The 72089-nt window shown below is 35.3% G+C and overlaps 2 protein-coding genes and 1 non-coding gene across 10 annotated transcripts in view; 1 reads left to right on the forward strand and 2 right to left on the reverse strand.

Annotated features, from left to right (window-relative positions):
• Positions 1-14780: 14780 nt before the first annotated feature.
• On the reverse strand, positions 14781-14887 carry LOC121231466 (small nucleolar RNA R71). The gene has a single exon (XR_005929525.1). It is a non-coding gene; the product is annotated as a small nucleolar RNA R71 (small nucleolar RNA).
• A 56994-nt stretch (positions 14888-71881) lies between these two features.
• LOC107962748 (transmembrane protein 234 homolog) overlaps positions 71882-72089 on the reverse strand; it is a 2728-nt gene continuing 2520 nt past the window's right edge. For all 8 annotated transcript variants that reach the window (XR_005928456.1, XR_005928455.1, XR_005928454.1 and 5 more), the window contains one exon: positions 71882-72089. This exon is cut by the window's right edge. The gene's annotated coding sequence lies outside the window, so the exon portion shown is untranslated.
• Positions 72051-72089, forward strand: part of LOC107962747 (probable xyloglucan endotransglucosylase/hydrolase protein 26) — a 1598-nt gene continuing 1559 nt past the window's right edge. Inside the window, exon 1 of the mRNA XM_016899242.2 lies at positions 72051-72089. This exon is cut by the window's right edge and continues 145 nt beyond it. Coding sequence (XP_016754731.1) covers positions 72051-72089 — 39 coding nt within the window.

Raw genomic sequence — 72089 nt, forward strand, 5'->3', positions numbered from 1 at the left:
GTTATTAAAATGATGAAACTGCATTTTTACTATTGTAACAATTATAATTTAATTTTGGCCCCCTCTAAAGAAACTTTTTGGCTTCGCCCCTGATCTCAAAGTTCATAAGCTTTAATATTATTATTGAGCCAAGACTTCATTTCATTGGCTTTCACTTTTTTTTAACTAGTCTTGCCATTAGATAAAATCATTCTCTATTTTGATAATTTTATCTATTTTTGCATGTGAATTATGCTGTTGAAACTTACAATTTCTAATTGCTCAATAACAATTGTTTGAATGGAAATGCCTGAATACAGTGGTCACTTCGGTTGCCACGGTGAGAAAAAAATAAGCAAAGTCAACAATGAACACATAGGATTGTCTATGTAGTTTGGTTTCCTTACATTTGCGGAACCTAACTTAAAAGGTAATTCACTATCTCTAATCCACAATACTATAAGTGAATCAACCCCTATCACTCTCCAAGTATAGAGATCTCACTTTTGTACCTAAAGACTAAAATACTCACCTCTAAATTCTCCCCCTAGGAATTTATACTATAGACATAAATTGTTTACTCTTCAAATGCATTCACAAAATAAGTTCCCCAATGAACAATAAATTACTCTCATTCTCTTACACAAAACCTATACAAGTCTCTCAATATATAAAAGTTTTGCTAACATACTGGAGATCAATTACAATACCCCTCAATAATAACAACTACAAAATAACAAAAGCAATATACTAATAAAGTCCAATATAAAGTGAACTAATGGAGTTTCATTCTTCAAAGAAGTCTTCAATGCAATCCCGATTGGTTCTCCACAATCTAATGGGTTTAATTGTTTGATCTAGTCCAACCCAATCTTCAAGGATAGTTGTTATAAAATGATTAGTCTTCAACACCAGGCTTTCATATATCCACAATATCATTACAATTCAAAGCCCAAAGATTTGTTTCAATAAATTTCCAACTCCAAATAAGGCAAGTTGTTGGATTATCACAGAGGTCGATGGAAGCGACCACTTTAAAACTTACCTCAATAATCTCCCCCTTTGTATTTTTTTGAACAAACCACACAAATCATGAAGCTAACCATTGGAATAACTATAGTTCCCTCTCAGCACAATCCTCAATCCATCATATTTAACTTATAACACAATTATGTAAATCGACAATCAATGTTTTGTCTAGGATCAACATCAATAGTTAAAATACTATAATTATATCTAAGGAATCTGCGAATAAGTAAAGTGCACCAAAATAAAATCATATCAAACCATTAATAGTATTCATAAGTTTGTTTTACAACCAGAATGGAAAAATAAACTTAAATGGAGATAATTAGAAATAGAAAAATATTATCATCAATAGCACATATCACTAGCAGTAAGCATCGTCTTCCTTTAACTTTAATCCCCATTTTTGTTCAAAACAAATGCCAAATTTTATGTAACACCTTGAACCTAGCCTAAAAGTTAGACTGAATCCCGGAGGTTACATTGATCACCGAAATGATCGTAAGAAAGTTTTACAAAACAAATCATCTTGAATACCATTTCAAACATATTTATCATTTTACGAACCAAGAACGTTTAATCCTCTGGATCTTAATCAGAAAAATTATAGATAAATTTAATCTATGAACAAAGCAAGATTTACGAGAGAAATTCAAAAACAGAACTTGTACCACAGTTTTTATAAAACCCTATTGATCAAAACTGTAAATCAAAATGAAAATTAAAAAGACAACTGATAAATTATTTTCAACTAAAACTGTCCGAGAGCTCCGTATATTGAGTTCAGCTACAAAAACTGAAAGTGTATCTACAAGTGGAAATACTAAAAGGGGTATGTAATATCCCGAATTAGGGCCTAATCGGAATAGGTTTCGAGATAAAAAATTTGAGATAGAAATTATTATTTTATAATTATTTTGAGGTCTATGATATGGTTGCATGATTGTGTGAAATTTTCGTAAAGAAATTCTATGCATAAAGTACTTAATTTGAAATTAGGGACTAAATTGAATAAGTTTCAAAACTTGGATTCTAGAAGATTTTAGTATGAAATTTCTTTGGAATATTAATTAGGAGGTCTTAAATAGAAATTTAACTAATTTCTAAAATTTTGGACAAAAATGGGCTTGTACATGAAAAATTACAAAGAAAGGCATTAAGGGCATTTTTGTCATTTGGTAAATATAGTCATTAAAAAGGGAAAAATAACACAAAAATGGACTCATCTTCTCCATAAGGGCTGCTGAATTTTTCTTGTCACCATAGCTAGGGTTTCAACATTTTCAAGCCTTGATTGTAAGTGATTTCCATGCCCGTTTGTAATGCTCTTTTCGATTTTAAAATCTAGAAAGCATGTTCTATCATTTTCTAGAAATATTTTGAGCTAGGATGCATGTATGAAAATTTACCCATGTGTGACATAATTTTATTTTGATGAATAATGAAGGAATATGATGGTTTGATGTGTGTTTAACAACTTTTGCCTAGTAGTTTTATGTGAAAACACCTAAAAAGGGACTTGATTGTAAAAAGGGTAAAATTGATGGTAAAAATCTAATTTTTAGTGTGAAATATGGGCTGTTATGGACACTAGGAAATTCTGCTATGCCTAGATGTCATGGGAAATGCATGTAACTCATTGTACAAACTTAAGGACTCAATTGTAAATAATTGAAAAGCTAGGGGTAAAATGGTAATTTTTATCCAAGCCCGTATTAGGGGCGATTTTTATGAATGTGTATATTGAATAAATTAATTTGGTATTTTAGATCAAGAGAAATGAGATTCGAGTAGATGGAGGGAAAAATAAAGTTTACGAGGAATAGGCTCGATTTTTAACATTTTGTACCGAGGTAAGTTCATGTGTAAATGTAGTAACGTAATTTTCATTTTAAGTAATTTAATGTTATTTATATGATATGATGATTATTATTATGAAGTATTATACTTTGTGGATTATTATTTAGTAATATGCAAATTATGTGAGCTACTTGATAAATATGAAATGTTACCAAGTATCGGTTCTGACATTCCGTGGAAGACGGCAAAGATGTGTGATTGAGGAAAATCCTGTTGAACCTTGGGAATAGATTAGGATACAAGTGACATGTCACTAGGATATTTGAGTTCCGAGCTCGTTGAGTTGAGTCCGAGTTCTTGAGGTGTAACTAGGCATCCGAACTCGTTGAGTTGAGTCCGAGTTCACTTTTGGATGCGAACGCCTGAGCTCGTTGAGTTGAGTCTGAGTTCGCTTATGTGCGGGTTACATGGTAGCTTGGCTACATAATTTTCGTAGGCTATTGAGTTTGTCTAGCTGCGGGCATGGTACTTATGTGCATGCAATCCGTGTATCTAAATTCTATTCCGATGTATTCAACGAGTGAATCTTAAGTGAATAAGGAGAATACTTAATATGAAGGTGACATGTTGGTAAGTGTGGTGAATGAAAAAATTTGGACAGGTATGCACTTAAACCCTCGGGTTGAGAACTTGGTATGATGAAATCGTGGTAAGATAGTAAATGCAAATGTAACATGAATGTCTTGGTAATATTTATACAAATGATGTTTTATGTTGGATTACATGATTATGTTACTTGCTATTTACATGTGAACTTACTAAGCATTTATGCTTACTCCCTCCTTTCCATTCTTTGTAGTTTTGACAAGCCAGCTCGGAAATTGGGAACGGTTGGAGGCTCGCTCACACTATCCGTGGACCATTTTGGTATAGTGGCTTGTATATTTTGAGTATGGCATGTATAGCATTATAATCATTTTGTGTATATGATCTTATGATATGGCTATTGGGTGGTAAGGAAATGTTTGGTAATGATTAGCCATTGGAATGGCTAATCAAGATCATATTTGGTGTTATGTATGCTTAATGTGCTATCTAATCCATGGAAATTCATAAAAAGGTGAAATTTGCTATAAAATAGTATCATACAGCAGCAATGATGTGAGTTTGAAAAATCATTAAAAATATTAGAGATATAATTAGATGATGAATAAAATATTAAATTGAAGCTTATTGAGTCTATTTTCATATGGAAGAAAAAAAAATAGGTAAATGAGTTCTATTTCATGAGATATTTGGGTTTTGGTGGAATAGGGTCAGAGCAATTTCTGAATCCCCTATTCTAACTTTAGAAATTTACTAAAACTTTTAAAAATATAATTAGGAGTCATACTTTATATGTATAGATTCTTTATTGAGTATAATTTTAAGAGAAACAAACAGCATAGTCATCTAAACTCTGTACAAAGAGAAAAGTGATTCGTAGTGAACAGAGGTCAGACCAGTCAAACACTGAAAGAGGGGAAATTTTAACTAATAAACTGTACTAATTGGCCCAACCAAAAATTCTGGAAAAAATTAGTAAATAGATATATAAGTCTAGTTTTAGGGAAAATTTATGGATTTTAATTTTGAGTTTCGTAACTCAAGATATGATTTTTTTAGTGACTGTGACGCAGATGAGCAGTTTATTACGAAAGATGAAATAAATTGTTTAAAATTGTTTAAGTGATAATTTAAGTTTGTTAACGCCTCGTGCTCGACTCCGGCGACGGTCTCGGGTAAAGGGGTGTTACAAGGAAGCTACACGAGCTTAGTGTGAGTTCAAACAACTAACAACAGATTCAGAAGTGAACCCCAGATGGCTATTCAATAGAAAAACATATTACAAGCACATGCAGAAACATAAATCAAACACGGAACCAACACTTCAACACACGTAACAGTCAGAGCACACTAAGTACACACAAAATACTCAACACAAGTGTGTTGTTTAGACAAACAAAATACTGTTCAATAGTCTTACACCCCAAATAGATGCACATGAATGTAGTCAAGTACTAAACCCCATCCATCTAGCCAACACACCTCTCTGTCCCCCGATCACACCTCAAAAGAGCCGTCAGAGCTCATCCAACCAAACACCACTTAAAACCTCGAAAGGCCCATCCAACCTTACACACCATGAATGTAGACTAGGCCACTTAGATAGTAATATGCAGTAGAGCTAGCGTATATGCAGTACAGTGCAATGCGGTAGGCCGCTGTACAAACATGTTGCAGTTTAAACTACCAAATCAGATAATAGTAGGCAGCAAAGCTAACGTACATGCGGTACAGTGCGATAAACTGCCGTACGAAAAAGTTGTAGTAGAACTGCCAAATCAGATCAGAATCAGTTTCCATTCTCTTCGCAACCAACCCAAAAATTTACTTTATGCAAGTGTATATATTCATACAATCTTACAAAAACAATGAACACATCAACAGTCAATTAAACAGAGCAGACAAGCACACGCACTCAACTAACTAGGTTTAGAATCAGACATCTCACACAATCAGTCACAAATAACACATAAGCCGAAACCTAAATTAGAGTCTTAACTACCCTCACTAAAGTTTAGCCAAGGGTTGAAACACACTGACACGTTTTCAGATCAAAAAACACACACAGAACCAAAATAAGTGCCTTAGGACCACACGGCTGTGTGCTCTAGCTGTGTGGAAAACCCTAGGTCGTGTGGGGGTCAAAATGCTCGTGTGGAGGGAGACACATGGCCGTGTGAACTAGGGACACAGCCGTGTGAACAGGCCGTGTAACTCACTATCCAATTGTGCTAAAATAAAGTATAGGCTGACATAACTGTGTGTCCAAAACATACACCCATGTGGGATCCCTAAATCCCCAAATTAGCCACACGGTCGTGTGGCACCAACTCACCCAAACCTTAATTCCCAAACTCACACGCCCATATGCTCAAGGGACACAGTCATGTGGAAATCGAAAAAAATCCCCAAATCAGCCACATGACTGTGTGGCACCAAATTTTACTCAAAAACCCTAATTCTTAAATGCACATGATCGTGTGAACCGGCACACGCCTGTATGGTCACAAAAACACCCGCAACCAGCTTGAAAATTTGAATTTTCCAGTCATTGAATCAACCTCCAATAATGACATTTCATAAACCAACCATAACACACCAAATTTCAGGAAAATATAAACGACACGAGCCTCAATTTCTCATTTGCTAAAACATATAAAAGATCGCCGAATTCCACAACAAATCAACAATTCGTAAATAAATTAAAATAGGTTTGAATCCCACACCTGATTCACGATCAAAGATGTTCAGACACCGACTTGATGACGAGGAAATGACTCTCTAAAATCCACAAGCAAAACTTTTCAAAAATAATGAAGAACAAAAAGAAAAGAAAACCAGAGAGAGGGAAAAGGAGAGGAGAACGTGAAAAACAAACAGTAGTAAAAAAAAGAAGAAAAATAATAGTAATCCCCAAAATAAAACTAATTATTAATTTAAAACTTTACTCCAGTATATTATTTAACAAAATAAAAATATATCACTTAAAATGCACACCTAAGGACTTGAACCCAGAACCTAGAGGTACACTAATACTCACTCAACCACCAGACCAAAAGACCTATTCTGTCACTTAAACGCAAAAATAAACACAATAGTGCAGCCTTCTCACTGACCCTAACCACAAAACTCAAAACTTCTAACTCTAAAAATTCTGGGTGTTACATTTTATTTCCTGGGGTGAGCTAAGATATCATTACACAAAGCTATCTCTTGATCTCAAGTTTGTTAGACAACTCTAATCTTAGTGCATAGCTTGGCAATGACTGTTATGTAATTCAATGGAAGAGGACAGGTGAAAAATCATCCTTTTGTTGAACTCTATTTGATTGTTTGAAGTGCCTATAGAAGTGTGTACTTCAACTACTACTTCGGGTGCTACAAATTCTAATTCAACTTCTTACTTATCTGGTTGGTTTGCTAAATCAGTTGAGATGTACTTTCCCTCTAGCCACTTTGGTGAAAATTTAAGCTCAAGAATAGCTCGCTCATGTTGCTCAATGGCTTTCACAAGTCTTAGATTTTGAGAAATAAGAACTTGGGAAATAAGAGTGGGAAAGGGTAGAAGATACTTCGTATTTCCTTTTCTACATGTTTGACCACTTCATCAAAGATAATTTGTCCTGAGTCAAACTCTACCATCTCAACCACATTTCTGATTAGAACTTTTACTTTCTTTCCTATTGTATCCCTATGGTTGTTAGGTAACCAAGTCCTTGTTTCTATACCAAATAGCGTAGCATAAACAATGCTCAATAAAGAAGCTTAGATGTTAACCTTTTTAAGCCAAGTGAGGTAGACATTATCAAGGATTATAGAAATTGTTCTTTCCAAATATTCTTCCAATTCTATCATATTCTAATAGTAGCAATTGAGAAATTTTTTGATCAAGGAAGTATTGAAGTTGTATCATCTTCCATGCACAAATGCCTTCTGATAAAGCTTATTCAGGTTGTATATAATACTTCTCATCAAATTTACATAGAGCTTTAACACTACTTTCCTTACATGAGGCTTCACAAAACTGACTGAGCTTGTGAGATCATTGTTGTTGAAGATGGTATCTATGCTATGTTCAGTGAAGTTTGCTTCATTAATATTTTTCCCCACTATGAATCTCTTTTTCAACAGTGACAAGTAATGTTTGGAGTAGACTAGTGTAAGGAAGGTTTAGTTCTACTTTTCCAACAAGGTATCTTTCTTTATCCTTGCATTGGTTGCAGCTTCAACCAACATAGGTGGCAGTCTAGCATGTTTTATTCTCTTGTTCCTTTACTGGGTCGTCATAGGGCCTTTTAAAACAAGCTTTACCTTCAACATTAGAAGAGAGGAGTAAGGCTAAGAAGAAAACAAAGGAGAAGAAAAAAAAGAAAAATCACTTTCTCTCGTCATTGATCAGAGACGGGTAACAGATAATATCTATAGTAGTTTGGGTTGTTAAGAAAAGGGAAAAAGTAAGAGAAAGAAGAGAAGGAAAAAAAGAACAAAAATAAAGGAAAAATAAAACAAAAAGGGAAAATGTGAAAAAAAAAGAAGAAATGAAAAATGAAAAACTAAGGAATTTTTGGATTTTGGTTTAATGACCCGGTTTTAGTCGATGTCGAAAATGCGGTTTCAAAACTCAATTTTGTAAACCAAGTCCATGAAAATATGAATAGAAGTATTTATGAGGTTAGTAAGAAAATATATTAAATAACAATTAAGTAATCAAATAGAGAAAGTCATTAATTAAAGTCCAATGACTAAATTATAAAAGTTCTATCACTATTGAATTTTATTTTAGAAAATGATTGTGGACTTAATTAGTAATTAATCTAAGGACCTTGGAATAAATTGATCATTATTAAAATATGATAGTGGAATGGTATTATTATATCCACTTATCTTAATTGGCTTGATTAATTAAAAGTAATCTATTAACATTATATTACTAATGATAATTAATTAAACTAATTAATATTTTAATCATAGAATAAATACCAAGTGAGTGGAGAGAAAGATGATAACTTCATCTTTCTCCCAAAGCTTGTTGTCCTTGCTATTGAAAGAAAAAGAAAAATTTTCAAACTTCTTTAGCCATTCAATCAAAATTTGATCAAGGTAATTAAGCCTTTCCCTTAAGATTTTTATGAATTTTGAATCATGGGAGCTTTATTAAACTAAACCAAGTGTTAATTTCATCAATTGTTTAGTTTTTAGCAATTTTCCTTATATTGAAGTTGATGAGATTGAGCTTAAATTTGATATATATGTTGTTTTTCAACTTAAATCTTATTAAGATTGTATTAAAAGATGGTGAAATTAGTTTAGAATTGAAATTTTAGCTAATTTTGACATTTAAGGACTAAATTGAATAAGTTAAAAAATGTAATGAGATTATGTTATAGATCAAAAGTACAAGGTCCTTAATGAAAGGATATGAAATTGAATTTTGATATAATGTTAGATATCGAAAAATATGAGTATTTCAAATATAGGGACTAAAATGAATAAAATGCAAACTATGTTGATGATGTGTTTTCATGTGTTCTTGGATGAAACTAATACTATTTTTATAATTGAATTATTGAACGTAGTTAAAGACAATGTCGAGTCATCTTGAGAGAATGGAAAAGAGAGAGCCACAGACGAGTAACTATTACAGTTTGTAGTTTCATGATTTGAATTCAATACGTGTGTTTGTGTGTGTATATATATATACCTTGTTAGAAACTAGTTTAATTAAGGTAAGAACCTCACTTACCTCATGATTTGGTATTTATATGTTGATATGAAATGATTGGTATGTTTATATATATATATATATATAAATCTTGTCTAATGATTTGGTATGTATATGCTGATATGAAATGATATGGATCAAATTAAGCTTGATCAATTGGGCATGTTTGAAATTATGAATTGTGGGTCATGTATATATACTAAAAAAACATTGGTTACCCTATTAACTGTCTCAGGCAAAGTCGGGTATAGTTGGTATGCCATAGAATTAGTGTAAGAGATTTAGTTCGATTTATAACGATGAGGCATAAAGCACGATTTATGTTTAAGACGTAACGTTGAGGCACTAGAGTGCCAGATATATTGGTTTGCTGGTTGGATAATTGACTGCGTATGCTCATGCACAAAAAACAAACAAGTTTATAGAACAATTTAAAAGTGTGGTTTTAACTACAAGCGAACAATGTCGAGTTGTAATATTTATAATGTTCAATGAAACATCGAAGTATTCCAAGGGTCGAACCCACAAGAGTTAGCAATTAAGTAATTTCTAAACTATGAACATGAACTTAAAGGAGTTTAGCTAACTAATCATTAAGCAATTATATTAGGCAGACCATACAAGAGTTTAATTACACTAATTAATTATTAGAAACAAACGAGTACTAAATTGTAAATCAAGAAAACTACGAAACTAACAAATATGATAGTAGGCAATGGTTGGTTGATTTCCATGTGGTTGGTTAACTTTTGAATTAGGGATCTAAATTGTTCTTACTCCTAAATCGGCTCAATTTTACCCATTTAGACAAATTAGTCCTGTCTATCTCCCAACCTCACCAAACTAACCCGAGACTATCAAATTGGTGCCCGATAAAATCTCCTCTTGATCTCACTTATCTTAATTTTCCCTTAAGGGTGTAAATACTAAGTTTTAAAGTCGATTTGATATAGTCTAAATTTTTTGATTTAGTCCCGAAACCCAAAAATCAACTACCCAACATTTTCATCAACCAACCACTTATGTTTTAGTTACCCATATTCAAATTTAAACAAATAAAGATACAATAATTACACACAATAGGCATAAATGAAAACACAAAGAAGATAAGAAAAGCTTGGGCTTTTCTTGAAGAAACTAAAAAATAAGATTTTTAATGATGAATCTAAAAGGAAACTGAGTTGTTGTAACAACCTATTTTCAGTGGTGTTAGAAATTGTGATTTTAGAATTACAATTTGGACGAGTGAGTACGTAAATATTATTATTTAATATGTACAAGTCAAGTATTATGATATAGTGAATTTTTATTTGATAAGCTTATTTAATTAGATAATTAGTTAATTACAAGTAAGTTGTCCCTAAAGTCAAGTGGTTTTGGAAAATAAGGTATCGGAACCGCGTTTCTATAAACTGAGATACTATAAAGGTGTATTGAAGTTCTGTTTAGAAATTTTAGTGATTTGATAGTTAGTTATGGAAAAAAAACTAAATCGTAAAAGTTGCAAAAGTCAATCGCTATGGAATTTTAATTAATAGAAGGATCGATTGGATAGTTAGACCATTATTAAATGGTCAAATGGTGGTGATAGCAAACTATCGCCCTCAAAATTTGTTAAGTAAAGTTATTTTTATTTATTAAATGTTAATTTGGATTAAAAATAATTATTATTATATATTAAACTTCATATAAATAATAAAATGAAAAGAAAAACAAGGTTTTCTTCATTCTACCATTTTCTTCACCAAACCTAAGGGGGATAAAAAAGTTTCAAGTTTGTTTACATTCGACCATTGCATGGTATGAAATTCTAAGCTCGTTTTTTATGATTTTTTTGTTTTTAAGATCGTTGCTACTAGTGTCACGGGCCATAGTTCAAAGCCCGTGACCATTGCACCAAATGCATTTGATGGAGGTCTATTGTGTAGATGGAGATCATTTGGCCCGTAAGAATCGGCTCGATTCGATAACTTGTTGGAGAAGCCTGTCAGATTGAAGCCTGGTTGGCCTGATAATGAAGATGTGACAACTTAGACTATTTTGGTAACTAATCTTAGAAGATTGATAGAATCATAGCTTGTGAAGATTAGATTAGATTTGATATGGAATATCTTGTAAATCTTATGATTTAAGGGATATAGTTAATCTCGTTCGTCGATGTAAATGTATCTTAACCGTCGGTTTTAGGGGAGTTCAACTATAAATAGAGAGCCTCCGCCTCATTTGTACTCACTTCATTCATTGTTTAATTATTCTTTGTGAATAAGAGAATATTGAAAGCATTTACTCAAACACCTTGTGTGCGTTCTTTCTATTGTTCTTTTGTTGCTCCTTTTGGCATAAATCGCTTCCACTATACAAATTGGTGCCTTAGAGGACTTTTAAAGAAATCCCTACTTGAGTTAAGGCTGACTTAGGCGAGTTTGGACAAACGAATCACCTAAGGCTGCATGAATCACGAGATGAAAGATTTAGCCCCGTGACAAGTGGTATTCGAGCTATTGGTTCGAAGGTACCGTCGGGATGTCGAAAGAAGAGTGTGAAAAAAGGTGGGCCAGAAAGTCTTTGAGGGAGATGCAGTAAGCGGTAGAGGAACGTGTAGGCAAATTCGAGGGATCCATGGAGGACGTAAATGAGGCATTCGATGTGGTCCAGGATCGCATAGACAACTGGAAGGATTAGTCTAGAGACAATGTAAAGATGTCTCTTGATTCCACAATGGATAAGGTAAATGAGTTGTTTAATTCACACAGGGATAAGCTGTCAGAGAAGAAAAATGCTCTCAAGGCTATGATGATGGCTTTGAAGGAGGAAACAATGGCCACGACGAGGGCTTTGAGCACAAGAATAGAGGAGCTCGAGGTAGAGCTGGCTTTGTGTCGAGCAACTGTGGGGAAAGGAGTGTCAAATGCAACATTCAGTAACGAGGACATCACGAAGCTGAAACAGTTTGTGGGGACAATGTCTGCATACAATATGGACAATTTCTTGTGGAGGATGGAAAACTACTTCCGTGCCAAAGGCATCGTGAATGATGCGATTAAGGTAATCACTGCTTCAATGTTTCTTACTGATATTGCACTTTTATGGTGGCAAGGCAAGACCATAGATAAAATGAAAGGTGAGATTGGGACGTGGCAAGAGTTTCAATGTGAGTTGAAGGGACATTTTTACCCAAAGTTTACCGAGGAAGAAGCTCGGGCAAAGTTGTAAAGGATAACGCAATGGGGCATAGTGGGGGAGTATGTTCGAGAGTTCAAGGAACTCATGCTCCAAGTTTCAGATGTGATTGAGAAAGAAGCATTGCTTGCTTTTTAGAATGGATTGAAGCTATGGGTCAGATAGGAGGTGGAACAAAGAGGTGTCTAAAAGCTGTTAGAAGCCATGACAGCAATAGAGTCCGTGGTCAAGCTTGGTCTACGAAAAACAAAGCTTTGTTCTTCCAAGTTTGAGGGAGGGGCCCATGTGAAAAGGATCACAAGGAAGATGTTGTTGATGGCGATGGCAATTGCGACAATGGTGGTAATGGGAAACCACGAGTTGGGAAGAAGAAACCCAACAGGAAAACGGATAAGTTGAAATGCTTTCTCTATGACGGTGCATACATGTTGAAGAAATGTTGATAAACCATAATATATACATATTTTTATCTCATGCTTGGCATATTTTTGGATAATTTAGCATAAGATTTAGTGAATTTGATGCTCTTAATCCTTTAATTTCATGTTTTATACTCAGTAGAGCTTAGGATAGCAAAAAGAGCACGAAATGGGCCAAAAAAGGACAAATTGGGCCTAATTCAATGTTTCACACGGCCTAAACATTTTCACACGGGTAGGCCATACACCTGTGTGTCATGGCCGTGTCGACATTAAATCAAGTCAGAATTGCACACGGCCTGAGCACCTTCACACAGGCGTGGCACACGGTCATGTCCTTGTCGAGCCAAACTCTAATTCTATTCGGAAAAGACTAATTTTAGGCTATTTGGGGCATTCCAAAGTCTATATAAACACCCTAGAAGAGGATCAAAGGGGACACACAGAGTAGAAGATAGAAAATACTCAAGGACAGCCATCGGAATCAGCTTAGAAGCAGGATCTACTTCAAGACTGAAGATCTCCATTCAATTTTTTTAGATGTTCTTTGGGTTCTTTATGTTTTGTTATTTTCCCAATCTTGAGATGTTTTCCATTATTATGAACTAAACTCCCTAAATACCTAAGAGAGATGAAACCTAGGACGGATCTTATTACTATTTGAATTATATGATAAATACTTGTTCTTATTCTTAATTGTGAGTTCTAATTCTTGCTTTAATAATCCAAGATATTAATTCAGGTTTTTGATGTGCTTATTCAGTGGAGCAAAAGTCCCTGTTTAAGAGTAGATCATTCATAATTAAGCAGAGTTGCATGCAATCCTAGAGATAGGACGACATACATTTGCCAGATTAGAGTCAAATCTAATAAGGGAATCCATAGATCGAGTTAATGCAACAATAGGGGTTTTAATTAGAAAGAGATTTCGATTAATCAACCTAGATTCAATTGTGTTTAGTCTCGAGAGAGATAATAAGATAAACTAGGGATTTGTATGGATTAAGTCAAGTGAATAAATCGTCTAATTCAGAAGTAATAAGTAAAGTCTAGATGGATTCTTCCTTGGGTAATGTTCTCTCCATCGGTTTTCTAAAAAGTATTTCCCAATTTTAATCTCGTCGTAATCTTAGTTAATTAGATAATTAGTTTTAGTTTAAAAACATCCTTTAATTCTTAGGTTAGATAATAAAAAATAGTAATTACTAGTACTTTTAGTCCTCGTGGATACGATATTCCCGGTCTTATAATAACTATACTCCTATTCGATAGGTGAGCTTGCCTTAGTCTAATTTTGTTAGTTAGTTTAGCGACCATCAAGTTTTTGGCACCGTTGCTGGGGACTAAGATATTAGGAACGCTTAATTTTTATTACTTTAGCCTTTTTTTATTGCAATTTAATTTTGTTTTTTTTGTTTTAATTACTAAATTTTCTTTTATTTACTTCTGGTAGGTTTTTATAGTTTATGACTAGAAAAAACCCATCAGGACCTTTGCTTTTTGACAGTGAGATCGAGAGCACAGCTCACAAAAACCAAAGAGAAATAAGGCGAAGTTTACAATACATAGAGGAAGAGCGAGAGGACGATATCCATACTACAACCGAGGAGATGGCTGATAATCAGAATAATCTACTACCTCTTGTGGTTGCTGCAAATCTAGTAAATCAAGATCCTGCTCCTCGTACTATATATGATTATGCTAAGCCCAATTTAACAAGAACTAAATCGAGTATAGTTAGACCTGCTGTTGCTGTAAATAATTTTAAACTGAAACCTAACACGATTCAAATGATACAACAGTTTGTTTAGTTTGATGGTTTGCAGGATGAGGATCCAAACACTTATTTTGCAAATTTTCTAGAATTCTGCGACACTTTTAAGATCAATGGCATTCCTGATAATGCCATTCTCCTGTGGTTGTTTCCCTTTTCATTGAGGAATAAGGATAAACAGTGGTTGAACTCATTACCACAAGGGTCAATCACCACGTGGGAACAAATGATCGAAAAATTTTTACTTAAATATTTTTCCCCAGCTAAAACGGCTAAATTGAGGAATGATATCTCTTCTTTTGTGCAGATGGATCTAGAAAGTCTTTATGATGCATGGGAGAGATACAAGGATTTATTGAGAAGGTGCCCTCACCATGGGTTACCTCTATGGCTGCAGGTTCAGACTTTTTACAATGGTGTAAGCCCCTCAACAAGACAACTGATCGATACAGCCGCCGGTGGAACTTTAAACAACAAAACACCTGAAGAGGCTTACGAATTTATTGAAGAGATGTCACTGAATAACTATCAGTGGCAAGTCATGAGAACAAAACCGACAAAAGTAGTTGGTGTTTTCAGCCTCGACGCGGTCACTATGCTATCTAACCAGGTAGAACTTTTAAATAAAAAGATTGATGGTTTGTATGGTTATACTCAGGCACATCTAGTGATGAGGTGTGATTCAAATGGAGAAGGAGTGCACAATACAAATTATCCATCCTTCAACCCTAGCACCAAGGAGGAACAAGTCCACTATATGGGTAATAATTCTAGACCTCAAAATAATCCGTATAGTAACACTTTTAATGCAGGTTGGAAGAACCATCCCAATTTCTCGTGGGGTGGTCAAAGAAATAAAAAACCATAACATCATCCAGGATTTCAACAACCACCTTATCAACAAGAGAAGAAACCAAACCTTGAAGAGATGCTCACAAAATTCATCTCAGTGTCAGAAACTTGTTTTCAGAATACCGAAACAGCACTTAAGAATTAGCAAGTATCAATTCAAGGGGTCAGCTCGAAATTCAAATAGGACAAATCGCTAAGTTGATTTTTGAATGACCACAAGGTAGCATGCCCAGTAACATAGAAACTAACCCAAGGGAGCAACTCCATGCCATCACTGTGCGCGATGAAGAAGGGTTAGTTGAATCTAAATTTGAAACGAGGCACGAAGCTGTGGTAAGTAATGGTAAGGATGAGATGAATCACGGTACACAAAAGCTGGTAAGTAAAGAATATAAACCTCATGTACCATATCCTAATGCAAAAAGGAAAGACCACACAGACGAACAATTCGGTAAATTCCTTAAACTACTTAAAAAATTACATATTAACTTACCGTTCATTGAATCTCTTTCACAGATGCCAAACACAGTTAATTTTTTAAAAGAACTTCTGACAAATAAACGGAAGTTAGATGAGTCATCGCATATGGAGTTAAATGCAGTCTTCTCAGCTATTCTACAAAACAAGTTACCCAACAAACTGAAAGATCCAGGGAGTTTTACAATTCCTTGTTTAATTGGTTGTTTGAATTTTAACAATGCTTTAGCTGATTTAGGGGCAAGTATTAATGTTATTCCTTATAAAATGCTTAAACAACAAGGACTAAGGAAGTCCAAACAAACTAGGATGAGCATTCAATTGGCTGATAAAATCATTAGAATTCCTGGGGTATAATTGAAGATATGCTTGTCAAAATTGATAAATTTATATTCCCCATTGACTTTGTTGTTTAAGACATGGATGAGGATAGTGGCGTACCTTTAATTTTAGGAAGGCCCTTTTTAGCAAACTGCTAGAACTATCATCGATGTTGGCACAAGTGAATTGATACTTCTTGTAGGAGATGACGCGATTAAACTTCAAGCTCGTGATTCTGCTAATATATAGATGACGCGATTAAACTTCAAGCTCGTGATTCTGCTAATATATCTAGTAATCAAGATGATTGTTTAAGTTCTGTTAACTTGAGTAATGTTAAGGCACAAACTTCTTTCCAGGAATCCCCTAGGAAGATCATGATAGAGCCTCATTCTAATCCATGCAACAAAAAACAGAGCGACTCACGAAGAACGAAGGCTTCAAATCAATGAACTAGATGAATGGCGAACACATGTCAAGGAGAAACCAAAAGTACATGATGAATCCAAACGACACTCCAATGAGCGTAGGGATGAAATAAAGCAATTTAAGGTCAGGAAAAATTATTGTTAGATGAAAAGGACCCTAGAATTGCTACTTCAGAGCTTAATACAAATGGAGCGACTCCTTTTATGGTACTTAATGTTTTCCCCTACGGCACAGTTGAGGTATATCATTCTAAATTCGGCACTTTCAAGGTAAATATTACTCGACTTAGATTGTATGTGGATAATATAATTGACAGTGAGAAAAAAGGGTCTCAACTCCTCGAACCACCATGACTGTGCAAATATGAGGTGAGTCGAGCTTAGACTTTAAATAAGCGCTTCTTGGGAGGCAACCTGAGCACTAACACCAGTAACTCGTTTATTTTATCTATTTTTCGTGTTTTTATGCAGGAATAGTAACCCACAGGGCCTAGACACATAGGCGTGTCCTTGGCCGTGTGAAAACAAGGCTGAAATTTCCCAAATATTAACATGTACACGACTCGCAATAAATTCACATGGGCATGCGACACGGCTGTGCGGACCACACGACCTAGACACATGGGCGTGTCCTAGGCCGTGTAAAAACTGGAGCTAAATTTTCAAATTTTAAACAAGTCAGAGAGTTACACGGGTAAATCATACGGCCGTGTATTCGTACACACAGACGTGTGGGATACCACATGGGCGTGGGAGAAGCGAACAAAGTAGCGCACGGCCGTGCGATACGTCCATGTGACCCACACGGCCTGGACACACGGGCGTGTCCCAGGCTGTGTGATGAATGGGCATTCAATATTCGTGAATAATGCAGGCTAAACTCAAGCCACACGGGCATGTGACATGGCCGTATGGCCCAACACAGGGCCTTAACACGACTGTGTCAAATTTAAAACCCCTAAACCCTAAATCCCTTCCCTATTTTTTGTCTTATTCCCCCATCTTCCTCACAACCCTTAGCCGCCGTCCCTATTCCCCTCTATTATTCCGGCCACCACTCTTCCCCTTCCGTCAGCCTCACCCTCGCGACCCCCTCTCCTCCCTCTTCCCTTTTCTTTTCTCCCTTCATCTTCTATATCTTCTTTTTCCTCTACTCCAAACATTCCAAGCCCTTAACCTCTTCCATTTTTCTTCATCGACGAGCCACCAATACCCGGTCACCACTGTGACATTCTAACCACTATCATTTTCACCATCGTTCCCCTCTTATTCCTTGTCTTTTGTGTTATTATTATTAGAATTATTATTATGTTATGCATTCTATCTTTATCTTTTATTTAGGTCTTTTCTCTATTTTTGTGTTGTTTTATTATGCCTTTGAGTTGATGTCTATTTTGCTGCAGATCAGTTTAGGTCAACTCTATTTAGTTTAATTGCTGCTGGTTTTCTCTTAGAAGCTCCATATCTAGTTTATCATGTTTGTCATATCTGTCTCCTGCCAATTCGTATAATCTAATATTTATTCTTCTGTTGACTTCATCTCTCATTATCATTCCTTTAAATATAGTTATGAATTTAATTAGCAGCTACTTATTCGTTTTAACATAGTTACATCCATAGTTTGTCTACATCGTTATTAATTCGTTACTTCTTATTTTATTATTTAATTGTTTTCTGATGTGGACTCTTTTACTCTTGCAGGTTTATAATGACGAATACATGAGGCAAGAAGACTATCGTTTCCGCTTCCAAAAAACGTAAAGGTCCTGGCGTAACTTATTCGAGCGCATCAATCGAAGCTCGTCACCCTCTGTTTCAATTTTCGACAGGACCATAGGACGGCTTGTTTCAGCTTCTTCGAGTGTGACCATTGGGAGTAGGCCGATGTATTGACTAAGCCGCATTGGAGTAGGTCGGACTAGCTGATAAGGTCTGTGCTTTCATTACCACTACCCCGTGGGATCGGTTCTTTGCGATTATCGAGCCCACCTATTCAGAGCTTACCTTGGAATTTTGCACTACTTTCCATCTACTGCATGTGGTGAATACCCATGATGAGGCCGGTACTATCACTTTTCGACTTGGTGGCTTAGTGAGACATATGAGCGTCCCTGAGTTTGGCGCAGCTTTGGGCATATACACTGATGAGTTTATAGGTGCCGATAACTTCTTTCACCTTCATCGTCACATCTATCACTCACTTTCGTGCTGTTGAACCGATATCACAGCTAGTCAGATCCGTTATGACGCGATTCACTCAAAGGTGACATCTCTTTCTCTGATTTTACGATACATCCATGCCTTATTAGCTCACACGCTGACTGGTAGGAGAGAGAGAACAGGAGTTGTAAGCACTACTGACGCATATTATCTTTGAAGCATGGTGACTGGTCACGTCTTTGATTTGGCATACTTCATAGCGCTTGCTTTTCTCCATTAGACGAACCGCCATAGGAGGGGACCTATCTGTCTTCGCCCTACGTGACTCACCTTGTTCGACACTTCGGCCTCTTCGACACTCCAGAGATTTCATCGACACTCACACTTGTAGGCCAGATGGCTCATCAAGGAATTTCTAGTATGATCCACATGAGGATGATAGAGCGACGCCGTGGATTCGAGCCCCCTCGGTACAGACTCGTTCACTTTGATGGCCAGGATTAGCCAGAGGACATTACTGATGATGTCCCTCCCATTCACGAGGACCCACACCCACCGCCACCACCGAGTCATCTACCTCCTGCTACCACTTTGACCGATATATCCGAGTGACTCACTCACCTCGAGCAACAGTGTTTTGCAAGGTTCGACAGCATCGAGGAGACTTTGCAACAGATTTGCCAGCATTTCCACATCTTACCTCCACCACCACCATCTCAAGGCCATCTTTCGATGAGGACTTTTGAGTCCATTTATTTTATTTCTTTTTCTTTTTATTTTTCTTTTATTTTTTTCTTAAGACTTATGTTTTATATTTTGAACTATGTTTATCTTTATGGTTATTATTAAGTAATCCCTTAATTCTCTTCCACAGTTGTGTTTATTTTCTTATTAGTAACTCAGAATCATGCATTTCATTAGCCTTATCTATAACTCTAGCTTTCACTATTCCAAGGATTTCATCCAAAATTCAGGGCAGTTTCACTTCTCTCCCTCTCTTCTAATATTATGCTTATATTATTATTATCTATCTTCGTACATTGAGGACAATGTACATCTTAAGTGTGGGGAGGTTATTTACATGTTATTAGAAAACCTCTGAATCTTTATCTCGTTCTCAAATAATTTCCTCATACTATTATTAGAGTGAATTCTAATTGATTTATGATTTTTATTAATATGTTTTTGAATTTAATCATAGGGAATTTTGCATTGATTGTTTAAACTTTAAAGGCATTAGAGAATCAAGCATGATAAGTTGACTTTTGAGAATTAAAATTGCTAGGTTGTTTCCTTGAATTAAGGTATTATCTTGAAGTTTTGAATTTACAGGACTGACATCAAAACCCATAATTTTCCTGAAATTTTGAGCCTTTTAGAGCATATATCTTTCTTGCTCACTGATTTTATTGGTTATGAGTGTGTCAACATTGATTTGTTATTCTAGAACTTGTTTTGATTATACATGTCAAGACCACACCTTTGATTTGATATACTGAGATGATAAAGGCACTTAGGTTTTAACCTACTTACCCAATAAAAAGCCTACCCACATAATTTACCCTTAGTGAACCTTTTGAGCCTTAATCATTTTTTCTTGATTTTTCCCTTAATGCTAAACCACAACTTAACCCTTTTTAATTCATTAAGAATTTTTCCCTTTTTATTGACTCCCTTTTTATCGAGATTTGATTTGATTAGTTACCTAACTATTTTCATTGCTAAATTATTCCTCACTATGTACTTTCTACTTTTTCTTATTAAAAAAACCATATATTTATATTCATTCAATTACATATTGTTCTAAAGAGCTTCGATAAGTTAAAGTCAATATAGTAAGAAAAAGCTCACTTCATTAGTTCCGGATGGTTTTAATTTTGGCACTTGATTGTAACTCAATAATTAGCTATATTTTTCTAAGTTTGGTAATTTATTAAATTAATCTCAATTCTATCCCTCTCTTTCAGCCTTTATCCACACCTTTAACCCAAGCCCCATTACAACCCTGTTAAAAACCATTTGATTTGTGTATCATCTCATTTGTAGTGGTGAAGATTTGATTTTCATGCAAGCCTATGGTAATAACTTTTCATGTTTGAGTATTAAGTGCTTAATTATTGAACCTTAAACACTTCAGGTGATTTGAGTGAATCTTTAGTGAGGATGTCAACTCCTGTCCATTTGGAATTAGAGGTGATTACTTAGATAAAGGGGGATATCTATGATTTTATAATTAAAATGCTCAACTTAGATTGTTTGAAACTTTGATGTTCTTTTAGTCGAATTCTCAATATATGATTACTTGTGATTTACTTCGATACAGTATTAATGAGAATTATAAGTTGAAAAGAATTTATTTTAATTGAGAGTTAAGGAATTTGCTTAAGGATAAGCAAATGCTTAAGTGTGGGGTATTTGATAAACCATAATATATACATATTTTTATCCCATGCTTGGCATATTTTTGGATGATTTAGCATAAGATTTAGTGAATTTGATGCTCCTAATCCTTTAATTTCATGTTTTATACTCAGGAGAGCTTAGGATAGCAAAAAGAGCATGAAACTGGCTAAAAATAGACAAATTGGGCCTAATTCAGTGTTTCACATGGCCTAGGCATTTTCACACGGGTAGGCCACACGCCCATTTGTCATGGCCGTGTCGACATTAAACCAAGTCAAAATTGCACACGGCTTGAGCACATTCACACTGGCGTGGCACACTACCGTGTCCCTGTTGAGCTAAAGTCTAATTCTATTTGGAAAAGGCTAATTTTAGGCTATTTTAGGCATTCCAAAGTCTATATAAACACCCTAGAAGAGGATCAAATGGGACACGCAGAGTAGAAGACAGAAAATACTCAAGGACAGCCATCGGAATCAGCTTAGAAGCAGGATCTACTTCAAGACTGAAGATCTCCATTCAATTTCCTTAGAAGTTCTTTGGGTTCTTTATGTTTTGTTATTTTCCCAATCTTGAGATGTTTTCTATTATTATGAACTAAACTCCCTAAATGCCTAAGAGAGATGAAACCTAGGACAGATCTTATTACTATTTAATTATATGATAAATACTTGTTCTTATTCTTAATTGTGACTTCTAATTCTTGCTTTAATATTCCAAGATATTAATTCAGGTTTTTGATATGCTTATTTAGTGGAGAAAAAGTCCCTGTTTAAGATTAGATCATTCATAGATCGAGTCAAATCTAATAAGGGAATCCATAGATCGAGTTAATGGGACAATAGGGGTTTTAATTAGAAAGAGATTTCGATCAATCAACCTAGATTCAGTTGTTTTTAGTCTCGAGAGAGATAATAACATAAACTAGGGATTTCTACGGATTAATTCAAGTGAATAAATCGTCTAATTGAGAAGTAATAAGTGAAGTCTAGGTGGATTCTTCCTTGGGTATTGTCCTCTCCATCGGTTTTCTAAAAATTATTTCCCAATTTTAATCTCTGTCGTCATCTTCGTTAATTAGATAATTAGTTTTAGTTTAAAAACATCCTTTAATTCTTAGGTTAGATAATAAAAAGATAGTAATTACTAGTACTTTTAGTCCTTGTGGACATGATCTTCCCGGTCTCACCATAACTATACTACTGTTCGATAGATGCGCTTGCCTTAGTCGAATTTTGTTAGTTAGTTTAGCGACCATCAAATGTCTGAAGAAATTAACGCTTAAAAATAAGCCGGTGGGTAAGGCTTTGGGACTTGGTTCGAGCGCAAGGGGTGTCGAAGCCAAGGAGGCCGAAAGCTAGAAGAAGTCAGTGGAGTGCCTCTTATGTCATGGTCGACATAGATTACAGAAGTGTCCAAAGAAGTCTGTCATTGAAGGGGATAGTGGAGCAAACAATGAGCCCAAGAAGCTTGGTTTGAGCAAGGGAAAAGCTGAAGCCAAAAGGCAAAGAGGAGTAAAAAGAAATGAGTAAAGTGTTTCTTGTGTTGTAGTCTGCATGAGTTGCGGAACTATCAAAAACACACTGTAGTCAAAGGAAAGGCAACGTCTAAGCTTGGTGAGTCATCAGAGGGGCTTCCACCAAAGAAAGAGGTGAGTTTGTCATTGAGCTTAAGGGAAAAAGTTGCAATTGAAACAATGATGTTGGCACCAATGAAGCTCAATTCGTGTGAAGTGTCAGAGTTGACTGAGTCATCGACAATGCTTCTACTTTTTAGAGAGGTGGGTGGTGCATCGGACTTCAAGGAAAAAGAAGTGGTGTAAGTGGGATAGTTGACCAGAGTAAATGCAAGGAGTAGGACGGTTCGAGTTAAGAAGTGACGTAAGCCAAGGAAAAAGTGTTGAGGGAAGAGAAAAACTAAGGTGTCGGGACGAGACCGAGGTGAATCAAGTCAGTGCCTTTTAGAAGTCGCAGCGAGAATGTTGCGAGAATGGATAGGGAAAAATGTCACGGGCCGCAGTTGAAAGGCCGTGACCATCACACCAAATGCATCCAATAGAGGTCTATTGTGTAGATAGGGATCATTTGGCCTGCAAGAACTGGCTCGATTCACTAACCTGTTGGAGAAGCCTGTCAGATTGAAGCTTGGTTGGCCCGATAATGAAGATATGACAACTTAGGATATTTTGGTAACTAGTATTAGAAGATTGATTGAATCATATCTTGTAAAGATTAGATTAGTTTGATATTACATATCTTGTAAATCATATGATTTAAGGGATATAGCTAATCTCGTCCGTTGATGTAAATGTATCTTAACAATCGGTTTTAGGGGAACTCAACTATAAAGAGAGATCTTCCCCCTCATTTGTACTCACTTCATTCATTGTTTGAGTATTTTTTTGTGAATAAGAGAATATTGAGAGCATTTACTCAAACATCTTGTGTGCGTTCTTTCTATTGTTTTTTTGTTGCTCCTTTTGGCATAAATCGCTTCCGCTATACAAATTGGTGCCTTGGAGGACTTTTATAGGTATCCTTACTTAAGGAAAGGCTGACTTAGGCAAGTTTGGATGAACGGATCGGCTAAGGCCATACGAATCGCAAGATGAAAGATCTAGCCCCATGACAATAGGTTAAGCTAACCCGTATCTCTATTTTCAAAATTGTTAAAGATTTTAAAATATTTCATTGATGAATCTTAGATGTTCTTGATAGAAAATGGTAGATTTGGAAACTGTGAAATGTTTAAAGACTATTTTGTAAAGTGATTTTTTTTAATTTTGGACATAAGTGTAACGCCCCAAATAATTTATTTCTGAATTTGTAAATATTTGACACAAGTGTGTATCTACTTCAGTGGTTAAGTGTTCTGGGTGTGTGTGAGGTCATGGGTCCAATTCCCACTTTGGAAATTATTGTTATTTCTTACCCAGGCTTTACCCTTGTTGGGTGGGTTTATAGAAATTTGTTTGTTAATCTATATCAGAATGAGCCTGCTAGTTTGAGTGGTAAGGAGTTAGTGCGTTGGAGGTCCTGTGTTCGTATCTCTGCACGAGCGTGGATGTTCTATTTTTGCTCGATTGTCTGATGTTGTTTCGGTGGAGTTAAAATTCTAACTGAAGGAGTTATGAGTAATGGGTTAGTAAGAGATAATTCAGGGATTTGTGGGATATCTTATTTTTATTTTATTTTTTTCTTTTTCTTCCAAATTCCCAAATAGTTTGAGGTTTCTTCCATGTTGTCTAGCAAAAAATATTTTGCTATCTCGAGTTCGAAATTTTATCGAGATCCAGTTCAACAATTCTAGTTTTCAGTTCTTCAGTGTATTTGTGCGATTTGGTAAGTACAAAGGGTGATTTTCTGTGGATTAGGGCAGTCGTTTCTTTAAGTTGTTCAAATCGTTTCTATACTTTCATTCCATTGGCTGATTTTAAGTTTTTTACAGCAGTGAATTGTGAGGAACAGGGCTCTCCTGTTTTGGATTCATAGTCAAGATTGCTCAGAGTTTTGGGGTAAGTGATGAATGCTTGTTTTGAATTGTTGTCGGTTTCATGAGTTTGGATAATTATGAATTAAAATTGATTTTAGAAGGTTTTTGGTATTGATTTTAGGTGTTGGTTGGCTCGGGAGTGATTTTACGTCAAAACGATATTAGATGTTCACAAATCGTGAAAAATAAGGTTTTAGCGAAAGTCGAAATTGCCTACTGTCGATGCCACACGGGTGTGTGGCCTGCCGTGTCGGTGGTCGTGTGTGAGACATGACCGTGTGTTTGATGAGGGCATGGCCATACGCATGACACGACCATGTGAGAGCTTAAGTATGGCCGTATGGGCCACACAGGCTAGGCCAAGTTGGGTGTATGGGCCCACATGGGCATGTCACACGGGTGTGTGGATTCTAGGCTAGGCCGTGTGAGTCACATGGACATGTGGGCCCATAATTTTGAAATTTTCCCTAGGGTCACACGGGGCTCTCTGATCGACTGTGGGCCTACCTTAGGGTCGGTACGGGTTAACCAAACCCAAGATTATGCGATTTGAGATTTTGATATTATGCTCTGGGTAGGACACTTTTATGTATGTTTGACTATTCTGATATTTGTACATAAGCATGCTATAACTGTATATGATTCTGAATACTGTATTTATTTTTTGTATCTATATTTAGGGATGAGATTATATATATGAAGGATGTGTTCTGAAAGGTGACCTTTGCCTATATTCTAGCGGCACGGCTACACATGATTTGATATGTGTCATAATGGCACTATACGTTGTGTAGGGATGGGTGGGTGTTTTTAACCCCACATGGTGTGATGGGATGGTCAGAGCTGGTGTGTAGAGGATGGGGTAAGATTCTATATATCTGATATGCATATTTGTATCTGCTATCTGTATCTGTAATGGACATGAGTCTGAATCTGTATCTGATTGTAGATGAAACTTTGTATGCTTTTCTTGTCTAATTCTGTTGGGTTACACACTGAGTTTTCATAAACTCACTTCTATTTCTCTATTATATTCAAGTAATCCACAGACTTAGGTGGATCGGTGTAGAGAGTCTTGCGGTGACCATTAGTCTTCGAACTAAATTTTATTAAAGGTTGTATTTTTTTAAAGATTATTTTTGAGAGTTTTGTATTAATTGAACTCTTCAGACGGTTGATTTAATCTTTGGGGTTTGAATTTTTCGTTTGGTATCTTTTTTGGATGGCTCGCTAATAACACGGTTTTTACTAAAATAAAGGTTTTCTTAAAAATACAAACTGCCTTCATGATATACAACTATTTTTCGTAAGCTTCTGCTAATAAATACATTTTAAGGCAAATTAATTAACTGAATAAACGTTTTGATAATGGATAAAAGTAAATAAGTGTTGAAAACTGAAACAATTTTATCGTATAAATTTCATTATCAAAACCCATTCTTTGTGAGACCTTTGGATTTGGCCATAACGTTTAGGCCGAGTTTGGGGTGTTTATATTTAGTGGTGTCAGAGTCAAGTTACAAAACTTGGGCTGTGAATTTTGGGTTCCAAAATTTTGTTTAAAAAGAATTGGTTTTCAAATAATTTGAGAAGGTATGTGGTACACCGAGTCTCTGGCGCCGATCCTGTAAGTATCTCTGTACTTAGATGGAACTATTCTGAAAACACTGTAGTTAGTACTTTCTAAAACTATACTGAAATAGTTAGAGACTGAAACTTCTGAAAACATCTCTAAACTTCTGGTAATTTATGCATAAAATATCTGTTAATAAATACTGGATCTGATGCATAAAACTTAATAATGTAGATAAATTCGAATTATACAATGAGCGCTCGTAAAACTTAAGGACGTGGTGCTCGTGGCCATGGTAGAGGCCGTAGAGGTGCTCGAGCTAAGTCTTTCTTTCTGGGTAGTATGCCAAATCTAGATACGAGTGAGACACCAGTTTCGCCTCCTACTGAGACTGGGTCTCAAAACCGTTTGGCTGGGGATGACGCACTATCTCAAGCCATGTTGAAGATATTAAAAAGGGCCGCTGGACCCCATTCTGGATTTAAGGGCCGCAGATTGGTAACTGAATCACTCTAGTCTAATGATGCTGAGCTGTTTAGGGGTGTCACTAGAGTCGCCCTTACTGTGGTCGAGTATTGGTTGGAGGCTACTGAGAAGTTTATGAATGATTTAGACTGTACTTCTGAGCAGAGACTTAAGGATGCAGTCTCTTTGCTTTGCGACGAGGCATATCAGTGGTGGTTAACGGTTGAGGAGGGTACTCAGCCTGATCATCTAAACTAGGATTTCTTTAAGATTGTTTTCCAGGGAAAATATGTAGGGGCGAGCTACATGGATGCTCGTAGGCGTGAGTTCATGAATCTCACGCAAGGTGACAGATCTATGACTGAGTATGAGGCTAAATTTTTGAGGTTGAGTCACTACGCTCGAGGCATGGTAGCGTCTGAGTATGAGAAGTGCGTCCACTTTGAGGACAGTCTGAGGGATAACTTGAGAGTATTGATTGCTCCACAAAGGGAGTGATAGTTTGCAGTTCTGGTTAACAAGACAAAGATTGCTGAAGAGGTTAAGCGCGTGGAGCGCCAAAGTAAAGACAGTGAGAGAGGCAAAAATAATAGGGATTTGGAGCCTTCTAGTTCTGTTCAGAGGCTTAAGAAAAAGGCCATACCTGATGGGCCGGTTAGAGTGAGGGTTTTTGTTGCTCCTACTGGTATTTAGTCTTGTGGAGATTGTGGTAGACGCCATCTGGGTAAGTGTTGGAGGAGGATCGGGGCTTGTTTGAGGTATGGGTCTTTGGCGCACTGTATTAAAGAGTGTCCACAGCTGGCAGATTAGATGCAAGCTTTGGGATCGGGTTCTGTACAACTTTAGAAGGCTGTTTAGCAGTCATCTAGGGGTCATGGACCAGCTCAAGGTGGTAATGGTTTGGGCCGTAGAGAGAGAGCATCGGGCAGTCATCTAGGCAGTATATGCTGGTTTATGCTGTTCATTGCCGATAGGATAGAGATGCTCCAGATGTTATTACGGGTACATTTCTTATTTTTGATGTACCTTATACTGCTTTGATAGACATAGGTTCTACACACTCCTATATAGCTAGTTCTGTTTCTAAAAACTGGGGATTTCTGTTGAGAGCACTTCTAGTGATATCACTGTGTTGAGTCTGTTTGGGCAGTCTGTTCAGGTTAACAAGCTTTATAAGGATGTTCCATTAATGGTGCAAGGGGCTATTTTTCTGGAAAATATGATAGTGTTTCCGTTTGGGGAGTTCGACTTAATTCTGGGTATGGACTAGTTGGATTAACACCGTGTTAGCTTGGACTGTGCATGTAAGTGGGTTGTTCTAAGGACTGAGGATAATAAAGAAGTGGTTATGATAGGTGAGCGCCGAGATTACCTGTCCAATGTGATCTCCATGCTTGTTGCTGAGAAATTGGTTTGAAAGGGGTATGAGGCGTATTTGGTTTACGTCTGTGTTTCTATTTCTAGGGACTCTTCTGTTGAGGGATTTTTTGGATGTTTTTCCTGAGGAGTTACCAGGTTTACCTCCAAATCAAGAAGTTGAGTTCGCATTGAGCTTCTACCAGGTACAGTTCCGGTGTCAATCGCTTCCTACTGAATGGCACCAAATGAGCTTACAGAGCTTAAGGCTCAATTTCAAGAGCTTCTAGATCGTGGTTTTATCCATCCTAGTGTGTCTCTGTAGGGGGCACCAATTTTGTTTGTTAAGAAAAGAGATGAGACCATGAGGATGTGCATCGATTATCGGCAGCAGAATAAACTGATGGTGAAGAACAAGTATCCACTTCCGAAGATCGACGATTTGTTTGATCAGTTCTGAGGGGCTTCTGTGTTTTTGAAGATTGATCTTTCTGGGTATCATTAGTTGAGAGTTAAGGAGGTGGATGTTCATAAGACTGTATTTAGGACTCGTTATGGACATTACGAGTTCCTAGTTATGCCTTTTGGTTTGACGAATGCTCCGGCTGTATTTATGGATCTGATGAACTGAGTCTTTCACCCATATCTGGATCAGTTAATCTTGTCTTTATTGATGGTAGTCTAGTGTACCCTAAGACCCAGGATGAGCATGATGAACATCTTAGAGTAGTGCTTCAGATACTTCAAGAAAAATAGCTCTATGCTAAGTTGAGCAAATGTGAGTTTTGGTTGCGAGAGGTAACTTTTCTAGGGCACGTGGTTTCTGCTGAGGGGATCCAAGTTGATCTTAGAAAGATTGAGGCTGTGCTTGATTGGAAACAGCCTAAGAATGTATCTAAAATCTGCAGTTTTCTAGGTCCGGTAGGCTATTATCAGCTATTTTTCAAGGGGTTCTCTTTGATTGTAGCTCTTTTCACTAAGCTTATATGTAAGGGTGTTTCTTTTATTTGGTCTGATGAGCAACAATCAAGCTTCGAGAAGCTCAAGTCTGTTCTAACTCAGGCCTTTATTCTTATACAACCTGAATCCGGTAAAGAGTTTGTGGTCTATAGTGAGGCATCGCACGTTGGTTTGAGATGTGTACTGATACAAGATGGTAACAACTTAAAACACATGAAGGGAACTATCCGACGCATGATCTTGAGTTAGCTACTGTGGTCTTTGCATTGAAAATCTAGAGGCACTATTTGTATAATGAGAGGTGTATTATCTATACCGATCACAAAAGCCTCAAGTACCTCATTACTCAAAAGGAGTTCAATCTTAGACAGTGGCGATGAATTGAGCTGCTTAAAGATTATAACTGAACGATAGAGTATCATTCTGGTAAGGCTAATGTGGTGGCTAATGCTTTCAGTTAAAGAGCGATGTTTGATTTGAGGACAATGTTCACTCGCTTTAGTCTATTTGATCATGGGAGTCTGTTAGCCAAGTTGCAAGTTAAGCCAACTTGGATTGATTAGATTTGAAATAAGCAGTTAGGTGATGAGTCTCTGTGTTTGCGGTTTCATCAGATTGAGGGTAGCAATACTTCAGATTTTCGATTGAATAATGATGGTGTTCTATGCTTTCGAGGTCGAATCAGTGTGTCGAATGATTCTGATTTGATGTAGTCGATTCTGAGGGAGGCGCATAGTAGCCCTTACGTTATGCAGCCGGTGGTAATAAGATGTATCGAGATATAAGTGAACTGTACTAGTGGCCGAGATTAAAATGTTAGGTTATAGATTTTGTTACTCGTTGTCTGACGTGCCAGCAAGTTAAGGCTGAGCACTAGTTACCTTTGGGCTTGCTACAACTCGTTAAGATTCCTTTATAGAAATGGGAACGAGTAACGATGAACTTCGTTAATGGGTTGCCTTTGACACCCACTAAGAAGGATTCTGTTAGGGTCATCGTGGATCGATTGACCAAGTTTGCTGATTTTATTCCTGTTCAGATAGACTCTTCTCTGCAGAAGTTAGTGAATCTATATATTTCTAAGATAGTTAGACTGCATGGGGTTCCTATTTTGATTATTCTGATAAAGATCCTTACTTCACTTCTTAGTTCTTGAAAAAATTGCACGAGGCTCTGGGTTCGAGATTGGACTTCAATACTGCGTTCCATCCTCAGACCGATGGTCAATCTGAGAGGGTGATTCAAATACTGGAGGATATGCTTTGGAGTTATGTAATTGATTTTCGAGGTAGTTGGGAGGATAATCCGCCTCTGGCTGAGTTCGACTGCAATAACAGTTTCCAAGCTAGCATTCAGATGGCACCTTACGAGGCTTTATATGGTCGTAAGTGTCATACACCACTTTGTTGGATTGAGTTGGGCGAACGTTGGGTTTTGGGTTCTGAGTTGGTTTTTAAGACCGAATATAAGGTTAAACTGATTCGAGATCATTTGAAGGCAGCTTCTGATAGACAGAAATCTTATGCAGATTTGAAGAGGTGAGATATTGAGTACTCTGCATGTGACTTCGTGTTTCTTAATGTTTCTCCGTGGAACAAAATTTTGAGATTTGGTCATAAGTGCAAGTTGAGCCCTAAGTTTATTGGACCATATCAGATTCTGAAGCGTGTAGGATCGGTTGCTTATCATTTGGAGCTACCTCCAGAGTTGGATAATATGTACGATGTATTTTACATCTCAATGTTAAGGAGGTACTGATCTGATCCATCTCACGTTGTGTCTATTGAGGAGATCGAGGTTAGGCCGAATTTGACTTTTGAGGAGGAGCCGATCCAGATCTTAGACCATGATATTAAAGTTTTGAGGAGGAAGTCCATACCAATTGTGAAGGTTTTTTGGCGGAATCATAGTACTGAGGAAGCCACGAGGGAACCTGAGGACTCGATGCCTCGGCAGTATCCTTATCTATTTTGATTAGGTAAATTTCGAGGTCGAAATTTCTTTTAGGGGTAGAGTTGTAACTCCTTGAATAATTTATTTCCAATTCTATAAATATTTGACACAAGTGTGTATCTACTTCAGTGGTTAAGTGTTCTGGGTGTGTGTGAGGTCATGGGTTCAATTCCCACTTTGGCAATTATTGTTATTTTTTACCCAAGCTTTACCCTTGTTGGGTGGGTTTATAGAAATTTGTTTGTTAATCTATATCAGAATGAGCCTGCTGGTTCAAGTGGTAAGGAGTTAGTGTGTTGGAGGTCCTGTGTTCGAATCTCTGTGTGAGCGTGGATGTTATAGTTTTGCTTGATTGTCTGATGGTGTTTCGGTGGAGTTAAAATTCTGAGGGAGTTATGAGTCGTGGGTTAGTGGGAGATAAATAAGGGATTTATAGGATATCTTATTTTTACTTTATTTTAATTGATTTTTTTCTCTTTATTCCAAATTCCCAAATAGTTTGACGTTTCTTCCCTGTTGTCTGGCAAAAATATTTTGCTATCTCGCATTTGAAATTCTATCGAAATCATGTTTAATAATTCAGGTTTTCAGTTCTTTAGTGTATTTGTGCGATTTGGTAAGTACAATGGGCGATTTTCGTGTGGATTGGGGTAGTCATTTCTTTAAGTTGTTCAAATTGTTTCTATTGTTTCGTTCTGTTGGCTGATTTTAAGTTTTGACAGCAATGAACCATGAGGAACGGGGCTCTCCTCTTACGGATTCGTAGTTAAGATTGCTTGAAGTTTTGGGGTAAGTGATGAACGCTTATTTTAAACTGTTATCAGTTTCGTGGGTTAGGATAATTGTGAATTAAAAGTGATTTTAAAAGGTTTGTGGTATCGATTTTAGGTATTGGTCGGCTCGGGAGTGATTTTGCGTCAAAACAATATCAAGTGTGTTCCCAAATCCTAAAAAACGAGGTTTCGACGAAAGTTAAAATTGCCTACTGTTGAAGCCACATAGGCATGTGGCAGGCTGTGTGGGTGGCACACGGCTGTGTGTTTGACGAGGGCATGGCCGTGCGCATGGCACGACCGTGTGATGGTGTGGGCGTGGTTGTGTGGGCCACATGGGCTAGGCCAAGTCGGGCGTGTGGACCACACAGGTGTGTAGGCTCACATGGGCATGCCACATAGGCGTGTGGATTCTGGGCTAGGCCGTGTAGGCCACACGGGCATGTGGGGCCATAATTTTAAAATTTTCCTTAGGATCGCACGAGGAGCTCTGATTGACTGTGGGCCTACCGTAGGGTCAGTAAGGGCTAACCAAACCCTAGATTATGTGATTTGACATTTTGATAATATGCTCTGGGTAGGATACTTTTCTGTATGTCTAACTATTCAGATATCTGTACATAAGTATGTTGTATCTGTATATGATTTTGAATACTCTATTTGTATTTTGTATCTATATTTGGGGGTTGGATTATATTTATGGAGGAAGTGTTCTGAAAGGTGACCTTCGCCTATATTCTGGCAGCCCGGTTACACATTATTTGATATGTGTCATAATGGCACGATATAGTGTGTAGGGATGGGAGGATGTTTTTAACCCCACTTGGTGTGATGGGATGGTCGGAACTGGTGTGTAGAGGATGGGGGAAAGATTCTGTATATCTAATTTGCATATCTGTATCTACTATCTTTATCTGAGATGGACATGAGTCCGAATCTGTATTTGACTGTATATGAAACTTTGTATGCTTTGCTTGTTTAATTCTGTTAGGTTACATATTGAGTTTTCGTAAACTCACTTCTATTTTTCTGTTCTGTTCAGGTAATCCACAGACTTAGGTGGATCGGTGCAGGGAGTCCTGCAGGACCACTAGTCTTCGAACTGAATTTTATTAAAGGTTTTATTTATTTAAAGTTTATTTTTGAGAGTTTTGTGTTAATTGGACTTTCCGGACTGTTGATTTAATCTTTGGGATTTGGATTTTTCGTTTGGTATCTTATTTGGACGGCTCGCTAATAACACAATTATTACTAAAACAAAGGTTTTCTTAAAAATACAAACTACCTTCTTGATATACAACTGTTTTTCGTAAGCTTCCACTAATAAATATGTTTTAAGGTAAATTAATTAACTGAATAAACGTTTTGACAATGGATAAAAGTAAATAAGAGTTGAAAAACTGAAACGGTTTTATCGTATAAATTTCGTTATTAAAACCCATTCTTTATGATACGACCATAACGTCTAAGCCAGGTTTGGGGTGTTACAATTAGGACTAAATTGTTAATATCTTGAAATTGGTATGCAATTTTAGTGATTTTTTTTATAATAGGTAGCTATAATTGAATGTATTTGAAATTGGTTTGAAGTTTGAAGTCCAAATTTGAAAGTTATGATAAGTTTGATTTTAGGTAATAAATTGAATAAATTGGAAAAGTACAAGGAAATTGTGTAAAATGAAATTAAAAGATTATAAACGTGAATTTTAGTATTATTATGAGATTGGTATTGATATTTTCAATCTTAAGTATTATATAGATCAAGTTGTTGACTTAGGCGAGAAATGGAAAACTCCGGAATGGTCTCTGCTAGCTAAACTGCTACAGTTTTGTTAGGTAAGTTCATACAGTATAAATAAGCTTAATTTGTTGTTGAATTACATCTGAATGTATATTAATGTTTTATTAATAGCTTGAATTGTATATAAATTGTTACATAAATTGAGGATTTAATTTAATTGAAATTGATTGATATGAAATTGAAATGTTAAGGTTAAATCCCTATGAACTTAGTAAAAGTCTTGTACATTAAGATATAGGTTGATTTCCGATGGTACCAAGATCTAACATTTTTTGCAGACTCGAAGATACATGTGAAACTTACTTAGCATGAACTGATAATCTGTTGTCGTTTTAAAGGTTTAGCCTAAATTGGTAACCTTACAAGTATATACAACCCTGGCTGAGCTATTTATTGTGTTGTTAATGGTTTAGTCTGGATGAGTAACTTGACACTGATGTATATGATTAGCTCAAACGAGCATTAGACGTTATTTCTACCTGTGTATCGAGTTCTTTTACAAAGTTTCATCGGGTAAAATTTTAAATGAAAAGATGTTGATATATCAAATGTTGGCAAAGTAATGTATATGACTTAGATATAAGATATAAGATGGTTTGAAATCAAAATGTAAACAATTGTGGTTGTATATGTGATTGAGCTTAAAACCTTATATGTATAATAATTTTGTTTGAACGTTGAAAAGGTTATATGATGCAAATTGAAGGGTGAAGTGAGCAAGGTGATCATTTAGAATACGAATTTATGTTATATTTTAAGTTAAATGTAGTGTTTCACCATTTGAGTCTATACATGTGGATTTGGTTTAAACCTCACTTGATTGTTGTTGTTTTGAATGCTATGATAGATGAAATTCTTTCTTATTGATTCTTGCAATTTTTAAATGGTTAACGTAAGCTATTTGTTTATATTGTATGAGCTTACTAAGTATTTTAGAATATTTACTCATGCTACTAATTTTCTGTATATAGACGTCCGGAACGTGTTGATCGGATCAGTACACACCTTTCAACTTTCGATTTGGTAGACTTGTCGTGTCAAGTTTGGTTATTTGTGGCAAGTGCATAGGTTGGATTAACTTATGTAAAATAGTGTGAACTTTGATATAGTAGCTTTGTATATAAGTTTATGTTTGTGTTTTGATATTTGATGTATGGTAAAAGCTAAGTTTGGTGTTTAGGAAGACAATATGCATATGATTTAAATGGTGACATGAAATGGCAAAGGTTGGATGGTGTTATGCACATAAATTAGTAAGTGCCTCTGTTTCTGGCATTTGTTAAGTTTGAATATATAAGTATGTGCAAATGGTAGCTTAAATGAAAGCTAAATGGTATTGAAAAATGTGAAAAGCAACCTTAAATTGTGATATGTATGTGACCTAGATTATGGTACAAAATAGTTAAGTGTTTTGGTATGAAATGTTTAAAAGCTTTAGTATGAAATGTATTTTATTTGAGTTTATTGAATTGTGGTGCCAATGAGAGCATGTTGGTTATATTTTTAAATGATTATGTGAATTGATGTTTTGACTTTGAAATGTATTAGTTTTGGGGTTGATTTGAATGACATAAATTGGCATTATAGGTCACTTGAGGAAATGGTATGAAAGCTTACTCAGATAGGTCATTTATGTTGCACACGGGCTACCACAGGGCCGTGTGTCACACACGGGTGGTAACACGATTGTGTGTGCTATACGTTTAGGGTGATTTTTAGTTCATGCAGGCACTGTGAGTTACACAGCCTGACAACAAGCCTGTGTGACCCTGAGTTACATGGGCACAAATTGTTACACGGTTTGAGGAAAATGGCATGTGGCCTTGCACCACAGGCTTCAGGCTGTCACATGGCCTGGTCACACAGCCGTATAACCCCTATTTTGCATTTGTATTGTTATTTTGTAAATGTTTCAGATTGGTTTTGATTTAGTTTCGAACTTGTCCATAGGCTTTTGTAAGCCCAAATAAGACTTGGTTTTGATTGTAGTTCATGTTTAACATGGATCATGTATATGGAGTTGCATTAAGTGGTATCAGAGCTATGATTTAGTTGATTCTAGGCTAAATGTAGTGTGTATTGGGTTTAGAAATACAGGCCACAGTAACTTGTAATTTTGTGTGATGCTTCTGATCCGATTTGACAATGTTTTTCTTATAGATTTGAGATGTTGGTTAAGTTTAATTGTGTCATACTTGATAAAATTGAAAGTAACATTCTAGTTTTGAATAGGAAGCGAGTCTCAGTCTGTTAGTTCTGTAAATGTTAGAAAATGATATGAAAATAATTTGCTCGGCATAATGAATCAGTAATATTAGAGTTTTTGCAAGTCAATTCTAAGGCTCTACAACCTTTACCCCCGATCATGTCTTTTTCAACACTCCCTTTTTCTTAGAATATTAATACGATAAATGATCAATAATTTCTGATTGATTAGTTGGTTGAGCATAAGACATAGATACATCAGTAAGACTTGAAACTTGTGCACCTTCCCGAGATTTATACCGATCAAGTCAGAGAAAAGGTCACTGTTCCTAATGATATTATGGGTACATTTTCTTCATCTACTATTTTTATACAGATCGTGATTAATTCTAGAGAAATAGATTCTTAATTCTGAATCATTTTAATAAGTGACAGAGATTATGTCAGTGCAGTTGCTTGATTGTGATATTAGAATAACAAATATGTTAGATCAGTAAGTTTGTGCTAGTAATATATTTCACTGAGAATTTGTGGTTGTGAAATTCTTGTCGAGTAGATGTTATTAGCATTCAATGAGTTTGATGTCATATTTGGTATGAATTGATTTATTTTATATGATGATGTGATTGACTATAGACAGATATAGATTGTACTTAAATGTCAAGGAGAGAAATTATTAAATGTTGAGATTGATAGAATTGATTGTGTAAACGATAGCATGTTAGTGTTAACGATCCATGAAATTATTAGAAAAAGGTTGTGAATTGTATTTTGTTTGTATCCTAAATATCATAATGTTAGAATTGAGGATTAATTAGGTACAAATGATTAAATAATTTATTAATATATTTCTAGAAGCACAACCTGGATTGTCACCCATATGAGCAGATGAGTTTGTAACTAACATGATACTCATAACTGTTTTAATCTTTATTGTTTTGCATAGAATGGTATCATAATTATAAGAAAAATAGGCATTGCTGAAATAGTTATTGGTTAGAAAGAAGTGTTCAACTGAATGTGTAATCTGGGAAAAAAGATACTATGTTGATGAAAAAGCAAAACAAGATTATGAGAATCGTATAATGATTACAGATAACAGATTAGAGACAATATGAGGAACCAGTGTTTGTTATTTTATATAGTTGACTTATTTTTTTGATCAATAGAACTATTATATTTTCGAGTATTGATTTTTAATCAGGTTGTGAATTGATACGAGTTATGAGTCAGATATACTAAAGATTTCTTTCCAGACTCGATTTAAACAATGCAAGAATTTTGATAACACCGCTTGAATTATCAATTGCTTAGTCAATTTATATATTTAATGGCCAAAAGTTTCTGGTTGTATCTGATCAAAGTTATGGGAAAAATGAAATTGAACATGATTAGTATTGGAAAAATAGTGTTACAGATATTACGAGAGAAATAATTATTTGTAAATATCAGTAAATATGAATTCTGATTTCGAGAAATAAGTTTTTTAAACCATTTAATAACATTTGAAGATATTTGAGTTATTTCGAATGAAATCTTAATATTTGTAAACTAGGAAACTTAGGCGAATAATGAGAAGCCTGTTGTTCTCTGGGATTTATTGTATTCTATAGATGATTTGTTCAGTTTTTCGATGATAGCTCTACCATTGACAAAGTTGGAACAGAAAATATAAGTTTTGCTTGATTGAGTGAATACCACTAATGTTTTAATTAGTTGAAAGCTATGCTAACAGAAGTTTCAGAATTGAATTTTGAATAGTATAGAGGTCTGGAATTATTAAAAGATTTTGATCTAGTGATTTATTATTCCTCGAGTAAAGCTAATGTTGTAGTTGATACATTGAGTTGGAAATGATCAAACCATTGATTTCAGTATTGATAGTGATGTTAGTCTATATTTCCAAAATAGAATACGTGTACTTAATGATTCTAAGGTTGAAAGAAATATTCCACGGGAAGCTCATAACTATATCTATTTGATATATCCGGGTAGTAACAAAATGTATAATGACTTGAAATATAGATACTAATAGTTGGGAATAAAATGAAAAATATTTGAGTTTGAATGTGTGGTAAGTCAGCAAGTGAAAGTCGAGCATCAGGTCTGATCAAATTTATTACAACCTGATATGTAACAGCCCATTTTTCAGTGAAATTGGAACAATGGTTTCGGGACCACAAATCCGACCCAAAATAAAATTTATTTTCATTTTATAATATGGTTCGTAATATGTTAGAAATGACATGTAGAAATTGTGATACGAAAATTTTATCGATTTAGTGCCTAATTACGAGAAGGACTAAATCGTATAAAATGTGAAAGTTGAATTCTAGTAGCTATAAGGATTAAATAGCTATGGAATTCAAACTAGAGGTCCTTATATGGTAATTAAACCATTAAGAAAAGTATGTAGATTTTTCTTGGTGACTCATCTATGGAAAAATTAAAAGGGGCAAGGGACTAAATTGGAAATCACAAAATTAAAAAGATGTTAATTAAATCAAAAGAAATAATCATCTAATTTCATATCATTTTCCCCCAAATTACTAAGGAAACCCTAGGAGAGAGGAATACAACTTATCAAGCTTGAAAATGTATGAAATCAAGTCTTGTTTTTAATGTTTTTATATTTTTAAAACCGGGATAATCTAATCTCTCTAGTTAGGGGATTAATTTGAAAAGTTATCAATTTTTGGAAAATGGTTCATGGATGTATATGTTGGAAATTAGAAATTTATGGTACAAAATGAAATATTATTGATAGATAAACAAATTTTACAAAATGATTTTTGATGAAAACTTGATTTAGGGACTAAAATGTAAACTTGTGAAATTGAAGGAAAAATTCTAAAATTGTATGTATACATGTGCTATAAATTTTGTACTGGGGCTTTGGTTAGGCTTGGAATAGGGAGTAATTTACACAAGTTTCATTTTACGGGCCTAGGGATGAAATTGGAATTTATGAAAAAGTTAGGGGCAAAATAGTAATTTTGCCTAGGACATAAATTGAGTCCATTTAAATATGAAATATGTGAAATTGATGGTTAAATTCATTTATATAAATCTGGAACACATAAACTCGAGGCTAGATCGAGGAAAAGAAAAGATTTCGGATTAGTAGATTATTACGCCAACTAGTGTCGAGGTAAGTTCATGTAACTTAATCGGGCATGTAATTTCAAATTAGTAGATTATTACGCAAATAAGTGTCAATGTAAGTTCGTGTAACTTAACCTCAGATGATGATCTGGAAAGGGCTGAGTTTTGGCTAGAAAATACTATCCAGGTTTTTTTTGAATTATCCTGCACACCTGGCGAGTGTCTGAAATGTGCAGTATCTCTATTGAAGGATACAGCTTATCATTGGTGGAATACCATAACTTCAGCGGTACCGAGAGGGAATGTTACATGGGAATTCTTGCAGGCTGAATTTAGAAAGAAGTATGTGAGTTAGAGATTTATGGATCAAAAAAAGAAAGAATTTCTAGAGCTCAAACAAGGAAACATGACAGTATCTGAATATGAATGAAAATTTGTTCGGCTTAGTAAATATGCTAGAGAATGGGTCCAGTCTTAGGCCGAGATGTGTAAACTCTTTGAAGAAAGTTTAAGTGAAGATATCAAGTTATTTATTAGAATTCTCGAAATAAGGGAATTTGCAGTGTTAGCTGATCGAACACACAAAGCTGAGGAACTGAGTAAAAAAAAATTAACAAGCTGAAAGAGAGGCTCGGGTTTCCAGAAAAAGAACTATGAGTAAGTCACAATCATTTCCTTCTAAGAAATTAAAGAGGTATTATGATCGTGTTACTACCTGTATGGGGTATTCTAGAATAGAGCGGGGCTCTCAATGTTCTAACCTGAGGTCTTCATATCCGTAGGTGACTATTGTGCGTAGTTTGGTAATCCCAAACCAAAATGTAAATATTGTAACAAATTTCTTCATGGGGAATGTCGGTCTAGAAGTGGAGCTTGTTTTGGATGTGGTTCACTTGACCATTTTCTCAGGGATTGTACCGAAAGAGTTGAAAAAGAAATAGAACCAGCTCCAAAGCCTAGTAATCCAGTTGCAATAAGCAGACCTCCCCATCACCCTGGTAACGTTAGTGGTAGTTGAGGTACTACCAAGGATACCACAGTTAGATCTGAGGCACGAGCACCTGTAAGAACATATGCTATTCGTGATAGAGGAGATGCTTCTGCACCAGACGTCATTACTGGTACATTTTCTCTACTTGATACTGATATTACTGCATTGATTGATCCTGCTTCTACACATTATGTATTAACTTAGTGTCTGTTAAAAATTTACTTATTAAATTCACTGAATTTGTGGTTAAAGTTTCAAACCGCCAGTGTGTGATGGTGGATAAAGTTTTTAAGAACTGTCCGTTAATGGTAAAAGGTTATTGTTTTTCGGCTGACTTGATGTTATTGCCATTTGATGAACTTGATGTGATATTGGGAATGAATTGGTTAACCCAATAGGATGTAGTGGTTAATTGTAAGCAGAAATATATTGTATTGAAATGTCAGAATGGTAAACTAGTGGATTACCTAATTTGATTTCAGCAATATCAACACAGAAATATGTTAGAAAGGGGTATGATGCTTACCTTGTGTATGTGATGGATACTAAAGTATCTGACTCAAAGATTCAGTTAGTACTGGTTGTATGTTAATTTCCTAATGTATTCCGAGAAGAATTACCTTGTTTACCACCGGATAGAGAAGTGGAATTCTCTATATAGCACCTTACAGAATGGCTCCTACTGAATTGAAAGAGCTGAAAGTACAGTTGCAAGAGTTGATTGACAGAGGTTTTGCTTGACCTAGTTTCTCACTATGGGGCGCGCCGGTTCTATTCGTAAAGAAGAAAGATGGATCGTCGAGGCTTTGTATTGATTAGAGACATCTCAACAAAGTTACAATAAAGAACAAATACCCATTGCCTCGTGTTGATGACTTGTTTGACCAGTTACAATATGCCACTGTATTTTCGAAGATTGATCTCCGTTCTGGTTATTATCAACTACAGATAAAAGAATCAGATTTCCCAAAGACAGCCTTTAGAAGCAAGTATGGACACTATGAGCTCCTTGTGATGCCATTCGACTTGACTAATGCACCTGCAGTGTTTATGGATTTGGTGAATAGAATTTTTAGCCCGTATTTGGACAGGTTTGTGGTGGTATTTATAGATGATATTTTGGTTTACTCTCGAGCTGAAAATGAACATGCTGAGCATTTGAGAATAGTGTTGCAAACTCTGCAAGAGAAACAACTGTACACTAAATTCAGTAAATGTGAATTTTGGCTACGGGAAGTTAGTTTTCTTGAGCATATAGTACCTGAATAAAATTTTAGTCATTGTTAATTAGAAGCCACCGAAGAATGTGTCTGAGGTTCAAAGTTTTTTGGGACTAGCTGGCTACTATCGGAGATTTGTAAAAGGTTTTTCAATGATAGCTTATCCGATGACTCGTCTCTTACAAAAAGATGTAAAGTTTCAGTGGACTGATAAATGCCAACAGAATTTTGACAAAGTAAAAGCTTTATTGACAAAAGCAACAGAGATTCTTGAAAAAACTTTTCTCATGTTTTTGCACACCTAAAATGATCATTAATGACTGGGTTACACATTTTTGTAATGCTTAATTTGAGAAAATCCTCATGAAATACGATGTAAATCATAAAAAAAACTACCCTATATCACCCTCAAATTACTGGTCAAGTTGAAGTGTGAAACCAAGAATTGAAACGCATCCTCGAAAAAACTGTAGAGGCCAATAGGAAGGATTGGGCACTAAAATTAGAAGATGCTTTATTGGGTTATAGGATTGCATATAATACACCTATAGGAACATCTCCATATAGTCTTCTTTTTGGGAAAGGTTGTCATTTACCACTAGATCTCGAACACAAAGTATTTTGGGCCATTAAATTTCTGAATTGTGATCATAAACTTGCAAGCAGAAAGAGAATGTTGTAGCTCCATAAGTTAGATGAATGGCGAATAAATGCTTATGAAATCTTAAGAATGTACAAAGAAGTAACAAAGCAATGCCACGATGCTCGTTTAAAGCAGTTGAAGTAATTCATAGTTGGAGATCGAGTGCTTCTTTACAATTCGAGGCTACGATTGTTTCCTGGAAAGCTGACGTCAAGATGGTCGAGCCAATTCATAATAATAATAAAAACCTCTTTCCATATGGCATAATAGAGGTAACACATCCTAATTTTGGCATATTTAAGGTAAATGATCATCGTCTCAAATTCTACCTTGGAGGTGATGTCGATAGTGAAAAAGAGGAGCTTTGACTCCAAAATTAAAATTAACCATATGCCAAAAAAAGGGAAGTCGAGCTTAGGCTCTAAATAATTTTTTCTCAGGAGGCAACCAAAGTGTTTTCTGATTTTTGTGTTGCATGTTTATTTTTTTATATTACAAGACCTTATTTTTTTGTTCTTTTTTAAATAATAATTGAACCACACGGGCTGGATACACGGTCGTGTGGCCTTCACAGCTAAGTGACATGACCATCTGGATATCGAAAATTGATGCCTGGGAAACCACACGGGCCATATACACAGCTGTGTGACGATTGGATTGGGGTTGTTAAGAGCCACATGAACTTAGAGAGATACATGGTCAAGTAACATGACCGTGTGACCCACACGGCCCGGATACACGGTCGTGTAACGAAAAATGGGGAACATATGAGCCATATGGGCTCAGAGAGATACACGACCATGTACTCTTTTTAATTAAAACTCACCATTTATTCCCTGTAACCCTAACCCTTTTATCCCCATCTTTGTTTTTTCTCCAACCCTTCATTGTCGCTTTTCCCCGTCTTCATTCTGTTCCTTTGCCCTAATGTTTCCCAACCCCCATCGCATCGCTCAAGGACCTATGTTACCTCCTCACCGCCATTTCCCCTCCGTCATTCAGAACTCTATCAACCATACCACTCGTCCCTTTCCCAAACTTTATCCTTTCCCCCAATTCTTCCTTTTCTCCTTCCCAACCATCCATCTATCTCTCACACCACCCCAATTGTCGCCTAACTCCTCCCCACACCATTTCAGCATCCCCTAACACCTACACTGACGATGTTCCTTTCCTTCAAGCAGTCGCCAATTACAACTTTCATCGTTCTCTCATGTTGCCACCACTTCTCATCCATTTCTCACAGTCGCCGTCTATATATTCCGTCATCAAATGATGCACCATCGTTTATTCTCTGCCATTCCCTTCCATCATTTTTTTACTTTTTATTTTATTTTACTTTTATTTTTAATTTTCTCTTTATATTTTTGTGTATTATATTTTTTATGCCTAATTATAGTTACTTGCTTTACATTTTACACTCTGCTAAAATTGCTTGGTTCCCTACTTTACACTCGAGTTCGGTTTAATTTAATGTTGTTGATAGTCTTGTTTGACCTGGCGGCAATTTTGCTCTAACTTTCTGTATGCTAGTGCTTTGTGTTCAATAAATGTTGTCTATTGCAATGAATTAATTTTGGCACTAAGTTTTTTGTTTTTTCATGTCTATGTTGATATTGTCCAAACTATACTCTGTCGAATGACTTTCAGGTTTAGTTTGGTTTTACTAATCATCATTATTCTTGCATGGTCGTTGCTAAATGAGAATTTTCGTTGAAAATATATACCTACTATAGACCCCCGTTTCTTGCACAATTCTAGTTACCGTTTCACTAGTCATTGCACTGTCATTACCATACGACAAACTTGCATACCATTTTTCCATTCAACATTTCAATAGCCTGATATATCTTATTATGAAATCTTATTTCAAGTACATAATACTGAACACATGGGGAAAAAGCAAGGTACCTATTCCATCCAAAAAAAGAAATTTATCGGGACCTCGTCTTCCTTTTGTCCCATAACCACTTGACACTAATTCATCACATTTGACCATCCCTTCCATAAAGACTGATACCAGTAGCTGAAAGAGAAACCATTGGGCTTAGGTAGATGTATCGACTAGGAAGCCCTTTAGACTATGAGTTTATCTGCATGAGTCCATACTTTATTGGACGTAACTCCGTGAGAATGGTTCTTTGCGATCGTAGAGCCGGCATATGTTAAAATTACTTTGGAGTTTTGCTTTACCTTTTTATACAGACCATGCTATCATCAGGGGATGAACCGTGCACCATTTCCTTTTGACTTGTGGGCGTAACTCGGTATCTTAGTATTGCTGGTTTTGGAACTGATATCAGCATATATTCTAATGAATTATTGGTTACGCCTGAGTTTTCCACCATCCTAAGGCACGTACATCGACCAACCACTTTGTATTCAGTATCCAAGGCTAATTGTTGACCACCACCTCTACATTATATTCACATCATTTTGGCCCACACTCTAACAGTTGGGAAGGAAAGTATGAGCATAGTGGGCACTTTAGATGCGTAACTTTTATGGAGCATGCATGAGTAATACTTGATTGATATAACCCCACTTCTTAGCCTAGTATTTTTTCCATCAGAGTGAACGTAAAAAAAAAAGTCCCTATCTGTGTGGGTCCATATGTGACACGTCTAGCCCGATACTTCAACCTCTTTAAGACCTCTGTGTAAATCAACACTCTAATTCTAGTTAGGGACATGATACCAACAGGGTTGACTATAATGAAATATATGAGAATTGTTTCCTGTTGGCTCGGGGCTTTCGATGATCAATACATGTTGCTACAGCTGACTCAGCAGAATAAGGATGAGAAACGTTCGGACGATGACCCACCACCACCACCGTGAACCATTCCCACCACCAGTCAACCTCTTGTTGTTGCACCCATTGTCGCCCTGGCTGATATCTACCATACTTAGTAGCAGCATTCAGAGAAAATCAGCCAGCTCCAGTGATAGCAGGATTGCATCGAGGCCTATTTACGATAGCTATGCAACACCTTCATATCTCTACACCCGATTCGACTGTTATTCCTGCACCTTTCGATTTTGATATCCCACATGATACCGATATTTGATATTGTCATTTTAGTTTTTCTTTTCTTTTTTTTTCTTATTATAATCAACTTTATTTTTATTTTTAATGCATTTCCTTTTTTTTTTAATTTCATTTTAATCGCTATTTTTATTTTCTTTTGTCTCCTCCTTATAGCGTACAAATAATTGTACTTAACGTTGAATCTCAAATCACTCCAACCACTTTTTCTACACAATCAGCCTGATTCAGGGCAGTTTCAATTCCTTTCTTGCTTAATTAAATTGTGTCATTTTTTATATTTCATATTATCGTACATGATGGACAATGCACATATTAAGTGTGGGAAAAGGTGCACACTTTCATTCAAATCAGTCCTTGAATTGTTGATTTCATGTTTTTGTACGCATTCATCTTAATTTTTGCATGCAAATTATCTTTTCTAAACCCAAAGTTTTTTTTATTGATCCCGTTTTGTGATAGTTTTTAGATTTTTTATGCATTTTTTTATTTATTCTTTAATACATGAGAGAATCAAGCATGATAAGTTGTTTTCAAAAAATACTTATCTTAGGTATTCTCCCTAAATCTAATAATTGTTTTGAATTATGACTTTACAAGTTTTGACATCAAAATCATAATTTTTTTGTGAGCTATTGAGCTCGTAAAGCATCCATCCTTTCATGCTCATTTTATTTTTGGTTTGAGTGTGTCGACTAGTGTAATATCCCGTTTTTAGTGAAATTAGAAAAGTGATTCGGGACCAAAAATTTGACATGAAAATATTTATTTTATTATTATTTTAAAGTCTACAACATGTTAGTATTACCGTATACAAATTTCATTAAGAAATTTTACCGTTTGAATGTTTAATTTGATAAAAAGGCTTAAATTGCATAAAGTGTAAAAGTTGAGTTGTAGTAGCTAAAGGTATTAAATAGCTATAGAACCTTAAAGTATGAGTCCTTATGTGGTAATTAGACCATTCATGTTGATAATGGAATGTAATGGTCTGGTATTATTGAAATTTTTAATGTTTTAAAGGGTTATAATAGTAATTTGGTAAATAATGATAAACTAAAGAAAACAAAATTAATGTATCATCTTTTTACTCTTTCTTCAACCAAAAATAAAAAGGAAAGGAAACCATGGAAGCTTGAACATTCGGCTAACTCTATTTTGCTTGCATGTGAGTATTGTTTGTTCCGTCTTTAACGATTTCTATATTTTTGAGATTGTTGTAGCTTAATCTAGCTAGCCTGGGGACTAATCTGTAAAACTGTTAAAAGATTAGAGTTCTGAAATGATTGAATATAGGTTGCTTTTGATGTTTTATGGAAGAAAATAGTTAGTTCTCGATAGATAAACAACTTTTGTTAAGTGATTTTTGAAGAAATTGTCAATCAGAGATTAAATTGAAAAATAGGAAAATATACATGGTGAATTTGAGAAATAAATGAAATGTGTGGCTTGCTAAGGACCTATATGAAATTCGGCTATAGCAGTTTAAGGATGAATTGCATGAATTTTCATTTTATGAGTTAGGGACTAAATTGAAATGAAATCAAAATTATAGGGGCCAAAATGTAATTTTGATAAAATATGAGTTTGGATTGAATTGAATAGTATAATTATTAAATTGACCTGAATTTATTTGTTTAGATCAAGACAAACCTCGTACGACTTTAGATTAAGGCAAAGATAAAGTTTTGGAATAGTCGCATCCGTATCTACGTTTAAACGTCGAGGTAAGTTCGTGTAATTATATTGTATTTATGTGCTTTTAATTGAATTATACATGTAACATGGACTGCAATATTTAAATAAATACATATCTATCGCATATCCAACGATGTTTCGACGACTACCGAGCCCCGTTTGAACCCTAAGAATTTGTAGGATACAAATGATATTAGGGTTTACATGATTCAGGTGCTGGTCTTGAACGTCTTACCGATGGATGAGATTCGACATGTATTACGGATACTCCATAGCTCGTGTGAGCAGCATCATATAGCTACATTCTGACTCACAACTCATGTGAGCAGGCCTATTTTCACAGCTCGTGTGACCATACATGTATAGGAATTGATGGATTACAATTATATGAGTTAGGACACTATGTATGAGCTATCTCGGGTATCTACCGGTATTTTAAATGGTTCAACGGGTATGATTTGAAAGAGAATGGTAAGAGTTTGATACGAACTAAAACATGAACACATGTGATTTGCATTGAATTGGTGATACATGGTATAATGAAAGTTGAGATGGATGATATATGCATATGATACATGATTAAATGTTTTGATCATCTATAATTAAATTGCTTATGTTATATGCTTATATGGCTAACATGTTTGGTGTAAATGCTTGGGCTTTGGCCAAGTTGTAGTTGGATTATGCCATGTTAAACTTACTTATTAATTGAGGAAATAGTAAGTTAAGTTTTACATTATGAAAAATTACTAAGCATTTATGCTTACTCTATGTTAGATTTTCCATGTTTTATAGTGAATCGGAAGCTCGTTCAGGTTGGAAGCTTGTCGGAGTTATATCACACTATCCATCGGCTAAATCAATAGATTTTGGTGTTTCTAAGTTTTGGTTATAATGGCATGTATAGGTGTTTTTGTTTGACTATTTAGCCATTTGTTTTGGCTTGTGTTATGGCATTTTGGATGATGAAGTGGTATTAAGTTGGCCTGTATATATTTGGCCTTGTAATGGTTGTTATTTTGATATATGTGTGTGACCTTATGATGGTTGATTTTATAGTCCTTATGATGCTTAGATGATGGAAGTTGAACATGGTCATTTTGGTATGAAAAATGTAGTTGGCATATATGGTTTATGATGCTAAATGTTAAATGGTAAATTTGGTACTTGTGGATGTGATTTTGATATGTAAACAAAGTGGTAAGTTTTGGTTAAATGATGTATATGGTTATATATGTTTAAATGTTGTCATTGAGGTGCCTTTGGGCATATTGGTTGAATGCTTATTACCTTACTGGGATAGCTTAATTATGCATGTTTTTACTGAAATTTGAAGGCTTGTTTATATGTGGAGATTTGATTGTAGGTCAGTGCTTAAATGGGTGAGAAAAATAGCTTGAAATGGCCTATTTTTCTTCCAAACAGGCAGAGACACGGCGTGTGTCTCAGTCGTGTGTGACACACCATCGTGTGTCCCCTATAGCTTTCAAGGGGTTGTAAGTCAGGCTGTTACATGGCCTAGCACATGGCCTGGCACACGGGCGTGTAAGGCCACTTCGAAGGGTACATAACCCGGCACACAGGCGTGTGGCTTGCCTGTGTGACCCAAGTTAGAGAGTTACACGGGCACGGACACAAGCTAGGACACAGCCATGTATCCCTACTTCAAATTCCCTTACAGCCTGAGACACGGGCGTGTGACCCTTGAGTTCAAAATTTTTCATTTTTTTCTGAAAAATTCTATAGGTTTCCAATTTAGTCCTGACTTGTTTCTAACTTGTTTTTAGGGCCTTGAGTGCTCGTATAAGGGATAAAGTGTATGTTAATGATTGACATTGCTATGATTGATGTTGTGATATTAAATGTTTAAATTTTTTGGATAGTTGTGAAATGTAATCTCCGGTAATGCTCTGTAACCCTATTTTGGTGATGGATACTGGTTAAGTGTGTTACATTTATTGTTATTAGAGCTACGGTTTAATCGATTCTCAAACTAAACATAGTGTGTGTGAGTCTAGACATACATGCCATTATATAATCTGTGATAATGTGATAACTTCTGATGAAGTTGAGAGCAACGCTCAAGCCTCTATTCACGGAGTAATGTCGAGAACTACAAGGCCCGTATCTGAAGGCCGGGAAGGAGAGGCTAAGGGAGCCTTCTTCCAAATGATGACTGAATACTTCACCGACTTTGTACGTACGAACCCGGCTGCTCAGCAACCTCCACCCCCTCTTGTTCCCCAACCAGTCCTCGATATTCTTCAAGGTTTGGAACCTTTGCGAGTTAACAAGTCGCATGTTGATAAGATTCGTATATACGGGGCTGAAGAATTCAAGGCCACTGCTGAAGATGATCCTGAGAGAGCGGATCTTGTTCACCAACCGAATACGTTAAGTGTGCAGTATCTTTGTTGAAAGATTCATCTTACTAATGAAGGAATACGTTGATTTCAGTCGTGCTGAGAGAGCATATAAGTTGGGAATTCTTCCAAACCGAGTATCAAAAGAAATACATAAGTTAGAGATTTCTTGATCAGAAACGTAAAGAATTTATTGAGCTCAAACAGGGTTGTATGCCAGTGTCAGAATATGAACAGGAGTTTGTTAGACTGACTAAATATGGCCAGAAATGCATGCCAATCGAGACTGCCATGTGTAAATGATATGAGGAAGGGTTAAATGAAGATATAAGGCTTCTAGTCAGGATTCTTAAACTGAAAGAATTATGTTGTCTTACTTGATCTGGCGCATAAAGCCAAGGAGCTTAACAAAGAGAAAAGAAAAGTTGATTTAGAAACTAGAGACTCAAGAAAAAGATCGACTGGGAAGTCATATCAGTCATCGTCAAAGAGACCAAAGGAACGTCACAACCATTCTACAGCTTTAGTGGGGTATTCTAGTAGAGACAGAAGTAATCAGCGTTCGAGTCCACAGCCTCAAGCTACGTCTATAGCGAGTGTGGGTAGTGTCAGAAATAATAGGCCCAAGTGCAAGCACTATAAAAGACCACATTTCAGTGAATGTAGATTGAAGAACGGAGCATGTTTCTGGTGTGGTTCCTTCAAACTTTTCTTAGAGATTGCCCAGAAAAATTCGAGAAAGAAAAAGTTCAAACTATAAGGCCGAGTAACATTACTGCGAAAGGTAGACCACCTCATAATCCTGGAAATGTGAGTAGTAGCCATGGTGCAACAAAAGACTCTGCTGTGAGATTTGAAGCACGACAAAAAACTTCAATGCCAATTGTTATTACTAGTACTTTCTCTATCTTTATTACTAATGTTACTGCTTTAATTGATCCGGGACCAATGCATTCGTATGTATGCACGAATTTAGTATCAAGTAAGAATTTACCTATTGAGTCCACTGAATTTGTGGTCAAAGTGTCAAACCCCCTAGGTCAGTATGTGTTAGTTGATAAGGTTTGCAACAACTATCCATTGATGACTCGGTGTCACAGTTTTCCAACTGATTTGATGTTATTGCCATTTGATGAGTTTGATGTGATTTTGGGCATGGATTGGTTGACTCTGCAAAATGCTGTTGTGAATTGTAAACGAAAGCTTATTATATTGAAATATCAGAACGGTGAGACACTTTGGATTGAATCAGATAGTTTGAGTAGGTTGCCTATTATTATTTCAGCTATACTAGCGCAGAGATATGTGAGAAAAGGTTGCGATGCTTTCCTTGCATATGTACTGGATTCTAAAGTATCTAAGTTAAAAATTGAATTAGTGCCAGTGGTTTGTGACTATCTTGATGTGTTTTCAAAGGAGTTCCCCAGATTACCGCCGATTAAAGAGGTTGATTTTGCTATTGAATTAGTACCAGGAACATCACTAATATCAATAGCACCTTACAGAATGGCTCCTATTGAGTTGAAAGGGTTGAAAGCACAGTGGTAAGAATTGACAAGTAGGGGTTTTGCTCGACCCAGTTTCTCACCTTAGGGTGTGCCTGTTCTGTTCATTAAAAAAAAAGACGGATCAATGAGATTGTGTATTGACTACGGACAACTCAAAAAAGTTACGATAAAGGATAAATATCCATTTCCATGAATTGAGAATTTGTTTGACCAGCTGAAAGGTATAACATTATTTTCGAAGATTGATCTACGTTCTGGCTTTTATTAGCTATGGGTTAAAGATTTGGATGTGCTGAAAATTGCATTCAGGACCAAGTATGGGTATTATGAATTTCTTGCGATGCCATTTGGTTTAACTAATGCACATGCAGTATTTATAACTTTGATGAACAAAATCTTAAGACCATATTTAGACAGATTCGTGGTGGTATACCTTGACGATATTCTGATTTATTCACAAGATGAGTCTGAGTATCCCGAGCACTTGAAAATTGTACTGCAAACCCTGTGTGATGAGCAATTGTTTGCCAAATTTAGAAAATATGAATTTTGGCTCCGGGAAGTCAATTTTCTGGGACATATTGTATCGATTGAAGGCATCAAAGTTGATTTGAGTAAAATTTCAGTAGTTGTAGACTAAAAACCTCCGATAAATGTATCTGAAGTTAGAAGTTTTCAGGGATTAGTCGGCTATTACAAAAGATTCATTAAGGGATTCTCAATGATAGCTACACCAATGACGAGACTGTTACAGAAAGATGTGAAATTTGAATGGTCCGAGAGATGTCAGCAAAGTTTTAATTAGTTGAAAGCACTATTGACTAAGGCACCAATTCTAGTTCAGCCTGAATCGGGTAAAGATTTTTTGATTTTCAACTATGCATCTTTAAATGGTTTAAGCTGTTTTTTGATGCAGGAAGGTAAAGTGATAGGTTAAGCTTCCAGATAATTAAAGCCAAACGAAAATAATTATCTGACACATGACTTAGAGTTGGGAATTATTGTGTTTGCATTGAAAATTTGGCGTCACCATTTGTACGAAAAAAAATGTCATATCTTTACTAATCATAAGAGTGTGAAGTATCTAATGTCACAGAAATATCTAAATCTGAGACACCGCAAGTGGCCCGAGCTATTGAAAGACAACAATTTGATTATTATATATCATCCGGATAAAGTGAATATAGTCACAGATATGCTGAGGAGAAAGTCTTTATTTGCTTTACGAGTGAACGCGACTAATATTATCTAATGATGGTTCGATTTTAGCTGAACTGAAAGCTAGACCGATGTTTTTACAACAGATCTGCAAGGCTCAGAAATGTGATAATATGTTGCTAACTAAACGAAAACAGAGTGAGTCAACTTCTGAATCAGAATTTCAGGTTGGATTCGATGATTGCTTTTTTTTTTAGAGGCAAGATTTGTGTACCGAATAATCCAGAACTCATTCGAAAAATTTTGCATAAAGCTTATATTGGTAGCTTTTCTGTTCATCCGGGAAGTAATAAGATGGACAGTGATTTGAAACAGATGTATTGGTGGCTGAGAATGAAAATAGATATTTCTGACTTCGTATTAAGATGTTTAGTATGTCAACCAGTTAAAGCTAAACATCAAGTACCTTCTGGGTTATTATAGCCAGTGATGATACCGAAATGGAAATAGGAGCGAGTTATGATGGACTTCGTATCAGGTTTACCCTTGTCTCCGAGAGAGAAAGATGCAATTTGGGTTGTTGTTGATCATCTAACGAAGTCTGCACATTTTATTCCAGTACATATAGATTATTCTCCTCAAAGATTAGCTGAGCTATATGTTGCTGAGATTGTCAGACTGCATAGGGTGCCAGTTTTTATAATTTCGGATAGAGATCTGCGGTTTACATCACGATTCTGGAAAAACTTACAGGAAGCTCTTGGTACGCAGTTGCATTTTAGCACTGCATTTCATCCTGAGACTGATGGTCAATTCGAGCGTGTAATAACAGTTATTTACAGTTTTTGTGTGATAGAATTCGAAGGCAACTGGGAGAAATATTTACTGTTGATTAAGTTCGCGTACAATAACAATTATCAGTCGAGCATAAAGATGGTACCGTATGAAGCTTTGTATGGTCATAAATGTCGAATTCTATTATATTGGATTGAGCTTAGTGAGAAAAAGATTCACGGGGTTGACTTGCTTCGAGAGACTGAAGAAAAAGTAAAAGTGATTCAGGGTAGTTTGAAAGCAGCTTTGGATCGACAAAAATTAGATGAGGATTTGAAATGTAAAGGCATTGAATTTCAAGTCAGTGATAAAGTATTCCTGAAAGTATCACCTTCGAAGAAAGTTCTTCGTTTCAGTCACAAAGGGAAGCTAAGTCTGCCATTTATCGAGCCGTATGAGATTATTGAAAGAATCAGACCAATAGCGTATCGATTAGCTTTACCGTCAGAGTTAGAAAAGATTCATAACATGTTTCACATATCTATGTTACGATCGTACCGATCTGACCCTTCACATGTTACCTCACTGGCGAATATCGAGATTCAGCCTAATATGTGGTCCAGCGAAAAGCTGATAAGAATTTTGGCACGAGAGGTTAAAGAATTGAGAAATAAGAGCATAGCTTTAGTAAAGGTTCTTTGGCAACGTCACGAGATAGAGGAAGCCACCTAGGAACCTGAAGAAGCTATGAGAAAACAATATCCGAACCTCTTTTCTAGTACGATTTTCCAGGACGAAAATTCCCTGAGGGGGAGAGTTGTAACAGCCTGTTTTCAATGAAATTGGAATAGTAGTTTCAAGACCACCTGACGTGAAAATATTTATTTTATTATTATGTTAATGTCTACAACATGTTAGTATTACCGTATACAAATTTCATTAAGAAATTTTACCATTTGAATGCTTAATTTGATAAAAAGGATTAAATCGCAAAAAGTGAAAAAGCTAAGTTCTAGTAGCTAAAGGTATTAAATAGCTATAGAACCTTAAAGTATGAGTCCTTATGCGGTAATTAGACCATTCATGTTGATAGTGGAATGTGATGCCTTGGTATTATTGAATTTTTTTATGTTTTAAAGGGTTATAATAGTAATTTGGTAAATAATGATAAATTAAACAAAACAAAATCAATGTATCATCTTTTTACTCTTTCTTCAACCAAAAATCAAAAAGAAAGGAAACCATAGAAGCTTGAACATTTTGCTAAATCTATTATGCTTGCATGTGATTATTATTTGTTCCGTTTTTAATGATTTCTATGTTTTTAAGATCGTTATAGCTTAATCTAGCTAGCCTTGGGACTAATTTGTAAAACTGTTAAAAGATTAGAGTTTTGTCATGTAGGTTTTTTTATATTTTATGGAAGTTAGTAGTTGATAGATAAACAACTTTTGTTAAGTGATTTTTGATGAAATTGTGAAATAAGGATTAAATTGAAAAATAGGAAAATATACATAGTGAATTTATGAAATAAATAAAATGTAGGGTTTGATAAGGACCTATATGAAATTTGGCTATAGTGGGTTAAGGATGAATTGCATGAATTTTCATTTTATGAGCTAGGGACTAAATTGAAAGGAAATCAAAATTATAACGGAAAAAATGTAATTTTGATAAAATATGAGTTTCGATTGGATTGAATGGGATAATTATTAAATTAAGCTGAATTTATTCGTTTAGATTAAAACAAACCTCGTACGAATTTAGATCAAGGCAAAGATAAAGTTTTGGAATAATCGCCTCTGTATCTACGTTTAAACGTTGAGGTAAGTTTGTGTAATTATATTGTATTTATGTACTTTTAATTGAATTATACATTTATTTAGAGGTGTTCATGGCTAGGCCAGGCCGGGTTTGGGTCTGGCTCAACTAAAAAATCATGCCCATTTATTGGGCTCGGGCCGGGCCGAGCCCAAAAAATAGGCCTAAAATTTTCCCCAAGCTTGACCTGAATAAAAATACTAAAACTAGGGCCCGGTCCAGCCCGCCCGTATTAATTTTTTATATTATTTTATATTATTTTTAAATATATATAATACATCAAAAATACTAAAAACATCAAAATAAATATTTCTCAACAAATTGAAAATAAATTTTAAAAAATATGTAGACTTAAATAACACTAAGATAAATGCAACTTAACAAGCAAATGCCTCTGAAATAATAATAAAATTAACAAATGCCTTTAAAATAATAAGATTATTAACAATAAAATAAGTTTTATACAATATCCAAACAATAACAATAAAATAGTAGCAACATAATAGTAAAATGGTAGCAAAATAGAGAGAAAACAACAAGAAAATAACATTCAAAAATAAAAAAAATGCAAATCTTTTTGTCCTTTAGTGAATTTGTGCCGGGCCTGGGCTAAAAATACCTTACCCGAGGCATGGCCTATTTTTTAAGCGGGCCTTATTTTTTTGTCCAAGCCCATTTTTTGGGCCTATGTTTTTGCCCAAACCCTTCCACATTTAGGGCGGGCCTTCGGGCCGGGCCGAGTAGCCCGACCCATGAACACCTTTACATTTATTATGGATTGCCATATTTAAATAAATACATATTTTTCGCATATCCAATAAAGTTTCGACTACTAACGAGCCCTGTTTGAACCTTAGGAATTTGTAGGATACAAATGACATGTCATTAGGGTTTACATGATTCGGGCGCTGGTCTTAAACGTCCTACCGATGGCTGAGGTTCGGCATGTGTTGCGAATGCTTCAAAGCTCGTGTGAGCAGCATCATGTAGCTATGTTCCGACCCACTGCTCGTATGAGCAGACCCATTTTCACAGCTCGTGTGAGCATTCTGATTCACAGTTCGTGTGAGCATACATGTACAGGAATTGAAGGATTACAGTTATATGGGTTAGCACACTATGTGTGAGCTATCTTGGGTATCCAACGGTATTCTAAATGGTTCAACGGGCATGATTTGAAAGAGAATGATAAGAGTTCGATACGAGCTAAAACATGAACACATGTGATTTGCATTGAATTGATGATACATGGTATAATGAAAGTTGAGATGGATGATATATGCATATGATACATGATTAAAAGTTGTAATCATCCATGATTAAATTTCTTATGTTATATGCTTATTTGGGTAACAAGTTTGGTGTAAATGCTTAGGCTTTGGCCAATTTGTGGTTGGATTATGCCATGTTTAACTTACTTATTATGTGATGAAATGGTAAGTTGAGTTTGACATTATGCGAACTTACTAAGCATTTATGCTTACTCTGTGTTAAATTTTCCATGTTTTATAGTGAATCAAAAGCTCGTTCGGGTTGGAAGCTTGTCAGAGTTATATCACACTACCCATCAGCTAAATCAGTAGATTTTGGTGTTTCTAAGTTTTGGTTATAATGGCATGTATAGGTGTTTTTGTTTGATTATTTAGCCATTTGTTTTGGCTTGTGTTATGGCATTTTGGATAATGAAGTGGTATTAAGTTGGCATGTATATATTTAGCCTTGTAATGGTTGTTATGTTGATATATGTGTGTGACCTTATGATGGTTGATTTTATAGTCCTTATGATGCTTAAATGATGGAAGTTGAGCATGGTCATTTTGGTATGAAAAATGTAGTTGGCATATATGGCTTATGATGCTAAATGTTAAATGGTAAATTTGGTACTTGTGGATGTGATTTTGATATGTGAACAAAGTGGTAAGTTTTGGTTAAATGATGTATATGGTTATATATGTTTAACTATTGTTATTGAGGTGCCTTTGGGCATATTGGTTGAATGCTTATTACCTTATTGGGATAGCTTAATTATGCATGTTTTTACTAAAATTTGAAGGATTATTTATATGTGGAAATTTGATTATAGGTAAGTGCTTGAATGGGTGAGAAAAATGGCCTGAAATGGTCTATTTTTCGTCAACATGGGTAGAGACACAGGTGTGTGTCTTAGCCAAGTGTGACACACGGCCGTGCGACACGGTCGTGTGTCCCATGTAGCTTTCAAAGGGTTGTAAGTCAGGTTGTTATACAGCCTAGCAAACGGCCTGGCACACAGGCATGTGAGGCCACTTCGAAGGTACACGGCTTGGCATACGGACGTATGGCTTGGCATACGAGCGTACGGCTTGGCCGTGTGACCGAAGTTAGAGAGTTATACGGGCACGGATATGGGCTCGGACATGGTTGTGTATCCCTACTTCAAATGCCCACACAGCCTGAGGAACGGGCGTGTCTCTCAACCGTGTGAGTCACATGGCCTAGCTACACGGCCGTGTGACCCCTGTAGCTTGAAAGTTTTCATTTTTTTCTAAAAAATTCTATATGCTTCCGATTTAGTCCGACTTGTTTCTAACGTGTTTTTAGGGCCTCGAGGGATCGTATAAGGGATGATGTGTATGTTAATGATTGACTTTGCTTTGATTGATGTTGTGATATTAAATGTTTAAAGTTTTTGGATAGTTTTGAAATGTAATCTCCGGTAATGCTCCGTAACCCTATTCCGGCGACAGATATGGGTTAGGGTTGTTACAACTAGGCTTGTCATTCTAGAACTTGCTTTTGTGATGCATATCAAGACTACATTAATGATTTGATATATTGAGATGATAGAGGCACTTAGGATTTTAACCCACTTAACCTTTAAATAGCCTACCCATTTCAATTGCCTACTAATTAACCCCATTGAGCCTAATTCCCTTTTGTTTGTTTATCAACTATTCACTTTAACCCTTAAATGCCATTAATTTTGTGAATTACTTTTTATTGCTTCCCTTTAGTCGAGATTAGATGTCGGTCAGTTACCTAACATGTTCAATCATTTGTATTACTAAATTTTTTTTGTATGAAAAAAATAGAACAAAATGTAGCTTATTTTGTTTTTATTTGAAAGGTAAATTTCAATTTTATAAACCTCGGTATAGTGAACGGTGTTGGTGGAAAACTATCATCAATCTAATTGGCTAATTAAGGTTAACATTAGTTAATTGTTAATTAATTATGTACCAGCCTGTTTTCAGTAAAATCGGAATAGTGGTTTCGAGACTGTAACAGCTCGTTTTAAGTGAAAATAGAATAGTGGTTTCGAGACCACAAATTTGATGTCAAAATATATTTTTTTTCTTATTATTTTAATGTCTATAGCATTTTAGTAATATAGTATAAAAATTTCGTTAAGAAATTTTACCGTTTACATACTTAATTCGATAAAAAAGACTAAATTGTAAAAGGTACAAAACTTGAGTTCTATAGGTTAAATGGATTTATTAGCTATGAAGTTAAATAATTGGAGGGTTTATGTAGTAATTATTCCATTGATAATTTGAGTAGAATATTATGGCCATTATTTATGTTTCTTTTAAAGGTTAAGTAAAAGGTTAAATTGGTAATTTAGAAATTAAAGTAAATTAAAATAAGACAAAAGGTTGTATCATCTTCAACCTTGAGCATTACCACTGAAAATTGAAGAAAATGAAAGAACATCAAGGCTTTGAACCATTCGGTCATATCTCCCTATTGCATGTAAGCATTTTTCATCCCGTTTTTAATGATTTCTATGTTTTTGGAGTTGTTGTAGTTTAATCCAGCTAGCCCAGGGACTAATTTGTAAACGTATTGAATGTCTAGGGTTTTACCATGAATGCATTTTAGTTGTTGGTGATGTTTAATGAAAGAAAATGAATCCTTGTTGTTAGATAAATAACTTTTGTTAAGTGAGTTTTGATAAACTTGTCAATTAGGGGTTAAATTGAAATATGTGAAATATTCATGGTGTAAGTTTTGAATTAATGAAATGTGTGGGCTACTATAAGCTTGTATAAATTCGGTTAGGCTTGGGTAAGGGTGAAATTGTATGAATTTCATTTTACGAGCCTAACACTAAATTTTAAAGAAATCGAAAGTATATGGGCAAAATTGTAATTTTGCTAAAATGTGAAATTGAGTTAAATTGAATAGAATGGTTGTTGAATTGAGCTGAATTTATTCATTTAGATCAAGATAAACCACATACGGCTGTAGATTGAGGCAAAAAAAAGCTTCTAATTAGTCGACTTCACTTTTCTATGTTTATCGTTAAGGTAAGTTTGTACGTTTAAGTTTCGTTTTTATTTTATGAATTGAATACTATTATTGTATAATATTAAATTCAGTGTTGACGAAAAAATCCAACGGCATAATGTCGATCATCGACAAATGAAAAGGGATAGTTTCGGCTATCGAATACGAAAAGGGATAGCTTTGGCTATCGACTATGAAAAGGGATGGTGACGATCATCGAACTATGAAAAAGGATGGCTTCGGCTATCGAACTATGAAAAGGGATGGCTTCAACTTTCAGATTATGAAAAGGGATGGTGACGACCATCAACAATGAAAAGGGATGGTGACAACCATCAAATTATGAAAAGGAATAGCTTCGGTTATCGAACTATGAAAAGGGATAACTTCTGTTATTGAATTACGAAAAAGGGATGGGTTAACCATCATATTATTATCTCGTGTGAACTTCGGTAAGAGATTTCAATGTAAATTACATTAGATTGTTGAAAGGTAAGTAATGTGTACCTTGTGAAAATTAAGAGTATGAATGTACATATATAAGTCTTTGAATTAGTTATTCTCATGTTAGATTGGGTTTACATGTTTTGTGATTGTATATTGTATTGGCAAGGTTAGACTGTACGTGTTACGAACTTACTAAGCATGACATGCTTACTTTGTGTTAATTTTTCTATGTTTTGTAGTTGTCGAAAGCTCGTTTGGGTTGGAAAGTTGTCGGAGATCCATCACACTATTTATCAGCTCTTTCGGTACTTATGGATGTTTAATTTTGGTTATAATGGCATGTATAGGTATTTTTGGCTAATGTTGGCCATGTATTATAGTTGTCGAAATGGTCACTTGGTTTGGCTTGTATCATGGCATTTTGGTGGTGTAGAGGATATAGTTTTGGAATGCAAATTTTAGCTTTAGAATGGTTGATGTTTGGCTTGTTATGTTTGAAAGATGGATGAAGGTATGATAGGGTAAATATGCATATGGTAGGTGTTATTATGAGGTATGTGAATGTGGTAACTTGGTCTATTAGTTATAAGTGAATTATATGACTACTTAGAGTTAATTCTTGAACGGTATATTTAGTACCTTTTTTGTCTATTTTTGAATGGTAAAACAAATGGTACAATATGGTATAATATTGGATAAGCCTTAGTTGAAAAATTGATCAATTATGTTTATATTGGTACATGTTTTAAATGTTATTATTTGAGGTGCCATTGGGCATATTGGTTGTATGAAATTATACCATATATACATAGCTTAATTACGCACAATTTTGGTGCATTGTTATGGCTTGGGCATATGTGCAATTTTGGTTGTGGGTACATGTCTAGTTGGATAAGAAAAATGGCTTATAAAATCACCTATTTTGGTCCACACAGGCGTGTGTCTCAGCGTGTGTGACACACAACCAAGTGACACGGCTGTGTGTCCCCTGTAGCTTTTAAAGGGTTGCAAGTCATGCTGTTACATGGCCTAGCACACGGCCTGGTACACGGGCATGTGAGGTTATTTCTAAGGATACACGGCCTGGCACATGGGCGTGTACCTTGGCCGTGTGACCAAGTCAATGAGTTACACGGGCTGGGACATAGCCGTGTGTTCCTACTTTGAATGCTCACACGGCCTGACCACACGGCCGTGTGACCTTGTAATTTGAAATTCTTCACTACTTTTGGAAAAATTCTTTGAGTTTTCGACTTAGCCCCGACTTGTTTCTAATGCGTTTTTAGGGCCTCGAGAGCTCATGTAAGGGACATATTATATGTTATGAAAAAATTTTTAATGTGTTTATTGATTCGACTTGAAAAGTCTAAAATTTATGTTCATTTGATTTGAAAACTCCAGTAATGCTCTGTGACCCTATTTTGGCGACGGATACAGGTTAAGGGGTGTTACAAATTAAGTTAATTATAATTAATTAAAGTTTAATATTAGTACAACAGATAAAATAAAGAAAGAAAATGGTCATCTTTCATGTTCATCTTCTCCCCACTGTACCTAAGAAGAAAAAAAAGGGTTATCATCTTATTTGTGGAGCTGAAATCATCATCATCATATCTTGTATAAAAGCTCACTTCAATTCTTTGTTTTTCTTTAATTGTTTTTGGATTCAACATCTTACTCTTTTGGTTTGGTAACTCATCATTTCAACTCTCGACTATACTCACATTTTATACTTTTCCATACCTTTAACCTAAGCCCCATTACAACCCTCATAAAGACCTCTTGATCTTTGTATCATCTCATATTTGTAGTGGTGGAGATTTTATTTTTAAGCAAGCTTATGGTAATAACACTCCTCCTTTGACTATTGAGTGCGTATTAGTTAGCTCTTAAAAACTTTGAATACTTTGAGTGAATTTTAGTGAGGATGGTCAACCTGTTGAGTTTGAATTTTAAGTAACTATTAAGGAAGGGGAGATTCCTATGTTTTGAAATTAAAATTTTTGCTTGGATTGTTTGTACTCTCTATTATCATTTTGCTCTCTATTATCATTTTAGGTTCAATATTTAATGCATGACTATCTATAAATTTCCTAAGACATGATTAGTGAAAGTGATGAGTGAAGGAAAGTTAATTTGCATGTGAATTGAGAACTTTGCTTAAGGACAAGAAAATGCTTAAGTGTGGGGATATTTGATAAGTGTCAAAAGTAACAATTTTTAGCCCCATTCTTAATGCAGTTTTCAGTGATTAAGTGATGTTAATTGTGAATTATATACTCTTAATCTTTTAAATTCACGTTTTGAAGCTTTATGGAGTACTTGGGGGCAATAGGAGTGAAAAATGAGTGAAAATCAAAACATTAGAGCAATTTGGAAGCTATACAAGATCAACAATGTTCCTCACAGCTGTGTGAGCCATACGGTTGTGTGGCCAAGGCATGTAACTCATTGTGTCTATGTACGACACCAATGAGGATTTTCGATTTTAGGTTTTTGACACTTTAAGAAGTCATATATAAGGAAATAAAAAGAGAGAAACAAAGTCATCTTAGTTTAGCACGAAAATTACCCGAAAGAGCACCCTTGAAATTGATTTTGAAGTAGTTCTCTTATCGGTTGTTTAACGTCACAACAGTAATATGCAAATGTACACTATCGATGCAAGTATAGTAGACATATGTCAGTCTGTGGAATATCGATCCCACAGGGATAGTTGTCTTTTGTCTATTAATGTCGATGCAATAACTAGATAAAAACGAGATAAATTGTGAAGAGAGTTGTCAGAGCAACAACTTGAAAACAATAAAAGAAAATATGATAATGATAAACTGGGATTCCCAACATGAATTTTTAGCAGAATACTAACTGCTCACATTGTATAAAAGGATAGGTGATTGTCGAGGCAATAAATTTTAATGTATATCTTACCAAGCATTACTCCTCTATTTAATCTGAGACTTAAACATGCAAGTTAACCCTACCTTCTGATGATGACAATATGGAACTATTAAGAACAAGTGGACTAAATTCCTCTAATCCTCACTCAACTTCCGTTGTAATGCTTGTTGGCTCAAACTGTCACTGCTATTTCCAGTGTCAGTGACTGCAATAACACTTCCATGTTAAGAAACATTCAACCTCAAGATTAAACAATAAAAGCAAGATTGAATAAGATAAAATTTAACCAAGAATTCATGTGTACTTCCATACAAACAGAAAACAGAGAGTAATCACCAGCATTTAGAAAGAAATAAGAGAAAATCTAGTGGAGAATACTATTCCTAGACAACTCGACTGAATCTCTCTATTCCCTCTTGTCTTGCACTTGGGTCTCCTCATCAGAAGTTAATCTACATCAATTTTCACGCTGGCTCATCCGTGAGAAGCTTAAGCTGCCATAGCTGCAAGCTTCAAAGTAGGATGAAGAAGATGATGGTCAAGAAAAAGCTTTCCTCCCCTCCATTTTTCTTCTCACCTCAACCTTTTATGTCCTCCTCTAACAGTATAAGTGTCTTTTCCTCAGAATTATTCTGTCCTTATACGTGCAAGTTGGTTATACTAAACTGGACAGCTCACGCATTTTTAGTTCTTATCTGAACAGCTGTCAGGTGCGGCAATAATTCTGGTGCAATCTGAAATTAACTCATACAGCGATATTAATGCAAAAAGATATCAAAATTAAGGATAAAATAGGCTAGGATTCACTGAGTTATAAAATGCAATTTACTAAACTGAAAATGCTATATATTCTAAGGATAACTAAATAGGAATAATTTAGCAAATAAGTAGGGAGGAAAAACTATGTTCTTTCTAGTGCTATAACACCCCCAAACATGAGTTTTTACTTGTCCTTAAGTAAAACAGAAACTAGCAAGGCTACAAAAATTTTATTAAGGCAAATGATCATTCCAGCAACTTGAATCCTCTAAGTTCTTAACGAATGAATCACATTCAAATGAAAGAATATTGCATCGACAATATATAAGCATGAATGAATAAGGTTGGAACTTCATGAATGCTAGCATCATGCTTCAAACCCTAAGTTCTATCTACCAATACAGCATTTATTGTACAATATTAAGTATTTATATTATATATATATTCAGAATAAGGGATATCATTTTATTACTGTACCCTTTTTACTAAGATAACAATAGAGTGCAACAAACTCCCAAGGAGTACGTAATTGTGCCGACACACACTCATGCAACGATAACCTTTAGCCAAATTGATTTTTCTAACACTTGTATTGGAATGTTCCCTCTTTCACATTCCATACTACAACCACTTTAGAGTGTCTTTAATTTATAGCTATACACATATAAGTAGCTTTAAAATGCAGATTCATTCAAGATTTAAGGAATGATAGCAATCATCCATTATTAATTCAACCTAATCCATTCATCAAAAAATTAAATCTACAACCTTCTGTCAAATTTATCCAACTCATGCATTGATAATTCATATGATTCAAGAATTAAGCATCGAATGTAACAAAAATTTGCAAAAAATTTTCATTAACAATAATTAAACCTTGCATGCTTCATTATCGAAAAAATTTGAAATGTGGGTGCATTTCCAAGCCCCATGTGCATTCCCCCAAACTTAGAGTTGCATTGTCCCTAATGCACTGACATGAAAATGTAGTGACAATAAAAATGCAATAACAATGTGTACTTATCAAAATAAAACTTACAGCTACATGCAATGCATGAATACCACAGCTAAAGCTTAAAATAAACTAACTCAGTTATCCTCAGCCATTGATGTGGCTGCACGATGTTTCTTCCTGTTCTTTTTCTTCTCTTCCTTTTGTTTTTTATCCTTAAAGCTACTTCTCTTCTTTTCTTTGGGCTTCACACGATCTTCAAGTTGCTCCTCAATTTGCGACTCTACCCCGGCATCATCGACTGCTTCCTATGTAAGAGAGGCCACCTGGAGCGGTCCAATGTAGACCACTATTGCCATGAATTGTATTGCCCTTCACTAGTTACCTTAGTAACTTTCGTCGGTCTCGCTCTATCTCACTCCAAGTTATCAATATTTGCACCCATAGACTCGGGTGCGGTGATAATGTTCACAACAGAATCTTCTTTTTCTTTTTTCTTTTTCTTTTTCTTTTTCAGCAATTTCTTTTTCAGTAACAACTTCATCTTCTGCAGTAGCAACTTCTTTCTTAACAATTGTGTCCTCTTGATCAACAAAAAGACCATCCTTGAACAAGTTACCAATCTTTTGCAGGCATTCTACAATGTCTCTAGATTCCTCTTCTTTGTCATTATTAGAAACCTGTACAATGGAAGGGGATGCCACCGATCTGTCTCGATCTTCTAAGTCGTCATCCACAAATGAGAGGTCATAATTTTGAATGATTGGTGGAAACACTGGGAATTCCGATATTGGGGATGGGCTTAGTTGGCCTAATGTGGCTACAATAGAACTGTTCCAGGCTTTGGTATAAGCATAAAACAAATTCTAGGATTTCTCCATATCTTCTATTGTAGCGACAAGCCTAATCTGCATATTGTTGATAGAATTCACCATTTTTTCGACATTTTTCATTTTGTGCCATAATGATGTCTGCATTCAGGTTTGTACCCTTACTATCGACTTTGGTTTTGTTCTTCCTTGTCTTGCTTGTTTCTGCCTCCTTCTGTATCAGCGTATCTTTGCCACGAGTCATTCTTTCTATAGAGGCTTCATTGATCGAGCCCTTATTTTTTAGTACTTTCTCACCATCACAGGGCATGATTCCTCTTTGTTGGCACAATAACATCACCAATGATGGGAAAACCAATATTTCAGTTTGCCTTGCAGCGTAGTCAGTAATTTTCTATTGGAGTATTGCACCGACATCAATCTTTCTGCCCTTGACGATGGAATGTATCAGACACATTCTATGGAGGGTGACTGTGAATAAAGGGCTTTAGCCTACAGTTGACAAAATGAAACCAGATTTTGCTTTGCAGCGTCAGGAAGCGACGGTGCACCATATAATTCTTTTGATGGGAACTCGTCCACAATGCTCTATCGATACACAAGTCTTCCACCAATAGGTTTAGTTTTTCATCTGTGATATCCTTAATGAACTCAGAGTGTTTGTCTACATCCACCTTGGTGTTGTATAACTGTTTGATTTTTTTAGTGCCTCATGGTATTAAGCTTTCTTGAACAAAAATGAACTCTAACTCATTATCATAAAGGTTAGCATAAAACTCACGTACCAGTAAAGGAGAATAACTTCCAGGATGGGTGCAAAAAGTTTCCCACTTTAACTTCGAGATGGTTTTGTAAACTTGCTTACCCAAGTCTTGTTGTTGCGAAAGGGAAATGCCCTATTCAGGGTGAAAGTTTCACTTCAAAATGTTGTCTTGAAATCATTTCTTTGTCGCTTTATTCAAAAAGATTACTGGTTTCTTTTTCTGCACTAGTCTGAGGGTTCTGATTCACAAACTGTGGTAGTAGATGATACATGTTCTCCAGCAGATTTTGTGGCTTTCTTGACCGAGCCTCTTGTTTTTGCCATATTTTGTTAAGGGAAAACAGTTTAAAGTTGAAAAGATACTATCTTGAGAAGAGAAAGAAAATAAAAATGTTTGCTTGAATGTATTATAGCCGGTATAGTAGAGGAGGATTTATAGTGAGTAAAAGAGGAAGATGGAAAGGCGTGTTGTTTTGTGGAGAGATATAAAGCTGGCGAGGATAGTTGTGTCTAATAGAAATTGTGCCCGCTTAGAAGGATCAAACGACTGAGTGATTTTTGATCCAACGGTGGAATCTAAATTTCCCTGAATTCTGATGAGTTATAAATGGTAGTATAAACTTACGGAATGCATTGACAACAAAATTTCAATGCGTCGATAATGGTACCTAATTATTCTGCAAAAAATAAGAAAAAAAACTTTAACAAAACATAAATAAAATAAACTAAAATCACAGAGTAATAATTAAAAATTAAAACTTTTCGACCAATTTAATGGTCTTTGCTTGCTTTTGATCATTGTTGCCGAAATAGGGTTTTAGCCTCTGTCCATTTACTTTGAACTGGTGTCCATCACATAAATCTCGAATTGTGAGTGCACCATGAATAAATATGTCAACAACTTTAAAGGTCCAGACCAACGTAAACACAAGTTACTTGGGTGCAATTTAAGTCGAGAATTGAATAATAAAACTTGTTGACCCACGATAAATTATCGCTGTAAAATAGCCCTGTCATGCAATTGTTTGGTTTTTTCCTTATAAATCACAGCATCTTCATAGGGATTTCTCCTAATCTCCTCTAGTTCAGTGATATCCAATAGCGTTTTCTTTCCAATCGCTTCATAGTCCATGTTCACTTGCTTAATTGCCTACATTGCTTTGTGTTCTAGTTCAACTGGAAAATGACATGCTTTCTCAAAGACCAATTGATATGGCGACATCCCTAATAGAGTTTTGTAATGCTGTCTGCAATTCCCATAAAACGTCATCCAATCGGAAAGACAAATATTTCCTCAAAGGGTTTACAACCTTCTTAAGAATCTTCTTAATTTGTCGATTCAATATTTCGGCCTGTAGTAACCATTCTGTGATTAACTCCATATCTTTTCAGTGCAGTTGCCACTTGGTTGCAATGAAAGTGTGTACCCTGATCACTAATCAATGCCTTTGGTGTGCAGAAGCAAGTGCGTATATGCTTGTGAAAAAATTTTAACACTGTCTTTGCATCATCCTTCGGAACTGCAACAGCTTCAACCTACTTTGAGACGTAGTCAAAAGCTACTAATACATAAAGATTTCCAAATGAAATTGAAAACGGTCTCATAAAATCCATACCCCAAACATCGAATAATTCAACCTCCATAATTGGCTGCTGCAACATTTCGTTGGGCCGAGATATAGAACTGATGTGCTGACACCTATTGCATTGATTCACAAAATTGTGGGAATCTTTGAATAATTATGGACAGTAGAATCTTGATTGGAGAACTTTAACAGCAATTCTCATACCACCGAAATGACCTTGCATCATGACAATGCTTTAGGATTGAAAGCATCTCCTCTTCCGGAACACAACATCGAATGATGTTGTCATTGCATACCTTGAATAAATACGGCTCATTCCAATGATACTTCACTACATCACCAAGAAATCTTTTTTTTATGGCCTGTGACACCCAATGAGAGTTTTCCACACACTAGATAATTAACAAAATCCGCATACCAATAAGTTGCATCTACAACAAATAACTTCTCATCTAGGAATGCGTCGACAATTTGAAGTATGTTTCTATCTTCACTGCCAACTTCCAATCAAGACAGATGGTCTGCAACTTAATTCTCTGAACCCTTACGGTATTTTATCTCGATGTCAAATTCTTGCAACAGTAATATCCAACGTATCAATCTTGGTTTGACATCCTTTTTCGCAAAGAGATATCTCAACGCTAAGTGATTAGTGAATATAGTAACCTTTGCTCCGATAAGATAGGAACAAAACTTGTCAAAAGCAAAGACTACAGCCAGTAATTCTTTCTCTGTGGTATAATTGAATTGAACCTCTATAAGAGTTTTGCTAGCATAATAGATGGCGTAAAATATTTTTCCCTTTCATTGTCCTATAACCGCACCCACAACAAAGTCGCTTGCATCGCACATAACTTCAAAAGGTTGAGACCAATCTGGTGCGACGACAATGGGTGTATTCACTAGCTGCTTTTTTAACTGAATAAAAGCATCCAGACATGCATCATCAAAGAAGAATTTTTTTTATTCTGTTCCAGTAATGAGTATAAGGGCTTTGCAATTTTTGAAAAATCTCTAATAAACCTTCAGTAAAACCCCGCATGTCCAAGAAAATTGTGAATACCTTTCACGTTTGTTGGTGGAGGTCATTTTTCAATTATTTCTACCTTAGGTTTGTCTACTTGAATGCCTTGACTAGAGATGCGACGTCTTAACACAATGCCTTCAATTGCCATGAAATGGCATTTTTCCCAATTCAGGATAAGATCTCTGTCCTCACATCACTTCAATACTTTATCCAAATTGTCAGCATAATGATCAAAATCATTCTCATAGACTGAGAAATCATCTATAAAAAACTCTAAAGAGTCTTCAATCATATTTGAGAATATTGCCATCATGCACCTTTGAAATGTGGCTGGTGCGTTGCAAATATTGAAAGGCATACGGCGAAAAGCGGAAGTACTAAAAGGGCAGGTGAAAGTTGTTTTCTCCTGATCTTTCGATGCAATAGCAATTTGATTGTACCTAGAATAGCCATCTAAAAAGCAATAATAGGCCTTTCCCACAAGCCGATCCAGCATTTGGTCAATAAAGGAAAGTGGAAATTGATGCTTCTTTGTGGTCGCATTCAATTTGCGATAATCGATACAAACTCGTCATCCTGTGAGAATGCGTGTAGAAATTAATTCGTCCTTATCATTGCGAACCACAGTGATGCCACTCTTTTTGGGTACACATTGCACTGGACTTACCCAATTGCTATCAGAAATCGGGTAAAGAATTTCAACATCAAGCCATTTTATGATTTCCTTCTTGACAACTTCCTTTATCTTCTCGTTTAATCTTTTTTGCTGCTCAATTGATTACTTGCCTTCATCTTCCAACTTGATATTGTGCATGCAAAAAGAATGACTAATACCCTGAATATCGACAATACTCCAAGATTTATAACGTTGGCTCACCTGTAAGAGGCTTAAACTGCCATAGCCACAAGCTTTAAAGTTGGATGAAGAAGATGATGGTCAAGAAAAAGCTCTCCTCCGCTCCATTTTTCTTCTCACGTCAACCTTTTATGTCCTCCTCTAATAGTACAGGTGTCATTTCCTTAGAATTATTCTATCCTTGTATGTACAGGTTGGTTATACCAGACTGGACAGCTCACACATTTTTAGTTCTTATCCCGAAAGCTGTCAGGTGCAGCGAAAATTCTAGACGCAATCTGGAATTAACTCATGCAACGACATTAATGCAAAAAAAATAGCAAATTAAGGATAAAATAGGATTCACTGAGTTATAAAATGCAATTTACTAAACTGAAAATGCTAAAATATATGTTAAGAATAACTAAATGGGAACAATTTAACTAATAAGTAAGGAGGAAAACCTTTGTTATTTCTAGTGCTATCATTCTCCATCAAGATTGAATATCCCAAGCCGATTTTCGAGGAAGTTACCATAGGTTTCTTTTATTTTATTGGTTATAGTGTATTTGTTGTGTTTCTTCTTGCGAGTATGAACTAATTTTCTAAATGCCTAGTGGAGATAAACCATAGAATGAATTCTCTATTATTTGATTTCCAGTTTTATGCAATAAAATCTTAGTTTCTTTGTTTTCGACTATGAATTTTGAATTATTCTTGGGTTATTATTTATAGAGTTTTAATCCATGTTTGAAGTACGCAAGTTTGAGGTTGAATAGACCCTGCTTGTGATTAGATCTTGCGTAGTAAAATGGAGTTACATGCAATCCTAAAAATAGGATGACATAAATCTATCGGATTAGAGTCAAATCTAATAGGGGAATCAATAAAACGAATTAATGCGACAATAGGGGTTTTAATTAGAAAGAAATTTCAACCTAGAGTTAGTTGCTTTTATGCTTGAAAGAGATATTAGCATAAGTTAGGGATTTCTATAAATCAAGGAAACTAAGGAAGTTATTGCATAAATTGGATTGAGAATTTTAGATGAGTTCTAGGCGGATTCTTACCTAGATATTGTTTAGCTAATGGGTTGATATTTTATTATTTTCATATTTATTATTTTGATGTATTCGTAGTTGATTTAGTTAGTTAAATTTTAGTTTTAATTAATCCTTTGAATTATTTGGTTAAATAATAGAAAGGTGATAATTACTAGTAATTGTAGTCCTCGAGGGAACGATATTTGTGCTCATCATAGCTATACTATTAATTGATAGGTGTATTTACCTTAGTCGATTTATTAAAAAATTCATAAATTTAAGAGCTATCTAAAATATAATAACAAATAAAAGGGATAAAAATTTTATAAGGAAGGTAATCAACAATTTCCAAATGTAACTTAAAATTTAAAAAATTAATGATAAGAAGAAACGTTATAAAGATTAAAAGTTAACATTTATATTTAATAATTAGGAAGTTGAAAAGTTGGAGAGAATTTTTTTTTTTTTTTATTTTTTAGGAGAGAGCATTTTTACTGCGAAATATCACATATCTAATAATTTCTCAATTAATTTAATTATTATTAATTATGAATTAATAATTTGTAAGTATACGAGGAGAGACTGCCAATATTGTTTTAGCTTATTAAACCTAAAGGATTAAGAGGGAATAAGAAATGCTTTATATAAAAATTATAGTTATAAATAATTATTTCATTTTAATTATTTGTGTTCAGTATTTTTTTATCAATTCAGCTAGTAAATTATATATCAAATTTAAAACAAATAACTATAACTTATTTGTTAATTAAATTTATTAAATCACTATATTATTTCAATAAAATAATATTTAATCAAAAAAACTATTTTATATTATATATATACACGTGTCTAGATAAAAAAATATTTTCAATTTAATATACCTATAGCATATAAATACACATTTAGTAAAAAATAATTTAAAAATTATAAATAAAAAAACTTTTGACAAGACATTTGAATTGTCGTTATTAAGTTTTAATGTTTAAATTATCCCTATTATTTTTTTATAAAACCTAAAGTACTCTAAGTACTTTTTGATGTTATCTAAAATGCCCCTGTTAACTCCTAAAGGCTATTTTAATAGCCGGTTTTATATAATATATAGAATAATGACATCTAAAAGATATTACAAATGTTTCAAATTTACACAAAGACATTTAATATGGTTACAATATTACAGTAGGGTACGATATGTGATGGTGATTTGGATGCTAAAATTGATCATTCATTCCTATCTTTACAGGCTCGTAAACAAGTTGACTCCTGTAAATTGAGGTTGGATCTAATATTTGCTACTACACAGGCCTCTACTATGATTCTCTACCCGATAACAAGAAAATAAACAATATTGTTGCTTGCTTTGATCTAAGCACTATGGTGATTTTGCTGCCCACAGACTTGGCTGCTATATACTCTGATCACATTTAGACACTTTTTTTTGTAAGGATGAGAAACACCTTTCCTTGTAAAAGAAATTTGTACTATCATTTCATAATTACTATATGTAAATAATTAACAGATATTTATTCTAAAAAAAATTAGTTATATATTTAAATTTGATTATCAAATCTACCAATGAAGCCTTGTTATTGTTGGCAAAAGTTGAGACTTGAGGTCTTGAGTACCCAAGCTTGAGTCCTATCATATGCAACTGGGCATGTGTGGCTCTTCAATCTTACATTGTGCGTAGGTCATGTGTAGATTTTGTCCGGTGCTTATTGGTTATTTGCCCATTGTACTTTGTATTGAGTGGTTTTACATTGTAATTGGTTTGTTGTACTTTGTATTGAGTGATTCTACACTATAGTTGGTTAAACATACATTTGTACTTGTGAATGTACTATATTTGTATTAGTAAAACTTTCAAAAAATTTGATTATCAAACCTGCATGAGGATGGCAAAGAGTATGATTTCTATAATTTTTGTAAAACCCAAATCTAAATTCGTAAATTTGCTACAAAATTTGAATTAATTTATTTTATGCACTAATAAGAATTTACTAAAGTTGTATAAAAGTATTCTCGAAATAAAAATTTTAAAAAGTGAAACAGATTCAAATAATAAATATATGAGAGTTAATATCCACGTCCACTCTAAATTTGTATTATGTCCAAATCTATAAATATCAAATCAAAATATCTACAAATATCATCTATTATCATTCCGGCACTTTAGTATTTTTTGAAGGAACGAGTAGGCTGAAGCTGCTGCGTCTTTCCAACAGCGAAAATAAAAATTTAGACTAGAAGCATGCACGTCTAACTGTGGCGGCTTGGTCTCTAAGCCTAACGCAACCCGTTGCTGGCTGTTATAGCTCTTCGTTATTCCACTATTGGAGTTAGTCTCATGCACGACCTTTCATTTCTCTTCCTCTCCGCGTACCAGCTAGACTCAATTAGTCCAGTTCAACATATTTCAAGTTTTATTTTATTTTTCTTTTAAAGAAAGTTATAATACAAGGTTCAGTATGAGTAAGGCACATTTGCTGGAACTTGCTTTATATAAAGCCGTCCAGAACAATGAAGAAAAGCATCCCTTTTCAACGGCATTGGCTAACAAATACCCGAGCGAGCTTCTTCAATGCAATCAAAAATGCCTAGCTTAAAAGCTTTGTTGTTG

The sequence above is a fragment of the Gossypium hirsutum genome, chromosome A06, assembly GCF_007990345.1.
Source record: "Gossypium hirsutum isolate 1008001.06 chromosome A06, Gossypium_hirsutum_v2.1, whole genome shotgun sequence".
Lineage (NCBI taxonomy): Eukaryota > Viridiplantae > Streptophyta > Magnoliopsida > Malvales > Malvaceae > Gossypium > Gossypium hirsutum.